Raw genomic sequence first — 72089 nt, 5'->3', positions numbered from 1 at the left:
GAGAATAATCATTTCTGAAATATAATTTGTGTTCTCAATATCAAACTCGCATGAACCATTTCAAATCTCAAAGCTTGCCAGAATAATACTTTATAGCTAACATACAAGCTTGTATTAGTTCAGTAACTAAAAATTTCTAGAGTAAAATAAACAAAGATGCCTCCATCAATCTTGAAAATATACTTTGTAAAGAAAAAACATCCATATACCATAATTTAATTAACTTTCACCACCATTCTAAAATTTTCAAAACCAAAATGATTTGATTAATAAAGTATACGATAATTATTGTAGTTGTTAAAATGATTTATATGAAAATGTAATATTTTTAAAAAAGCAGACTATTTATATTGAAAAAAAATAATAGGATGCTATTCACTTACCTGCTAAATTCCAAAATCTAATAATTTTCTCCATCAATTTTTATCAAGGTACTCCTCTTTAACACATCCTATAAGAATATGTATAAATGAACCTTAATTTACTTCATATAATTACATGAACTTTATTTCACTAGCAACACAACCCCAACCAATTGGAAGTACTTAAAATTCCAAAAATCAAAAATTCATATCTTAATGATTTCACAAACATCATCACTTTCGCTAACCTGCCTCATATCACTCTAATCATAACTACTATTTAAATGAAATATGAATTTCTTATACCTTGTGTGCAAAATTTCCAAACACCCACAATTAAATTTACCATGCTTCTTTCACCCATTTCTCAAATACCTTAAATGTATTCTCAAGATTAAATGATAAAACACCATAATTATAAATTTATAATTAAATTCTTCTGCAATCTATAAGTTAATTCGTAGATCCATAATTTCCATGCTCGCATACTTCTCACAAAGACCAATTAAATTTCAAAAATGCAAAATCAAGCCAACTCTCTTACTAGGCATTTTATCAAACACTATATGGGCATAAACTATCAAGCTAATATTTGCATTTTCCTCCTTAATTTCAGCATCCCTAAAATCTTACAATATCATTAATTCAATCATTTTCAATTATAAGCTCAGTTCCATGTTATCAGCTCCTTCCCTATGTAACCACAAATTTCCATTTATAATCAAACTTCCTCTTCCTATACATCCATGTATTTTTTTGAATAGCAACAACAACACACATGCTAAAAAAAATTCCATAACTTCAACCATTAGAATACCCACTCACTAAATTTGCAAGACAAAGGGTACAAAACTTTAGGCATGAATCAGCAACAATAAAGAAGAGTTAGAGAAGAAAGCTAATAGAAAATGAGGACGAAGAACTGACGCACCAGTACAGCATCCACAGTGATGCACGACAGAGGAGTTGCAAGATTGAACTTTTTTTCGACCATCCTCAACCTCCAGCAATAGGGAAAGCAGAGCAGAAGCTTAGTATTTCACATTAGACATGATCTAGAGCAGGGGAGAACAGAGGAATCTTGGCAAATGCATAACAGCGATGAACAAATTCCAATATCTACTAACAGCAGACAGATGAAGCTGCGATAGTCACTCTTGTCAACACCAACAATAACGGAAATGGAAGAGAAGACAACTGAGGTACAAAAAAGGAAGAAGAAAAAAAACTCATGAGCTGACAAAACAATAGTGGACGAAGCTGTGGTGGACACTATGAACAGAGAGGAAGAGGTAAAGGTGTAAAGGAGGAATGATGGATTGTTCAGATCTGAGCTTTTCTCTCCCCCTTCTCTCTCTGTCTCAAGCTTTCTAGAGAAAATAAACGAAGAGGAGGAAGATTTGCTTTTAATAATCAGAAGAGGAGGAGGGCAATTTTGTAATTTCAAAAAGAGAGAGAGAGGGAAAATGAAACTATCCTTGGTCTCAACTAGATTTGAACTTGGAACCCTTTAAAAGAATACTTGCATGACTACCACTAGATCAGCTTCTTCTCTTGTCATATTTGTTTAAAAATTAATATATCTACAATTAAAACACCAACTTATTATATAATTAAATTTTTTTATAATTCTTGGGCTTTTACAAAATCAATCTTAGAGAAGACTGTGGCACCAATCAATTGATCTAAGAGATCATCGATACGAGGCAGTGGGTATTTGTTCTTCACTGTAACCTTATTCAACTGCCTATAATCGATACACAATTTCAAACTACCATCCTTCTTCTTCACAAATAACATAAGGGATCCCCAAGGAGAAACGTTGGGTCTAATAAATCCCTTGTCTAATAGCTCCTCAAGCTACTTTTTCAACTCAACTAACTCTAAAGAAGCCATTCTATAGGGAGCCTTTGAAATTGGCTGTGTCTTAGTACCAGGTCAATCGAGAATTCAACCTCATGCTCTAGAGATAATCCTAACACATCCTCTAAAAACACCTTCGGGAACTCCCTAACAACCTCAATTTCATCCACTTTACTTGCCTCAACCTTTGGGTAGCAAGCACAACCACATAAGCCTCAAAACCCCACTCAATCAACCTTTCAGCTTGCAAAGAAGAAAGAAAACAAGAATGATCAGGGTATTCCTCTTCCTCTTCCTCGTTGAGCTAGATTACAATTGAAAGATGTACGGTCACACGTGTACGGACCTTTCTCCCCTCCTAAAGGAACAAGTCAGAAAATGAAAAAATAATGTCATCCAGGTTAGTGACATAAGGGAAAGAGCATAAGAGTAATGCATTTAGGGTGCCAACTAGGAAAGAGGAATTATAAACCTAAAACTAATACCAAATGTAATACTTTCCTGAGTATTATCCAAAAATCACACAATTCAAACAAACTAAGTGTGGCTAAGGAGTTGATCCTAAAACCAACTTAGGAAAGAAATCATTTAAATCAATAAACAGATACACAATTGCAAAATAAACATTTAAAACCTTTTTTAAAAAAATTTATAGGTTTTACCTATAGCGCACAGAAGCAAGCTAGGCAAAAGCGGGGTAAAAAGATGCTGTCATGATAGCATTATGACAGCCCTCGCAGGCCAACTTTTGGGAGGCGCTGTTATGTCATCCGGTCCCGATCAAAGTAATTCTAAAGATCACACATCACATTCAAATGGAACTATAAGTGTACCAAATTTCAAAAATATCCAACGGTTGGATTAAAAATTGGACATGTTACAAGTTTGGTCATTTTTGCTGTCATGACAGCTTGACAGCACCTCCGGACTAACTTTCGAAGTGCACCATTTCATCATCCCACCTCCGATCGGAGTGATTCTAAAGCCCACATGTCAATTTTAAAGAGTACTATTAGCATACCAAATTTTGCTAAGATCTAATGGATGGATTGAATTTCGTGTATGTTGTAATATCAACACTATTGCTGTCATGCAGCTCCTCTGGACCAAATTTTGAAGTGTGCCGTTTCTCTGTCCGGTGTCTGATTAACATGATTCCAAAGCCCACACAAAGCTTATAAAAGCTTTTACTTGTGACCTAAATTTTAGAGAAATCCAACGGTCGGATTAAATTTGAACACCCGGATGTAAAAGTGCAGTTTTTTGGTAAAAAATATTTTCAAAATTGTCCAAATCTCATCCTAATGGTCACAAACCTGTGGGATCACTTTGGACATGTTAAATAGGACTAAAAAAACCTGATAGAATATTTAAATGATAAAAAAATCTTTTATACCAAAATTTGACCACCTGGGTACCATTTCTCAAAATGGACCCTAAGTCCCCAAAATTCACAAATCGAACAAGTATGGCAAAAACCATTCTAAATGTGATATACACATATGAATACACACGCTAAATACTTTCACTTCACTCAGAGATCTCCATGGGGTCCACGCACCCACTTTCTCTATCCAAGGTGTATGTTTACCCATAGCACACCATTTGCAATGCAACCACTTTTCATTTGCTTATGGAATCACATATATACCAAAATAAATATTTGCTTATAGTGGAAACTTAGTCTACTAAATAAATCCATCAAAACCACACACCATAGTCAAGTTTTCTAGCCACAAGTCTACAAGCAAACAAAAATTCATACACAAGCAATGCAATCTACACATACTCACACACATATATACATAATCACATCCTACTAGCACTCTAATCTAAATACATTACAATAAATTTACTCAAAAGAAAGGGGTTGTAGTTCTTTACAATCCACAAACAACCCCTAGCTTTGCTCCTTTCCCCGTCCTCCACTGGTTCCTTCGCCTGGACCTGAAAACATTGAAAATAAAGGGGTGAGACAACCACAGTCTCAATAACAGAGAAATCTACATTGATTATTATAAAGTAAGCCATAATCAAATAAACGAATAATAAATTCAACGTAGTATATAATTTAGCTATTTAAAATGCATGAATGCATGACATAGGCCGGTATGGCATTTCATGACCAACAAAATGCCCCCTGGCACTCTTTAATTCGCAAGTAAACCTTATACCCACTTGTATCTCAACAGGCACAAAGCATAATCTAAAGCATGATCTAATCCACCGAACCGCCTTATGCCCCTTTAACATGAATCCTGAGCAATCGAAGCTAACTCCTTCCCAAAGCCAGCCCGACTTACTCTCCATATGAGGGTTACTTTGGCCTAAGCACTCAACCTCACACTTTATATGTTGGATTCCCTCCCCCACTGAGAGGTGTCGAATACTCAATACACTAACCACTTTAGTGTACTGAGCCCACAATACGTAAGGCAACACTAAGTACTGGCAGTGTGCCATAGAATATTACAAGTCCACAACTTCTCATTGGTGAACTCCCACCGAGATCATACCCTTTACTCTTATCTACCTTTCCGAGTATTAACCACTTCAATACTCTAAGGTAGTATAACATTTATAAATCTCCTTTAAACAGTTCCTTAGCCTATCTAAGGTACCTAACTTAGTTACACTTCCTTAAGTGTAACTTCTATTCTTTGTGGTTAAAATGCATGCAAACAAATCTCGTTTTTATAAAAACATTATTGTTAAACAATTAAAAACATATTTGCACTATAATCAAAGTAGTACCCCATAACCCCTTATAAAGCACATTTAATATTTTAAAACATGTAATGCATGATAGCTAATAATATTTATTCAAAAATAGCTAAACAAAGTAATAAGAAATATAAATTCCCCTGTTACCTCAACCCTTTAGTACCAAAAGGGTTCCTTTTGTACAAAATAAGACTTGGCTTGTTCCTTAACTTCTCAATAAGTTCCACTAATAATTTCCTATAACATATAAGTGATCCATATCACTATTTCCCGTTAGGGTGCTGTTAGGAGTCAACGACACCTCTATCACAAGTGTGTGAAGAGGGAAAATTATAATCTATAGGTGGGTTAGATTACCTTTAACTGGGTATTTCTACCACTGAAAATGAGCTCGGGTCAACAAGTGGTTGATCTAAAGGAGCCTATGGTTTCACGTCGGGGAGCTTTGGAGGATTGGTGGATAGTTGATCATGCTGTGGTATAAAAGTGTTCGAAATGTGATTTATATGTGAAAAAGATAATTTAGTACTGATATGTTATATATATATATATGCATGTTATACAATGTTTTCAGTTACTTTGACATGATTATTTGTAGTAAAAGACATTTAATGAACTATATTTAGTTACTGCGATTTTATCTCACTCATAGTTATTTACATTTTTTTAGGTTCTAGTGCTAGTGGGTCAAAGGGAAAGGATATAGGCTAAGTTGATATCTCTTGCCTAAATATTTATAAGATATGGTGTAATAAATTTAGTTGATGTCAGTCTTGTATGAGTTGCCATAGGATTTGTACATGTGCATAAGATATGATTGTGGTATGGTTTGTGATTTTGAACTCCCTAGCCTTTTATGTGTGTGAATGATAAAATGACTGAAAGGGCTAGTGGATGGATGTAATTATGTGTGTACATGAAATGGGTGGAGATTATATGGAGTGTTTTGGCCAAATATGAGAGTAGAAAAGTGAAAATGTGATTTTAGTCCAAATGTGAAATGGGTAGATTATAGGCCAAAATTGTGTATGTGCATTATATTGTGCATGTGAATGGTCAACTAAGTGTATTTTGTTCATTTGGACTTGGTCAAGGCCCAAAAAGTGGCTATAATGACAATCGGTTTCAAATTGAGACATTTAAGTGACAAAAATTTGACAGAAAATGGTCAAAGTGCATTTTAGTGTCCAATTTTTGATAGAAATATCGGATTGAGATGAAGCCAATGTCTTTAGTTAGATTTCAAAATAATTTTTATGTGAGAGCTTGAACCATTTCAATCAGACTTTGTATGTAAAAATGGTTTTGACAACAAATTTAAGCTCGTATGTCGTGGTGCACAGCACAAAGCAGGTGAGTATGGCCTTTGTGCCATATGTCGCGGTTCATGTGGCATGAGTGTGCAGTGATGCAGTGTTCTCACTTTATTTTTAAGTGATGCACATGTTCTCTTGACCTTTGATGCACAAAATCTATATGCTTTCGTTGTGTATGTAATTGTGTATGGGGTTGAATAACCCAAATGATTATAAAATGTTTTCTAAAAATATTTTATTAGAATCCCAATGTTTTCAACGATTTTAACTCAAAGATTAAAAGCAATTGATGATTTTTGTAGTGGAGCATATGGTAATGTCAGTGAGGGCATTACAGAATGTAACCCATCAAGGTTATTTTTGCTAGGACCAATGTTAGAGAGACTAAGTGAAAGAAACGAACATTTTGGCCGATTAATGATTAAGTATAATGCATTGTGTAAGTTGGTGTTAGAATTTAATTATTAGTTGAGACTAAAAATTATCTTCCTATCACACCATCAAATTTATTCAAATCTATGAAAATAAACTCTAAATCAATTGGGTATGTGATTTTTTTCTTAATTCAAAGCCATAGTTTCAAAATTGTTCAAGAAACAAGAATTAGGATAGATTAAATAGCTCATTAGCTCAAGAAGCAAGGAAATTCCAACAAATTAGGCACAGTAGTAAAAGTTCCAGCAATGATTTTAATTTCTTCATCAACTCAAGAAGCAAGGGAACCACTAGTACACAAAAACCATCACACCTAATTAACAAGAACCAAGTTAAAATTATTTAGACATTCAATCGAACACCTAACATGCATATATTCTATGGCTTGGGGTTTTCTTTCATTTGAGATCGAACAACCACCAATTTAAAATTTAATCTAATAATAATAGCCAACAAAGCCAAATCAGGCAAGAGGAGGGAGAGGAGATGAGTTACTTGTTGAACCCTAGCTTTGATGATTATAAAAAGTTAGAGAAGTTGTTTTTTATTCAAGAACAAAATTGTCAAAGTTAAAGAAAGAAGGCTATATGCTCAAATTCTTTGATTACTCTTAACCCTAATTTTATTTCGTATGAAAATAATTATTTGAGTTATTTCCATCCAAGATTTTATTAAGATACATTTGAAAATGCTTAAAAATCTTTTATTGATCTGAAACTTACTAGTATATGTCATACCTATTAGTATGTCTATTTTCTACCCGAAAATCTCTGTCGTACCCGAATGTCTCTATCTTATATGATTCTGTCATTCCCATTGGTATGTCCTAAACCTACCCGAAGGTCCTACTTCTACCGGTATGTGTAAGATCTACCCAAATGTCCTCTCCTACTCTCATATTTTCATATTCTGGACACTTTTACTGGTAGATTGAAGACCTATCTAAATGTCTTATTCCTACCTAAATGACTTTGGTTCTACCAATATATGTCTTCAAAGAATCAACATCTTTTATATAAATCATTCTAGTATATCTCTTTTCTACCTATATGAAGCTCTTTACTATCTATATTAATTTACTCATACTTCCACTAGTATATACTCACTTTTACCAGTATATCTTCAAATTTTTTACTTCTGTTTTTCCTTTCAAAAATAGAGCATCATGGAACTCTTCTAAACTCTATTCCTTTTAGCTGCAAAGTGTTGTGTTCACTTGCTAATCCTCCTAGAATATTGTTAAGCAAAACCTCAAGTGAAATTAATCTCACTTCTTTCTTTGATTTATCCTTTCTACCTATATGCCTTTGCTCTTCTGGTATCCTTTGTTTTTTCTTACCTGTTATTAGAGCATTTAATGCATATAGCTATTACTTTTCTTAAGGCACTAATAACATGCAAACCTGCCAAAAAAGAACTATTTCATTGCCTTAAAAGATGAAAGAGCTCTAAGAAGCTGAGTTGAAGTAATCAACGGCAGATATGTGAGTCTAACGGATAAATGTTTAGAATTGACTATAAATTGAACTCATTTATAAAGAAGAAGCAAATGAAGTAAATTGAGCCAACTACTTGCATTCATTCTCTAACTAACTTCTGCTAGTGCATTTGCTTTTCTCTATTCTTTCATTGATTGTATATCCACTCTAGAGAGTGTTTTTAAACATTACAGTTCATTATTGAACTTACTATGTTCTTCCTTCTTGTATTCACCTAAAATGGAGGTACTTAAGCTCAAGGAGCTTAAAAGGAGTTGATATTACATGTGCAAGGGGTAGAGTTATAGACTTAAGGAGGAGTTTGAATTATACTGTGACAATTAAGAGCCTAGCTTAATCATGGTGGCAATAATGGAAAAATCTCAAGTATATCTTGGGAACTGAATATAGGCTTAAGTAGTTAGAGTTAAACTAGGATAAACATTACGTGCAAAGCTTTTCTTTGCTTCACTCAGTCTTGTTTAGTGATATTGTTCCTTTTATCATTTAATTCTTGCATTATCTACATTAAATTTTATTTAGCCCAATTCATCCCCTTTTTAGGCAAACTTTATGTTACTTACATCATAGAAGAAGAAGAAGAAGAAGAAGAAGAAGAAGGCCTGTCATAAATGGACAGCCAAGGAAGAAGAAGAAACCAAATCACTGTTGGGAATGGACTGCCACTGAAGAAATGTGATGAAAATCTTCAAAACCTCATTCTTCTATTCTTACCTTTGTCGTCCTTAATTGAAGCTCTGTTCTTGGCTTCATTCTTGGCTTCTCTATAATTTGTTTCAAATGTGATGGCAATCCAAGTTTAAACATGCAGGGAGTATTGTGCGAATGTAACCGAATGTCAAGAGGAGTGAATGCTTGTGTGAATGTGAAGCTAGATTGCATATAGATGAAGGGAAGAGGTTCATTTGAGGAGATACAGAGAGTAGGTTGAATAAGAATCTGTAGGTTACGTGAACTTAAAAAGGGTTTTTTTTTTTTTTTAAGATGTTGTATTTGACGGTTTAACAAATAACTGTAAAATAATTGAATGCAAGTTTTACTGTTATTATTAAAACCATCAAATATGTAATTTAATTTCTTATTATTTTAAATTTGCTAAAAAAAATTGACTGTCTAAATCATAACCATTGCATTTATGTAATATATATTTAACAGTTAAAAATATAACTGTCAAATATTTGGCTCCCCAAACTTCATATACCCTTATTCAACGTTTATACCCATAACTATCAAATATTTAAGTATCAAACATTTTAAATTATGCAGTATTGTGATGGCCCCTTTATTCATATTCTTGGTAGTGATAAATTTTCCGGCTAAAGCACCTCCTGTCCCCACCATCTCCTTCAAGTGTAACAAAACTTCTTTCACCTTCTTTCCCAAAAAAAAAAAAAAAAAAAAGGAAAGAAAGAAAGAAAAAGAAGGAAATTCTCTAACCTTCTTCTTCTCCCGACTAGTCTGCCGACCTCCATGCCTTCTCATTATCAATACCAACACACATACACACACTCAAACAGCACCAAGACACCCACCAAAGAGACACAAGTCCCTCGAAGACCAACAATGCAGTCAGGAAACTGAACGCCGCAAACATAAATCTTCTTCCTAAAAAATATTAATTTAATTAAAATCAATTCAATCACAATTTGACTTTGATTTAGCTATTAAATTGTGAACTGGTATCTTGATCAATTCAATAGCCAATCTGATTCTGATAGTATTTTTATTTGATACATCTTAAACAAGGTCTTGAATTTCATAGTCTTGCTTCTTTCGTACGGTAAAATGCGTTTCCAATCTGCTTGTGTACTCTAACTTTTAGCACCAGAAAATAGTGGCGATATGATAAACATGTAAATGATCAGCTAAGACCAGCGGCATATCTCTTGAGATATAAAATTGATTGATTGGATAGAGGAATTGAAATTAAGACATTACGGATTTTTTATTCCATTTCACACATGAGATAACAGATCAATCATGTTCCTGCTGGCTTTTTCTAATATACCTTCACCAACCTAATCAAATAAACACTGCCCATTCCTCTCACAATGAGATATAGCCTTCTAGTCAAAATTTAAAAAATTAGGTGGTGTTTGAATTGATGAATTTAAATTTAAATTAGATTTAACATTTTATATTTAAAATTTATGTATTTAAAATCATTTGTTTAGATGTTGTAAAATTTTTCAAAGGAAGAATAGAGACACATTGATATTCAAAACAAAAATGGAATAAGACTGAAAGTGACGAGTTTATTTTTTATTTTCAATGGACAAAAGCCGAGCATGAAAAATAAAATAAAAAGTGAAAGTGACAGAGGCACTATATCAATAAAAAAGGTCTAGAGAATAAGAGGGTTTGGAATGTATGAGATTTTAAATAACTATGATACATATAAAATATAAAATTATAAAGAAATTATAATAAGAAAAGAAACATATTTGGATTTGTATGTACAAGAATAAGCATATAATTTTTTCTCATATATAACTTATTGATAATTGATGATTGACAAATAATTATATCGATAGATTAATAATTGATTAAGATGATGATAATTGATGATGCTTGATATTCAATTGTGCAAACATACATCTTTTTTCTCAAAAAATCAATTGATTTAATATCAACCAATTCAATCACATGTGGACTCTAATCATATTATTAACTGTGAACAGGTATTTTCATCAATTCAATGGCCAATCTGATTCGGATTGCATTATTAGCACCGGAAAGTAGTGACGATATGATAAACACGCAAATGAGCTAAGACCAGCGGCATATCTTTTGAAGACATAACATTGATTGATTGGACAGATTCATTGAAATTATGACATTATGGAATTTTTATTCAATTTCACATCTAAGAGATGAGAGAATAATGTTCCCGCTGGCTTTTTCTAATGCATCTTCACCAACATAATCAACTTAACACTGTGTCACAAGGATGTAACCTTCAAGCTAAAATTTAGAAAATTGAATAGTGTTTGAATTGACGAATTTAAAATTAAATTTTAAATTTAAAATCTGATATTTAAAATTTATGTACTTAAAATTATCCCTTTAGATGTTCTACAAATTTTTAGAGGAAGAATAGAGATAAGTTTAAATTCAAAACAAAAATGGAAGATTAAGAGTAATAAATTTATTTATTTTTTTAATCAGCAAGAGACAAGTAAGAGAAATGAAGGAAGAGATGGTTGTAACGGAGATACCATCAATAAAAATGTGAAGAAAATGAAAGGGTTGAAGTTGGTGGAATTTTAAATAATTAGGATACATAACAAATTTGAAATTATAAATAAATTATTTCTTTATAATAAGAAATTTATAAATTTTATGCATTCAGACAAGGAATTTGATCCAAATTTAAATTTAAATTCAAATCCTTGTAATAATTCCAAATGCAACATAGTAGATTGCAAGCAATTACAAGTTTATAACCCTTGCGCCCTCACAAATGATATAAATTACCGACATTAATTCGGTAATTTAACTCTCTCATCCATGAATCTTGGCAATGAAGGGATGCTCTGTTCATGTCTAAAAGAATTACTCGGATCAACTCTAGATTTCACCTTTACCAACCTTATAAAATTATCCTTGAAATACCTAAATCCCCAAGTACTACTCGACCCCAACAAGCTTGTTCCATTAAATTGGTTCATCCCCAAATCAAGATCTCTGTAATTCACATATGCTTCTCTTGGAGAACTTGAAGCGTACGGAACCATGGCTTGATACAATTTCCTAATCCATTTCAAATGCTTTTCTACATTCTTTTCTCCATTTGGCCACGCAGTTAGATACTGTATCATGAACAGTGTTCCATTTCTGTGAGGGAATGGAGTATCAGATTCTGAAATTTTGCTCATCGTTCCACCATATGGAGTCCAAATCATAGAAGGCATATCTTCTTGTAGAAACAATTCCCAGACAAAATTCAAAGCAGTCTCGGGAATCACTTGCCTCATAAAATCTGACTTGCCCTTGAAAGAAAACTTGGCAATGGATTTCCCATGGAGAAGAATTTCTGGGGATGTGTTGTTTGGATAGCCAGCATGATAAAGCACAGATTTGATCCAACTTATTTCCAAACAATCCTTCTTGGATAAACCCAATTCAGGAAAACTTGTGTTCATCATTTGGAGAAGCTTATTGGTCCTACCAAGAAAAAAAGCATTAAAAGAAGCTGATATTGAACTTTTACTACCTGAAACAGTGCTAGAATTTGTTGTTTGCATTTGAACTCTAAGGAAGATATTCTCATCAATGTTTGGTGCTACTTGCTGCCACTTGTAAAGAATCTTGTTTGCATTTTGTTCCAAGGTTTTACTAACACTAAAAACTGTCACTGTAGATGGAACTTGAGCCAGCTTGACTTGCCACCATAGAATAATCCCAAAGCTTCCTCCACCTGCTCCTCTAATTGCCCAAAACAAGTCTTCTCCCAAGGCTGCTCTGTCAAGAATCTTGCCATCGGCATCGACAATTCGCGCGTCAATGACATTGTCGGCTCCAAGGCCATATTTTCTCAACATGGAGCCATATGCACCACCTGTAATTAAGTGTTTAAAACCAATCTAAATCATTTACACCAAACCAAAACTGACATGACGAGCAAATCAAAATTAATTATAAATAAAGTTTGGTTTAATTTGGTTCTGGTTTTTGTCTCTTAAAACTCAAACCAAACTGAACCAAACCTTATTATATTTATTTTATATATTTTTATAAATTTCTCTAAGTTTTTTTCTCTTTCATAAGTTTAGTTATTTGCAAGTTACTAATAAAAAATCAATTACAATTAACTAAATGTTGTCTGTAATATTTTAAATTCATAATCAAGTATTTTAAAGATAATATAGTTTTTAATGATTAAATGTGCTAACTAATTATTAAAAAAAATATTCTTTTGTCCTCAAGAAAATTTGGTTGTTGAAAATAATGATTAATAGTAATAAATTATTGATAAATATGTACATATATTGATTATGAAAAATATATCACAAATTGATTAGATGAAAAAAACCAAATAGATCCTAAGCTTTGGTGAGCCAATTGGTTTGACTTGGTTTAGTTTTTTCTCAAAACCAAATCTGTGAACACCTTAATTACCTGTGATATGACCACCAATGCCTAAACTTGTCCATATGCCTGCAGGGAAGCCATGGACTGGACTTTTCTGAGAAATTCTGTAGTTAACTTCTCCTATTGTAGCACCTGCCTGAATCCAAGCCGTGTTTTGTGCTATATTGACTTGAATGGCGCGAAGCTTGGAGAGATCTAAGACCATGAATGGCTTCTCAATGAAAGAAACATGAGACATTCATAGTCATGACCTCCACTACGTACGCTCATGTGGATTTTGAGCTTTTTGGCACAAATTACAGCAGCTTGAACATGAGAGTCCTCTAATGGAGTGAATATGAATTCAAGTTTTGGCATTGAAGGCAGCGAGCACTTTGGGATTTGAGCTGTGGATTCAAGGACTGAAGCATAGGAAGCATTGTTTGGACTGTAAAATGGTGTGGAAGGTAGGATTGGTTTCTCAGAATTTGCTTCAAGACAATGAATGAAGCTTTCTTCAAGGGGAAATGATGATGAAGTTGACGAAACTAGACAGAAAAACACAAACATTAAGTTCACCGAGAATAATAGCAACCTTTGAGACTCCATGGAATTACGATTTCTCACTCTGTTGCTTCTTAAATGCAGAAACGTACATTTTCTGCATGCTTATAAATAAAGTAATGGGTGTACGTTGAATATTGAATAGTCATTGTCGGTGACGATTTTGTTTTTTCAACAAAAAAGTGCACGTGGGTACAGTGATTCATTATATGCAATGAATGTGATTCTCAAAAGGATAAAAAAAGATTTGGTGTCCCTACGGCAGGAGAAGAATATTAATTTTCAGTATATTTCTTATTAAGTTGTTAATATGTGTAGAATTAAGGAGCATGTGGCTTTTTTTTTTTTACAATTAAAAATTAACAAATTCACAACTAGTTTATTTTTTATAAGGAGCACGTGGTAGGATTTAAACGTTACTTCTCCACACGACATAATCATCCTAATAAAAAACATTAAAAAGTTGATACAAGGAACTCAAATTAACAAACATACATGTTATTTATAATATTCTCCAAATATCTTATAGCATTATTAGGAGATATTATTTGATATTATTATATAATTATTAGTCATTATTGTATTATTTATTTTCTTTGTGTATATAATGTATCATTCATATAAATAATGAATACAATATTTTTTAATCTTTCTCTAATTTATCTTTCTTATCTCTTATAATTTTCATGATATAAGAGCCATATAATATTATTTTTCACTATAAGTTAGTTTTTAAATAGCGTTGGCCTTCATTTGCATCAGTGTTGCCATTCTTCACCACAAGTTCAGATCCACCTCAAATTTATTTTTGCATATCTCCACAAGGTAGTTCCACTAAATCGACATTCACAGATTTATTACAGCAAGTATAGAACATCCAATACAACATTTTCAATAGTCTAATCGTTGGTGTGAGAGCTATTCTGTTTGTACTATATTCTCTTGTTTAGGTGTTTTTCATCCTTCGTTCTCTTTTGTAAGCTTCATTTCCTTAAAAATTGAACATTCAGAGGTTGATCAATCTATCTCAGTTACTTTGAATGGTTGTAATTACTATCTTTGATTGGAAAATTGTGACCTTGGCCAGTCTGCATTGGGATCTTCTCCGATTGAACTTGAAACTTTGTTGTGCACACTCACCTCCAGTTCCTCTAGCCCATTTGCTACCTTATCTACTCTCACTAGTAAATTCACTTGGTATTTGACTCTGCTTGTTGCAATCATATGACAAGTTAGGAAAATTTCTTCTCCTCTATGACCCCTAGCTCTACTGTTTATCCTATATATACCACTGATAATTCTCAAATACCTGTTAGTCACATTAATACTATCTCCTTGCCTTCCCATCCATTAATGATAAAGCTGGTAATTCAAGCATGGCAAGCTTATTTGGGTTGGGCTTATTCGGATCAGGCTTTAAGTATCCTATCCTTTAAAAAAAAAAACCCATATAGCCAAGCTCAGTCCTAATATCTTTGGGTTTCAGGCTTATTCAAGTCAAATCAAATACCTGAAACTTTTTAAAAAAATACCTTTTTTGAACTGATTTCAATTTGCAATTTAAAAGTTAATTTTTTTTCCAAACGATATAAACATAATAATACATTCTAGATTAGTAAAATACATGTAATAAATCATAAAAAATATATTAATATTAATATTAATATTAATAACAAAATTTGGAAAGTTAATTGCTTAATTTAACAACAAAGACATGCTACCAATAAAGCTTGTAAGGGTTCAAACAACTTAAAAGTAAGAGTTTAATAATAAATAATTGCATAACTCCTTCACAAAAAAGATGAAAATTTCACAATAAAGTTCATAACATCATGTTGTCAATTTTATCTAATTCCCTATTCCTCTTGACTCTCTTGAGTCATGATTGACATTGTCATTATCATTTGAAACTACATTTGAACTCTCAGTGGCCACATCAACAGGTGAAATTTCTTTAGATAATTTCCTCTCATTTGTAACCACCATTTCATTATTTGCAATGAATGAACAAGTTTTATAATATAATTTAATGAAATTGGCTTCTAATCCAGAAAGAAAAAATATATATATATATATATCTATATATAATCATACATGGCCATCATCTTGAAAACCATGAAACCAATTATAGGTGCAAATAAAAGCCTAAAAATTATCAAGGAGTACTCTAGTATTTTATAAGAACACGTCAACCAATGCTAAATGCAAATTCACTTGCCATTGTACTGATTGGAATGCTAAGTATATCAGCTACTATCTTTAAAAAAATTGGAAATCTAACTTTACTAGTATTCTACCAATTAAGGACATTCAACTCTTTATATACATGAGGCTAAAGTATTGCTTCATCCAGATAAAATTCAAGCTCAGACTTGCCAACAAACATAAAATCCATGCTTGTGTAACTAATCCAATCCTGCATTATGCAAAATTTTGAAGTAATATCTCTCTTAAAAAATTAAAATAAGATTAAAAATATGAGAAAAAACTTGCATCTAAAATCCATTAAATATTGCTTCTTTTTGTTGAAACACTAGAAGTAATGGAGGATTGAGCTTGATGTCCATGTGTTGGCATTGTAGAACTTAATCTAACCCCAACATCAGAAATAGAAGTCATCTCTTTATACTAATTAAAAATACATTTCAATGTGCTTTGGATATTCTCAATCCTCTTGTAGGATCAATTTTGGCATACATATACTATATCATTTGAAACTTCATTCATGGATCAAGCGCAGCTACAATTGCAAGGATAATGCTATAATCATTCCAATACTTGTCAAACTTTTCTTTCATTCTTTTGGCCATTTCACATATTACAATATCACCATTGAACATATTTTCATCTAACAAGAGTCAAATTTTTGACACTTGAGAGAAATACAAATTTGAAGTAGGATAAGGTGACCTAGACATTAACCTTGTCATAACATCAAATGACCTCAAGAAATTGCACATCCTCCCCTCTTCTATACTCTTCATGTGATGGGCAAGATGTAAAACTTGTATCATGGCAAGATATGCTAGTAAAGGCACAATGACATTTTAATACACTTTCAAGCATTGTAAAAGTTGAATTCCATCTAGTGGGCACGTCCATCCATAAACTCATTGAACTATCAATACCACCAACTTCTTCAACACATTGCTTGAAAACAATCATGCTTGCCTCTGATCCTCTCACATACTTAATGATTTCCCTAATCTTGTTTAAAGCAATATTTATTACTTTCAAATCCTCTTGAACTATTAGGTTTAAGATATGGGCATAGCACTTTATATGAAAAAAAAATTTCTTTCACAAATTAAGCTTGCACTATCTTGCAAAGCTAGCTTCTCTTTCAATTTCTCCTGCATATTATCATTTGCAAAGGCATTATCTAAAGTGATAGAAAATACTTTCTTATTGATCCCCTATTCCAACAAAAAATCATATACTTTTTTAGCCAATTCTACCCTAGAATAAGAGGGTTCCATGTGACAAAATGAAAGTATTTTACTATTTAACATCTACTTTTCATCAACAAAATGAGCATTAAATATAAATAACCTTCAGAGGTTACAGTTGTCTAACAATTAGATGTCAAAGAAATTCTTCCAACACTATTTAACAATTTTTGTTTCAAGGCTTCTTTATGCCCATGATATACTTTCATGCATCACTTATTGCTATTTTTCTAGTAATGCACTTCACGGTAGGATTCAAGACTGTAGAATAGTGCCTAAACCATTTATATTCAACAATAGAATAAGGCAAATCATATTCAATTATCATCATAGACAAAGAATGCTGCACCTCCTTTTCATCAAGTTTCCTAGACCTTAATTTTCCTTCTTTATCCATCAACATTAACCCAACATCATGATACTTAGCTAGTTGTGGACAATTCTTAGCATACCGTGCTAGATGAGATGTGCCATTAGCTCTATATCCTACTAGATCTTTATTACAACCATTACATCTAACCTTTATTTTTCCATCCATTATAACTTCAAAAAAAGACTTCCAAACATCATACGTGCAAGTTTTAACTCTTTTACCTATAAAAGCTTCCTCACTTGTACAAAATATAATTTTAACTACATATTTTTCACCACAATTTATAGGAAAAGTATGGTAAAATAAGTTATAGTGGCTAAAATGTAAATAAGGTGAAAATGTAAGATTTATGGTCACAGACATACAATCCACCTATTGCCATAAATTATTAGACAAGCCATTAAACAAATAACGTAATTAAAATAAATCATTAATTCAATTTTTAAATTTAAATTATTATTAAGAAATACAAAGTTGTATGAAATATATATATATATATATATATATTTAATGTGTCTCAGTTTGGAATTTAGACATATTAGATTTAATTTATTTTTAAAACTAAGATTATTTTAATTTTTATAAATATTTTATTATAAATATATATATGTAAATTTAATTTGTGTGATTTTAGGCATAATAAATATGCCTCAAATCAGAAACCTACGGCAACAAGCATTAAGAACGCCTCTCGCCATATGTATGTTTGATTTTAGGCATATTTATTATGCCTTAAATCAGCACTTATGGTGACAGACGTGATAAATGCCTATCGTCGTACGTCCAATTCAGGCACTAAATATGCTTGAACTCCCAAAAAAATAATTAATTAATAATTAAAAGATTTACATAAATTTTTTAATTATCTAAATTTTTAATATATCTAAATCCAGACATATTAAATGTGTCTGAATTCAAACATATTAAATTTAAATTATTAATAAAATTAAGATTATTTTAATTTTTATAAATATTTTATTATAAATAAATAAATAAATAAATAAATAAATATATATATATGTAAATTAAATTTGTCTAATTTCAGGCATATTTATGGCGACAGGGTGAATCACGCTTGTCACCGTAAGTCTATCATCACTTATGGTGACAGGCGTTAATCACACCTCTTATCATATGTGTCCCTTAAGTTACCAGAGCTCATTTTTGCCGCTAGATCTTTCATTTCCCTTAGCTCAACCCTCAGCTCGTCATCTATTCGTAGCTCCTTCACTTGCCCTCAGCTCCCAAAACATTTGCCACAGCTTCCATTCCCCTAAGTCCCTCATCTGCCGTAGCTCTAGCCCTCATTCCCCCAGCTCTCACATCCACCGCTGCTCCACCCCCTATTCACCCAGCTCCCTTGTCTGCTATCAACTCTATTTCCCTAGCTCGCCTGCCCACAGCTCATCTTCCAGCTCCAGCTCTAGCTCATCTTGGCACCCACAGCTCCTTCGCCACCTGCTGTCTTCTCCACCTCCCTATTACCCTAGCTCATTTTGGTGCCAGCTAAAGGTTTTCCCTCTTGTTTTTTGCAATTTATTATTATTGTTTTTTGCAATTTATGTCATTTTTTAGCTTAATTTTCATCTTTTTGCCTAGATTTTTCATTTTTTATTTTGAAACATGATTTTTATTTTTCTAATTATAATTATGCATATTTTTTTAATTATAATTTTGTTAAATTTAATTATAATCTATCATGCTTTGAGTTTAATTAGTTTAAATTTTGTTTTAAATCTTAGAGAATCTCTATTTATTGAGTTGTTATGCAAGCAATTTTTTTTAAAATTGCAAAATGTAAATTATTTAGGTGATACATTATTATTATTATTATTTGTTAATTGTATGGTTAGTTATACTTGATTGGTAGATAATATCGTGCATTACATTTATTTAGTTGCAATTGGTGATTTATTAGAAATCAATAGGCTTAATTGGAGGGTTTAGTGCTCAGAGAATCTTAATTTATAAGTTGTTATGCTACCAAATTTTTTAAAATTTCAAATCATAAATTATTTGTTGATATTTTAATTAGGTAATGATGAATCGTAGTTGAATAGATTCTTTACAGACAAGTGACAAATATGAGAGAGGGGTAGATCAATTTTTGGAATTTGCAAAGAATAATGCTCCTAATGATAAAGGATTGTTCTATTATCCTTGTGTTAAATGTTTGAATGGGTTGCGATGAAGTCTTATTGAGATTAAAGATCACCTAATTTCTTTTGAGTTTTATAAAGCATACACACAGTAGGTGCTGCATGGTGAATCTAAAAAACATAATGTGCCACAAGAGGCGAATAATGATATGGATTATTTTGGTGATCAAATAGAGGATATGTTATGTGATATTAGTGTTAAAGCTATTGAGAAGGTGCACAAAAATAATATCTTGTGCAATGATTCAGAAACTCCTTTATATCCAGGTCGTACAAAATATACACGACTAACAGTAGTGTTGAAGTTGTTTAACTTGAAAGCAAGATATTGGTGGAGTAATAAGAGTTTCACAAAGTTGCTCAGATTATTGAAAGAGATGCTTCCAAAGGGTAATATACTTCCTAGTAGTTACTATGAGGCAAAAAAAATATTGTATTCAATGGATTTAGGGTACTAAAAGAACATGCTTGCCCCAATGATTGTATATTATACAGAAATGATTTTCAAGAATTAGATGCATGTTCGGTCTATAAGGCATCATGCTATAAAGTACAAGAGATGAATAGTAGTGATGATTCCATTACTAAGAGACCTCCAGCGAAGGTGTTGTAGTATCTTCCTATAATACCAAGGTTTAAATGTTTGTTTGCTAATTCAAATGAGGCAAAGAACTTGAGATGGCATGCTAATAAGAGAAAAATGGATGGCATGCTTTGGCATCTAGTTGATTCTCCACAATGGAAGGGAATTAATAAATTATTTCTTGAATTTGGCAATGAGCTTAGAAATCTTAGGCTTGAACTGTGTATAGATAGAATGAATTCTTATGGTAACAATAGTAGTCAACATAGCTCATGGCCTATTCTGTTAGTGATTTACAATCTTCCTCTATGGTTGTGCATGAAATACAAATATATCATGCTGTCTTTGATGATTTCAAGCCCTAAACAAGTAGGAAATGATATAGATATTTACTTGGCACCATTGAATGAAGATTTGAAGATGATGTGGGAGATAGGTGTTAAAGTGTTTGATTCATATCAGAATGAGCCATTTAAGCTGCGAGCTATGATTTTTTGCTTGATAAATGATTTTCCTGCATACAGAAACCTATCTAGATATATTGTGAAGGAGCATAAAGCATGTCCTATTTGTGAAGAGAACACATCCCATCAACAACTGAAACATGAAAAAAAGACAGTCTATCTTTATCATTGAAGATTTTTGAGATGAGACCACCTTATCGCAAGCAGAAAAAAAGATTCAATGGTTATCACGAGTATGATGAAGCTCTAGAGCCATTAACTGCAAACTTGGCATATGAACAGGTAAGAGAGACATCAATGTGGTATTTGGTAAAAGTTAGAAAAAGAACCTTGAAAGAATTAATGGAAGAAGAGGTTTATCTTTTTCAATCTCCCATATTAGAGCGCCCTCGAGGTGAGACATAATCTTGATGTAATGCATGTGGAAAAAATGTGTGTGATAGTCTAATTGGAACACTGTTAGACATAAAGGGAAAGACTAAGGATGGACTTAAAGCAAGGCTAGACTTACTTGACATGAGAATACGAACAAACTTGGGTCCAAGAGTAAAAGGAAAGAGGACTTACATGAACCCAACCCCTCATACTTTGTCTAAGAGAGAGAAAAAAAGTTTTCATAAGTGTTTACATGTTATTAAGGTTCCACAATGATATTCTTCAAATATCAAGAACCTTATATCGATGAAAGATTTAAAATTAGTTGGTTTGAAGTCTCATGGTTTTCATATACTAATGCAACAATTGTTACTAGTAGCAATTAGAGACATATTAGACGAAAAGGTAAGAAAGTCAATTATCAAATTATGTATCTTCTTCAATGTAATTTGTAGCAAAGTCATTGATCCTGAAAAATTAGATGAATTACAAAATGAAGTTGTCATTACCTTATGTCAACTTGAAATGTATTTTGTTCCCTTATTTTTTGACATCATGGTACATTTAATTGTACATTTGGTGTGAGAGATAAAGTTGTGTGGCCCTATTTATCTGCATTGGATGTATTCATTTAAGCAGTACATGAAAATTCTTAAAGGGTATGTGAAGAATCCCTATCATCCAGAAGCCTCTATTATTGAAAGATGTGTTGCTGAGGAGGTTGTCGAGTTTTGTGCTGAATACCTAACTAAAGTAAAGTCTATAAGAGTTCCCGAGTCTCGCCACGAGGTAATAAGAGTTGATGGGCAAGAGACACGAGGGATGAAACTAAAGCACATGACACATTAAGAAATGCAACAAGCATATCTGTACATTGTAAATAACACCAATGATGTTTAGGATTGCTTAAATGCGCACAAAAATGAATTAAGGGATCGGTACCCTAAAAAGGCTAATAAATGGTTGTTAAGTGAGCATACCAAACATTTTTCACTCTAGTTTAAGGCAAGGGTAAAGGAGGATTGTCGGAAGGCCAATGTTTCTAATACAATAAAGTGGTTAGCTAATGGGCCTAACTTTGATGTTATAACTTGGAGCGCATATGACATTAATGGGTATTCATTCTATGCAAAAATACAAGATGATAATAGCACTATGCAAATAGTAGAGTAATGGTAAAAGCTGAGGTAACTCATTTTTCTAGTGCTAAAGATAAAAATTCAACTGTGGCATCTTCATCATATTTTGGAGTTATTGAAGAGATATGGGAAGTTAATTATTTTAAATTTAAGGTGCCCATTTTCAAGTACATGTGGGTTAATATTAAGAATAGTGTTCAAGAAGATAAGTTGGGTTTTACTTTAGTAGACCTTCATAAGGCAAAACATAAGGATGAGCCTTTTATCATGACAACTCATGCAAAACAAATTTTTTATGTTACCAATCCAGCTGATAAAAGGTTGTCCATTGTACTATTGGGAAAACGTCTCCTCTCTCATGATGAAAATGATAAAACAAGTTTTGGCATTGAAGAGATTCCTCCTTTTATGCCAACCCAACCCTTGTTGGATGTGGAAGATGACAACGATGTCTATGATGTTAGAACTGATCATGATGAAGGCTTATGGGAGAATTAAAATATATTTATAATGGTAACATAATATTATTGAATTTCTTTTATCCCTTTTTTTATGCTTTTATTATTTATATCAGTTTAAATTTATTATATTTTTTACTACTAATATTATTTATCTTATTTATTTTAGGAGAAATATGGAAAATCCTTCCAGTAGTGGCACTGAAAAAGCAAAGACTAAGAGAGGTAAAAGAGGGGCCACATGACTAACTAAGTTGGCCCAAGCACATGGAAAGATTCATCTTGACTTTGATGAAAAGGGCCAACTAATTGATAAGAAAAGAGGAAATATTTTTAAGAGTTTTATAGGTCTTGTGGCTCGTAAAAAAATTAGCATCTTAGAAGAAGAGTGGGATAATGTAAAAGAAAGTGATAGAGATGATGTTTGGGAAACAATACTAGTATTTCTAATTATTTTATATCATATTTACTTTTTATTTTGAAATATATGTTGTCACTAAATTCATCATTGGCATGTTATTTTGCAGATTACATATGACATAAAGGAAACTTTATTTTTAAAGGACAAATGGCTAAATTATGTTTTGGATCAATGGAGGGACTTTAAGTCCAAACTTACAAGAAAATATGTGTTTCCCAAGAATGATAATGAAAATGATAATAGTGACAATGATATCGGTATGGAAAAACCTTGGGAGAAGTATCCATTCATTGATTATGATGCATAGATGAAATTTGTTCACAGTAGACATGATCCTAAATTTTTGGTAAGCGAAAGAAAAATATTATATTAAACTAGTATTATTAAAATTTTATTTTAATAAATGTTTTTCATTTTTTGTTAATAGGAAAAAAGTCAAAGGGGTTAAGAGTGTTAGAAGAAAAACCTATACAAACATACTATGTCTCGAGGAGGGTATGCATATGTTTATGACATAATGACTCAAGAGAAGTGGGAAGCAAAAAGACAAGCAACAAGGGTTGATAATGTTGAAGATATTTCTCCTCTATCTCCAATTAATCATGCACAAGCATGGAAGAGAGGACGGATGACTAAAAAAGGAGAGTATATTTTCACGGAAGCTAGAGAAGTGGTCGAAAAAATTGTTAGTATTTTTATAGTCAACATCTCAATTATATGATTTAAGTCTACTAATTGCATTAGTTGATTACATGTTCCAAGATGCTCTTACAAAAGCATCCTCTTAGGAGACCTTTGTATCTACTAGTAGGAAGGATATATTGACAACAGCTTTAGGGAGTAAAGAGCACTCTAGCCGTGTTAGGGGGTTCTAAAAGCAAAATGCAAATCAATCATGATAATGGAAATGCAATCAATGATTAGTCATCTCTAGATGCAATCACAACAAGCACCGAACTATGGTGGTGTTCTAAATCCAGGGTGTGATCCTGACCTATCAGAGCAAGGAATGCTATGCATACTTTATGTGGAGGATCACGGCAAATGAGTAGTTGCATATGAAATGGTGTATAACCATGCAACTATAGTGCACCACCAACCAATACAACATAACCAAGTAAAGGTCAAGGTTAAAGAGATTGCGGATGCCAATGCTCCTATGTTATTCCCTACTGAGGAGGTGCAAACAGTAGGACAAGCGGAGCATAATTTTATTATTTGGTTGAAAAGGCTAGCCCAATAGGTTATCAATGAGGTATGAAAAGTTATAATTTTTATATTTCTTAATTAACATTATAGGCATTTCTAATTTTTATTATATATTAATTATAGGAACTCCTACAGTCAAAAAAACTAGCACCTAAATTTTTATTACTAGAAAAACCATCAATTTCAATATGTTTCTTTTGACTAGAAGACATTGTTTACTACATATAATAGGACATACAAGACAATTAAATAAAATCAATTAGCCACCGCTAGTCCACTAAACAAGTTAAAGAGAGAGCATGAAAAGAAAAAATTTCATTCAATTTCTTGTCATCAATCTAATCACAATTTAAGCTCAGCAAACAATATCCTTACTAGTAATTAATTTATATAAAATATAATTATTACCAATCCATGTTTTTTCAATAATCAAACATCAAGTTATAATTTAGTTGGAAAAGTCAAGTCACTATGACTTATATTATAGTAATAGTAAGGATTAAAATTTCTAATCTACCAAGGATCAAGTTACATCAAGACAGCTATCTAAATAGGTTTCAACTTCCAAAATGGTAATTTAGCTTCCATAACTTATAGAAAAAAAGAATGGTTTAGCCTCTAAATCTTGATTCATAATGCCAAATTTTGTGCTCTAGGGACCAATCTCTCAAGGTGTGTTGTCTATATTGAGCTCATCCCCACACCAGAATATTTGATCATTCTAGACAATATACCTCATTTAGCCATAGCGCTCACTTCCCAATCCAAATGAGTTGAACATGGCATAAATAGGAAGAAACAAAAATAGGAAAAAAATTCTACTAAATATAGCACTTCTATTTGATTAAATTCATAAAAAATTATTCAAGAAAGAAACAAAATGACAAGCACTCAATAAATAACAGACTTGAGTTTCATCCTAAAATCAAACTTGATGTTGTTTGAATTCTATTAAGAATCACAGACTAATCAACCCATGAGATGAAAAAAAAAGAACTTGAAAAATCAGAGGATGAAAGCTCACTTGTACTCCTAAGGATAGCTGGTGGTAATGTGAGCGAGATATATTTGTAGAGTGCAGAACCAGAATGAGAAGGAAAGGAGGGTGATGGTAAGGTGAGGAGATCTACGAGACTACGAGGCAAGGAGATTTACGAGACTGCGACAGTGTGAGGTGAGGAGATCTGTAATCTGGAGAGGCCAAGAGAAGAGGAGAGTTATTAAACCTACTGGAAAGGTTGAGATGAGTCATCTGAAATGAGAGGAGGAGAGTCACTGACTCACAATCGATAAATCTGTGTTGTCTCCCATCTACATCATTTATAAGTGTCAAAGTTATAGAGTAGGAGGCTTGATAGTGGCGGCTTTAGCTTTTATACTTTACTCTAGTCTAGTATAGTCTCTCGTCTCTGCTTGCTTTGCCTCTAGCCGTATGTGTGCATGCCCGTGCGCTTTTCTCATATAAGTGTGAGTAACTAAATATAGAGAAAGTAAAAAAAAAAACATGATGATGATGATGCAGGTATTTGGGCCAAGCCCTATTTAATTTGTTTGCGCTTGGCCTAAATTTTTTCAAGCTTGTTTGGGTTGCCTAAATAAGCCTGAACATTAAAAAAATATTTTTTATTTGAGCTTGGCCCTAAAATTTTTTAGCGGATTTTAGATTGGCTCATTGGGCTTAGCTTGAATTAACAGCTCTAATTAATGACACATATTTTGTCCCTTTCATTAGCTTCAACCTTGTTTCTTTCTTGATATAGGTTATGATGTGTCATTTAATAAACATGGTTATATTGTGATGGATTCTCAAATAGGACAAGTTGTCAGGACCAGGCATAAAGTTGGTCATATGTTCAAGTTCACCTCAATGCACCTACATAAGATCACTTATCCCACATTGTGTACTACCTCTACATCCTCTTCTCCTAATTATTCTCTCGACACATGGCATTATTACCTTGCTCACCCTTCTTTGAGTAAATTCTGTTCTTTAATTTCTAGTGGTCTTTTAGGTCATATTCATAATTAGTCTTTGCAATGCATTTCTTGTTAGATGTCCAAACAATTTGCTTTGTCTTTTCATTAAAACGATTCTATTATTGCTTCTCCATTTGATTTAATTCATTCTGATGTTTGGGGTCCTGCCTCTACTCCCTTAATAAGGGGACCTGATACTTTGTTATTTTTGTTAATGACTTTTTTTCATTTTACTTGGATTTAGATGATAAAACATCAATTTAAGTTACCCAAAGTTCATATTAAATTTGCTACTATGATTCACACTCAGTATTCTGAAGTCACCAAATTTTTTCATTATGATAATGTTTTGGAATATCTAACTCTAGATTACTTACCTTTCTTGATTCTCAGGGAACTATATCTCAGTATTCTTTATTAGATATGAAAACACACCCAAGAAGGGGGTGAATTGAATGTTTAAGGAATTTTCAATTCTTTCAAATTTTTAATCCTTTTTAGCAAAACTATGTGTAAAGGAAAGTTTAAGTAAATTTAAGTATCAAACTCTTATTGGAAGAAAGCCAAAGTAACTTCCACAAGCTCAATAAGTGTAAAGTCAATTTCTATGTGGAAGATTAAGTAAGAGCATGTAGATCAATCAAATTCAATTTTACTTACTAAAACATAGCATAAGTTAAGGTTGCTAGAAATATAAAGATTCAGGGGAAGAGAGATTGTAAACAATAGTTTATATTGATTTAGCTCCTCCTCTTGAGTCTACATCCAGTTCCTTAAGAAACTACTTGAGCTTTCTTCACTATAACACAGCTTGAGTGGGTGCTTGTCACCTCAATACAACTGTAAGTTTAGTTTAGGTACTTGTGAGCCTTTACAATAACTCACATTACTAGTGACCTTCTTTTTCAAAGAGAACAACCTCCCTTGATTACAAGAAAAATCTCTCCCTTACCTTTACAAAGTATTTTGATACTTAAATTTTATCATTTAAGTATTAGAGTTTCATTATACTCATCATCACTCTTAGAGAGAATTTTAATTGAGTGATTTACATATTCAAAATACATGTTGTAGTGCCTAGAAGACAAATAATGCAAGAGACCAAGGTGTCTTCATGCATGATTTAGACTATAAAGGCTATGGAATGAAAAATAAGGCTCTAGATGTCATTTTACTCGTGTGTACAAGGTGTTTCATAGGTGATTTTGCTTACAGAGGCTATTCAATATGGACATAGGATTTTGTGTGCATTTTCATGCATGTGTATAGAGTGGTTTCACACGTGATTTGGATACTGATGCTAAATCTCATATGCGTTTCAGCTGCTCTCACGCGTGATTTGAAGGGTTCATATCATATGATTTCATAATGTCATAACTCACTCAATACAACTCCAAATTTGACAAATCATACATTGTTGGAAATATTTTGAAGTCTAGTTTTCAAAAAAACAAGTTTCATCTCAAATTCAATATATATTTTGAGATACGATCAAAAGAGTGGATGGTAGTCAAGACTGAATGCTGTGCAAAATCAATATCTCAACACTCAATTTCTAAAGTTCATATCTTTCTCAATAGAACTTCATTTTGAATAAATAAATTATCATTGAAAAGCTATTGAAGTTTATTTTTAAATATGATATTTTTATATTAACATGATCTATATAGTGAGAAATATGATAAAAAATATGCTAAAGGTCAAAACTATTTTTTTGCACAATTCACATTTTAAAGCTTAGACTTCAAGTGTTCACAGCTTTTTCAACTTAACTTCATTTTGAGTAAAAGGATCAATTTTGAATACTTTATAGAGTTAGTAATCAAAACATTTCAACCATTGTGAGACATATGTGATGAAAGATGAAAACTATGATTATAGAAAACTATATCTCACTATTTCTCTTAATAGAGAAAATACATGTTTTAATTTAAGATATGTTGAGCCAATACTTCATATATAAATCAATGAGTTTAACATAAAGATTTCTAGCCTAATAATATTATACCTACCAAGTCTAAGGCTTTCAAGGTGCATCCAAGCTTGTATGAATGTCTTTATTCTTCTTAAGCTCTTCTTGGATCATCTTTCTCTTTATCTTTATGTTCTTCAGTCATGTGTAACATGCAAATGATGACTTCAACTTTATTTCTCTTCATGCTTATTCTCATCTTTATTTTAGACAACCTTAAATGATATATCATGAATAAAATGGTTAGTCCAAATATCAATATGCATATATCCAAATTATAAAAGATAATACTATAAACACTCTTGGATATATAATCAATTAAAGATAATGAAAAATATGATAGTATAAAATTACTTTGATGCACACAAATCATTTTTTCAAATCTCATGTAATATGGAACAACATAAGTAAAAATACTTTAAAACACTTGTTCCATAGACATAGTTAACTACTATATATATATATATGAAAATAAGTAGGCATAAGTATAGTTAACACATCTATATTTGTCATTTTCAAAACTTAAGTTAAGCATAATATCATAAGCCATTATATCTAACATTCTTGTCCTTACCCTTCCCAATAGAATGGTCATGCTGAGCATAAGTACCATCATATTCTTGATTCTATATGAGCATTGCTCATTTTATCTTCTTGTCCTGAACAATTTTGGGTTGAAGCAGCCTTAACCTATGTCTTTTGCATCAATAGACTCCAGTCTTCTATCATTAGTAACATTTCTCCTTTCGAGCATCTCCATAATTATCCTCTCGATTATAGTATATTAAAAGTCTTTGCTTGTGCCTGTTTTGTTCTTCTTCCATCTTATGAGATAAAAAAAACTTCAAGCTTGTCTCATATATGTTGTTTTCTTGTTTATGATTCTAAGCATAAGGGTTGTCATTGTTAGGATCCTCTCTCTCATCATATTCACATTTCTCGACATGTTGTCTTTTGGGAAAATATCAAGTTTTTGTCTCAAACTAATCTCTTGTCATCCTCATCTTCTTTACCTCCTATTTTTATAGATATTTTTGCCGATCTTTTTCCCAATAACTTAGGTACAAACTTTTCTATTGAGCTTATTTTGATGACTAACACTAAGCCTACTCTAGATATGCCTACTGTCACACCTCCTACTTTTCTAGGGTCATTATTACTTGCAATTTTTTCCAAAGTTCCTTTACTTCCACTTCCACTTTCACTTCTACTTCTCTTAAAAAAGTGTGTTGTTTTATCAAGTCTTCCCATAACTTCCTTCTTTCTAGAAGAGTTTGGTGCACTTAGGTTAAAGTTACTATTTTTAGTCCAAATAGTTGGACTTAGAGGCAAAAATCACATTTTAGCCCAAACAATCGCCTTATGCATGCAAATTTGGTTGAGCTCATAGAAGGTCAAGTTTGTATAGATATTTAAATTGTTTTCATCCTCCATGCATTTCTTATGCATGCAACATGAAACTTGGGAAGTCCACTCTTTTTAATCAAAATTGCAAGGGGCGATTTTGTTTGAGGAGCTAACTCATTCTCAATGAAGGTCTCTATGTATGGATCTTGCTCTACATATGATTCCAAAGGTGTAGAGTTTGCCTTTAGTTTGTCAACCCTAAAGAGTTAATTTTGAAAGCTCTTAATAGGAAGTGGCCACCAAGCTCTTTTTTTATAATTGGCTCCAAAGGCCTTAAAATTTGTTCAAGATGCCCACATTTGGCCTATAGTTCATTATCCTCGTAGAGATAATCTTCAAAGCTATTCGAAGAGTATCCCTCGAGTTTTTCAAATAGGACTGGTTCCAAAGGCCAAAAGTTGGACTCTAGAAGACTTTTGATAGACTTAGTCTAAAATTACTATTTTATCCCATATAGTTGGGCTTGGGGGGCAACAATCACATTTTAATTAGCCCAAATAAATACTAAGTAATTGTGAATGACATTTATTTTTATAACAACTGTATATGACATTTTATTTGCTATTAATATTAACAAAGAAGGCATACATTACAGGAATATTGTAAACATGATTATTTTCATATCAAAAAATGTTGGAAAACTAAATTTTCCAATAAAATTCTTGGTTTAAAATCAATTAAAATGAACAATTGTGAATCATACACACGTTGTGTACAATAAAATTTCTAAAATAAAAATTTGGAATTTTATAATGAGATAATTATTGGGAGTTAAAATAACAAAAGTTGAGATAATGGGAGAGAGAATAAGAAAGGGAAAATAATTTACAGGTCCTTATAGTTTTATATGATTTTGAATTAGATTCCTCTAGTTTATTTCATTTCAATCAAACCCTTTATAATTTGATTGATTAAATATGTTAGTACCTATTGTTAAAATCCTTTAATTTTCTCTTTTAAAAAATAGAATAAGGGCTTCTATATGTTTATTAAATGATTATATAAAATTTTCATAAAAATCAATAAAAATGCAAGTATTGTATTAAATCAATTTTTTCCTAAAAGTATTAAATCAAATTTTTTATAAATTTTAAAAGTGTTTTTATTTTGAAAAAAAAAGAAATCATTCATTAATAATTTTAACTTTTAAGGGATTAATATTATATAATCAAATTATGAGAGCTTAATTAAATTGAAATAAATTATAGGGACCTAATTAAAACTTTTAAAAAAACTAGCAGGACTTACAAATAAATTTTTCCATTAAAAAATAAATGAGAAAAATAATGAGTGATAGTGACATGATGAAATAATATAAGAGACACTTGACATTCATAGGAAGAGATACTTGTTATCTATAGGCATATACTAGTTATTCTTTTATTACATACATACATATGCTTGGTTCAGCAGACACCAAGGGATCTACTCAGATGTGCTGACTATGTAGCGAAGAATGCTCTCGTCACTGGAAATGGAACTATTTTGATTCCATCATGTGCACCTATGGCTGACATTAATCTGTCTTTGTAATCTATCTCAAGTTTATCTTCCTTTTTATTTAAAAATAAAAAATAATGAGTCAGAAAAGGTTTAGCAGTCACCAAAAAAAAAAAAAAAAAGCCTCCTGACCCTTCTGGAGAGACTATCGGCTTCAATGTCTCTTCAGGGACAAATGTCGGGAATTTTACTGGAGATACCAATGAGGTAGTCGACCTTTGGTTTGAAACGCAAGAAGATGGCCGAGTAGAGGAGTTCGTGGAGATGGAAGATGAAGTGGTTATGCTGCCACCCAAACGTAAAGGTAGTGCCTCGCCCCTGCTATTGTGCTTTTTATGGATTTAATTGCCTGGGATTGCAGGGGAGAATATTAATGCTTTATCTGTTCCGAGTTTGAACAAATTGAACTTGCTTGTACTAATGGAAACCAGTGTGGACGGAAGTAGGCAAGGTTATAAGATCCTTGGGGTCAGTAACAGACCAAGGAAAGTTTATTAGATGGGACAAAATTTATATAAATATAAATATTAACACTTTTTGAAAAAAATATAATTCTAAATATTAATTAAATTAACATATAAATAAATTATATGAGAATTTTAAAAAAATACATAGGTTAAAGTACATATTTGGTCTTTTAATTTTATACAAGGTTTCATTTGATCATTTAATTTTATAAAATATCTTTTTTAGTCTTTTTAACTCTAACATTATTAATTTTATCAGTAATAAATTTTTATATTAAACTTTTAAATATTAACAAAATATTTTTAAATGTTAAATGATCAATTTTAATTTTTTTAAAATGATAATGATTGGTATAAAAAATAATCATTTGAATGTAATGGTGTTAAATATTAGAGGACTAAAAAATATTGTATAAAATTAAAAGGTCAAATTAAAACTTTATATAAAATTAAATAAAAATAGTACACTTTAGTCAAATACATATTAATGGCATTTGTGTCATAAATTTATTTTTTTTGGAAAAATGTATCATAAATTTATTTTTATAATGAATATAAGAGTAAATAATATTTTTAAATATGTATTTCTAGTAGTTTTAAAGAAAGTGTGGGGCAATTAATTTTTTATGGGAGAAGTTGTAATTTTAAATGGGGCAACTGTAATTTTAACTAAACCTTAAATAAAATTTTTACCTGTTTAATGGGAGCAATTGCCTTCTCTATTAACACGTCCTTGCTCGCGATGTAGTAATTGGAACATACTTGAGCTACAAGATATGTTAGGAGTATATGGATTCTTTGAAATGAAGAGGAGGCTCCTATTCGGTATGTTTCTTCTTCTACTCAATTCATTCATGTCTTTGTTCCTGCAGTTGTTCATAATAGATGTTTCTGGCTAACTTGTGTTTATGACCAAGTTATCTATTGAGGAAACATTTGTGGGAGGACTTGGTGAATCTTGGCAATAGTATTTGTGAGCCATGGATGGTCATTGGGGATTTTAATGCTTTCTTGTCTGTTGATGATAAGTTGGGTAGTGTAGTGCATAATTGTGCCTCCATTAAATAATTCTGCAATTGTATTCTGATGGCTAAACTGATTGAAGTTGATTTTGTGATTGTTTAATTGAAAATGGAATCAGATGAAAAAGAAAAAGAATTGAATGGGCCTTTACTAATGTAGAATGGAGCACGTCCTTTCCTTATACTGAAACCCACCACCTTTGTAAGATATGGTGATTAAGCCAATGTTCTGAGATTTCAACCCCTTTTGTTGTCAAGCATACTTGAGGTTGGGTTAATAGATATTGTGATTAAGAGGCTTGGAGTTTTGGGAATTAGGTTGAAAATATTAAAAAAAATTGAAGCAAATAGTTCTATTTGGAATAAAAATTGTGTTGGCAATTTAGTGGCTAAGAGAAGGAACTTAATTAAGCAAACTGATGGTTTGGATAAAGCGAGAATGTGAAGGGATAGCACCTACGTGGCTCAAATGAAAAATAAACTCTAGAAAGAAAACATAAAGGTTTTTGCTTAAGAACTCATGTGGTATCAGAAGTCTTGATGTAATTGGCTTAAGTGGATCGATAAAAACAACAAATTCTTACATACTCTTACTATGGTCCAAAGTCAACAAAACAAAGTGGAGGCAATTAAAAATGATTTAGGGGAGTGGATTTTAGACTAAGAGGAGATGAAGTTTTTGGCAATGTCATACTATAGGAACTTGTTTTAAAGTGAGTTAATTGAATTTAATCCCTTAAGAAGCATTAATACCTTTCCATTCTTGAGCATGACTAAGCAGAGCCTGTTACAAGGTAGTGTAATGGATAATAAGACTCATGCAATGATCTTTGATATGGACTAAGTGTCCCCCTATTATATACACAATTTTAGTCGATAGTAAACTTCTATTTGCTTACAAGCCACCCACCTTATATCTTAATATTTCCTTTATTAGTCACATTGATACCTGAAAAGTTAGTTAGAAGGGGTGAGATTCAGGGGATCATAATAGCAAACTATATAACTCATACTTAAGACTTGATATCCTCTTAATAAACATCCACAGCCATGTAGATAAACATCATAATCATAGCAAAAGTGATGTTGTCATCAAGAGGGGTAAATACATGCTATACCCTTTTTTCCTTAACCAAGATTTTGTCTCATTGGGGTTTTTTGGTATGGTTTCTAATGAAGCAACATTGGATAGTATACAAATGAATGATATACTTTTCCCTTCTGCTAGGTTTTGTCCCACAAGGTTTTTCCTAGATGAAATATTGAGTGAGACATATTCTTACATAATGGACGTTTAGGGGGAAGTATTATATATATAAACATTATGTATGGATGTCCATATCCCTATGTCATAATTATATGAATGTTCATCTCCCCATATAATTCACATTACTCAAAAGTTGTAACTCATGAAATTCTTGAGCTTCACCTTTCACTTAAAATTGATATCTTCTTTATGATATATCATTTAACAATCAATTATTCAGACCTTTGAGTTGTAAGTATTTGCGTATATACTCCCTCTAGTTATATTTGTAGGAAACCTTCTAAAAATAATTTTTGGTCCATAATGTTGGACACCTTATAATAATTAAACCATTTTTTTTTCAATTTTACTTTTTATTGATTAGTGTAAATGTATTTAGTGTAGTTGTATTATGATTTAAAGTCAATGGTAAAATAAAAATATATCTTTTTTTTATGATATCAAGAAAAATTAACTTTTTTTAAAAGGCATAAAACAGTTAAAAGTATCCTACAATAAAGATTGGAAGGAGTATATGTCATATCACTTGTGTTGTAAGTATAAAAGAGAATACAAAAAGTCATCCTCATTTGTTTTTTCTTCTCATTTATATCGTCTATATGTTTTATTTATAACAATAATGATATTTAAATTATCAAACATTAAAGTGGTGATATTTTAATAAGATGTTGCTTTTAAAAAAATTTAATATGTTTCATTACTTGTCCATGTTATTGCTAGCAAAGATGACATAATAATCACCTAATAGCCAGTCATCAAAAAAGTTGGTTAAATGATATTTTAGTCATTTATATGAGTAAGAAATAATATTAACTTATTGAAATTTATTTATAATTTAAAAGATTCAATCAATATTAATTCTTTTTAAAGGTCCTTTTTTGTAATTTTTTAAGCACATTCTATAATTTTTTAGGCCATTCTCAATACTTTTTGGATTCAACTAATGGTCAAATTAATCGATATTTAATAGAGAGACAATATTACTCCTTAAAAAATTATGTTAGGGGGATATTGTCCCACCCTTCACTACAGGGTGCTCAATAATGTTCCGGGAAATAGTTTTGGAGTAAATTAGATCTTTAATCCTTAAAAAAAAAAAAACCTACATGAATCTAATTCTTTTTGGCAAAACGTGAATCTAATTCAAAATTAAAGGAAAATATAGGGACTAATGGATTAATTTTTTTTCTTATTTTTTCACTATAGTATTGTTACCCGGGTATTTTCTAATTTCGACTTAACCACTTCTATAGTATTTCAACTTCTCACTTGTATATAATTCTTACCAAATAATTGATTCGTTTTATTACTTTTTATATTTATTTATTTCAATTTTAAATTTTGATCATAGCAAATACGAGAAAATCAAATAAAAACATAATAAATATTTAAAATGATTTATTCATTCAACTATACATAATCTACTCTTTCTGTTCAATATTATATTAAAAAATATAAGAAATTTTTATATCTTTTAAGATGCAATTAAATTTTTCAAAAATACCACTAATTAGAGAGTGTAATTAATAAGATTTTTTAATTAAAATATCCTATTAAATAAAGATAAATATTGAAATAGTGTGATAAATTCAAAGATAATTAACTGACTCATTGAAGATGTGATTAGATTAAAAATGCATTGTAATACTTAATGGATAGAGTATTTAGTAATTGCAAGAAATTTACAAAATGCAATGACAATGGTATAAAATATTTATTACATCAAACATCATAAATGAACAATGAACACAATGATACCTCTTATTATGTGCAATATAAATTGATCCTGGATTTGAGAACGTGAATGATCTTACTCCAAGGTAACATGAATTTGTATAGCGGCCTAATTTGACTAAGATCCTAGACAAAATGTTTGTGTGCGCGTGCGTGTTGCTTTCAACTGTCATTAAGTAAGTGGTTGGGACTACTTTATTATGATGTGGAATTATTCAAGTAATTCAGCCTTCCACTATTTGCCTTGACTCTATACTAATTAGTCAATCTCTGGCACTAAAAGCGAGTACTTGATATTACATTCAATGGGTAGCGTTGAGCAAGATAACGTTGAGTCCACAAAAAAGCGACGGATCAAAGACTTCAATTCCATGCCAAAAGATAAAAGTTATCTCATCCGTTCAAGGGGGAAAAAAAGAAAGTTATCTCATCCATTTCACGAGAGGTATGGAAATCACAATCAAAAGTCTCATCTTGTTGAATCTTTTACTTGTGCTGTCCAGTTTCCCATTGGGTTTGAGCTCTACAATGGACACCATCACATCAAATCAATTCATCAGAGACAATGAAACAATAAGCTCAAACAGCAGTGACTTCAAGCTTGGATTCTTCAGCCCACAAAATTCCACAAACCGGTATGTAGGAATCTGGTATCTTTCTGAATCTAACGTCATATGGGTGGCTAACAAAAACCAGCCACTGGTTGATGGTTTTGGTAGTGTCACAGTCACCAAGAATGGGAATCTTGTGATATTGGACAAACGAAATAAGAGTATTTGGTCCACAAATGTCTCACATATTCCGATCAATTCAACAGTGAAACTTTCCAACAGAGGGAATCTAGTCCTCTTTGATGACAACACAAGAGACCATGTGGGAGAGTTCCAAGATCCTTCTAATCTTCTAGTGCTAGGGATCAAGCTCAGTATCAATAAAATAAACGGGAAAAAGGTGAAACTTACATCATGGAAAAGCGATTCTGATCCATCGATCGGATACTACTCTGCTTCTCTTGAAAGGCCAAATGCTCCTGAGGTCTTTTTCTGGTTTAATGGAACTCATCCATATGCTCGAACTGGTCCATGGAATGGGAGGACTTTTATAGGATGGCCAAATATGTCAAATGATTATCTATATGGATGGAGAGTTGGAAATGAAGATGATGGAACTGTTTTTCTAAACTATGATTTTGGAAGTGATGCTGCCTTTGCAGTTGTTGGCTTGAATCCACAAGGCCAACTTTGGGTGGCATTGTGGTATAACAAAAGGGAGGTTTTGAGAAAGGTGTTGAATGGCACCTACTGTGATTTGTATGGCACATGTGGGGCATTTGGAAGCTGCAATTCACAAAGTTCAGCAATTTGTAGCTGTTTGCATGGTTATGAGCCAAAGAAAGTAGAGGAATGGAACAGGCAAAGTTGGACTAGTGGATGTGTGAGAAAGAAGCCGTTGCAATGTGATGAAAAGATGGGTTTTTGAAAATTGACAAGATGAAAGTGCCTGACTTTTTGGTGAGGTCAACAACTGCTACAGAAGATAGTTGTAGGACAGAGTGCTTGAACAATTGCTCTTGTGTGGCGTATGCATATGACTCAAATGGTATTGGATGCATGCAATGGAGCGGGGACTTCATTGACCTGCAAAGATTCTCAACTGGAGGCGTTGATCTTTACATTCGTGTGCCTTTATCAGAACTTGGTACCTTTCTTTATCTTTGAAATATAATGTTTCTTCATATTAGGAAAGTTTTCACCTAAGCTGCTTGACATGTTGCTATGAAATGCAGAAACACATACACACAAAAGAAGAATAATTGCAATTACAGTGACCGTAGGAATTATTACTTTAACTGCATTTGCATATCTCCTATGGAAATTGACAGCTAAATTTGCAGGTACTGTAATAACTCATTTCTTAATGTGAAAATTAGATTAAATTCCCGTAACTTTACCATGATGAGTATTATATGTGCTGGAAATAAGATGCTTTTGAACCAAAGAAAGTGTAGGTGGGATATATTTACGTCGTCAATCTCAAAAAATGATTAGTCAACATCAAGAAATCAAAATGGACAATGAGGTTTCACATTTTGACTTTGAAGAACTTGAAATTGCAACAAACAACTTCCACTCAGCAAACATGCTTGGACATGGTGGTTTTGGTTCAGTGTACAAGGTAATTTTTTGTCTTGTGAAGTGGATAACTTTTTTCATGTAGAAACGAGTTATTTCAATTGCTAACTTTTTGTTTTACGCCATCTTTTACAGGGGCAACTGAAAGATGGCCAACTAATCGCAATTAAAAGACTTTCAAAAGAATCAAGACGAGGGCAAGAAGAGTTCATGAATGAGGTTGCAGTGATTTCAAAAATTCAACACCGCAATCTAGGAAGACTTTAGGCTGTTGCATTGAGCAACATGAAAAAATGTTAATCTATGAATACATGCAAAACAAGAGTTTGGATACAATTCTATTTGGTATGTCCATTGTCATTTTTACGACAATTCATCTTGTTTTTTCAGCTATGCTATGATTTACGAAAAAAAAAAATTCTTTACATTTCTCATTATTCAATGACTAGCTAATTTAAGCAAACTGATTCTCTTAACAATGCAATTACTCTATATTAACTGATCTGTTTCTTTGGCTGCAGATCCAATCAAAAAGAAAGAGCTAGATTGGCAAAAACGTTTTAAAATTATTGAAGGGATCTCTAGGGGCTTGCTTTATCTCCATAGAGATTCTAGAATAAAAATCATACGTAGAGATTTAAAAGTCAGTAATATCTTGTTGGATGAAAAGCTAAATCCAAAAATATCAGATTTTGGAATGGCTAGAATATTTAGAAGCAATGAAGATCAAGCTAGAACTAGAAGAGTGGTGGGGACATTGTAAGCATGTCTTATTCTCTTAATCATTAAATCATCATGCCAAGCAATGCAAGCTAACTTGGTAACTTTTTAATGTAGTGGCTATATGTCTCCTGAATATGTAATGCAAGGAAAATTTTCTGAGAAATCAGATGTTTTCAGTTTTGGAGTTCTAGTGCTAGAGATTGTTAGTGGAAAGGGCAACTCAAGCTTTCATAACATGGAGGGATCTCACACCCTATTAGGACATGTAAGTGTCTTTACTGCTTCTTCTTGTTAGTATGAACTCTACCCTTTCATGCATGAATTTTTATATATTTTCAGGTCTGGAAGCTAAAGAATGAACATAACCTTATGTCCTTTATAGATTCAGATATACACAATCAAGGTTCTTGTGATGATATGTTGCGTTGCATACTCAAGGACTTCTTTGTGTGCAAGAACTAGCAAAAGAGCGACCAACTATGGACAATGTTGTGTCCATGCTTAGCAATGAGATTGTCAATATTCCTCCTCCAAGGCAACCTTCATATGTGCTAAATGAAACGGGATTTACTTCAGAGTCCACAATTGAAGCACAGACTTTGCACTCTACTAACTATGTCAGCATCACCAACATAATAGGGAGATAATAATACTTAGTATTACATATAATGGGAAATGATTGTTAAACTTCACTAGGATTTAGCTACCTATAATGAAACGATTATTCCATTAGTTTTGAAGTTTCTTGAATCTAATAATATTTCTTCCAATACTCTGTATGCTTAGATTTTCTTTTTGGCTGAAAGAGTGATCTAGAAATTGTCTTGTGTCTCAACCAAATCGTAAGGTTATGCTAATGTTGAATGGACCGTAGTTGGATCAGTATAGAATTTTAGTAAAGGACCATAGTAGTTAATTAATTTAAAATTAGGACCAAAGGATTATGGATTACACCATAGGACCAAAGTTTAGCGGCTGGATCACCACCAGTAGTTCCCATCAGCCAGCCAGTAAAATTAATACTTTGAGATGATCAAAGGGGTTTTAATTCATGACCTTTTATTTTACCAAAAGCAATTTATATAACATCTGAGCCAATAATGCTTCTTGGTTATATAATGCAAAATGTTATATATAAACTAAACCAAGTTTCCAAACCAAATCTGAGTTAGCTTTTCATTTCGTTAATGCTTTCTTATTAAGTCATTAAGGGAACTTGTTAGCAATGTCTTTTTCATATTCAATCTTGTTGATTAATAGTTACAACATAAAGTGAACTTGTTAAAACCCTAATTTAATTGGTCATCTTAGTACCTCTTGTCAATTTATTAAATTAAACTTGTTACAATATATTTTACAAATTCAATCTTGTTTTGTTACAATATGAAATAGATTTGCTAAAGGAAAATTAAATTTGTTATTTTAAATTGCCAATTTTTAAATAATGAGTTTTTAATATAATGCTATGTTTGGATACACATAGATTTAGATTTGGATTTAGATTTAAGTTAAATCCATTGTTTGGATAATTAAAAATGCATGGGTTTGGATTTAACTCAATTCCAAATCCAAGTTCTCCCTTAATCTCTTTGTAATTTGAAATCCTTTCTAAACCTATATTATCTCAAATTCTAACTCAAGCTCTTTAATAATTTGACCCAAATGTATGAAGGCTTAATTGATCTGCCAATGGCAATTAAACCGAACCACCAAAGGCGATGGAAACAACCTACCGCCAATGACTGGAATGGGATAGCAAACTTTCACTGGGATCAGATCAATAGTGAGAATGAGGATTGGATGACTGACTTCCATCAGGATCGAACAGACGATGACGACAAGGATTAGATGGCCAACTTCCATTAGGACCGGATAGATGGTGACAATGAGGACCCGATGGTTGACTTCTATCAGGATCGGATAGATGGCGATGACCAAGATTGGATGGTTGACTTCTACTGGGATTGGATTGACGGTGATGACGGGGACTAGACAATCAATTTCCACTAGGATAGTATCAACGGTAATGACCGGTGTAACATTCCCGAATTTCTAATCTTGCATTAATGACTGATTAATAGATGAATTAGTGATTTAATATAAGATTAGGATTCTTGATAATGAAGTATTATATTGACCTATTGGGATGTTATATGAATAGATATGAGTAGAAGAGTAGAGTCCTGAAGCAGAGCGTGTGAGTATAGTGAGGATTTCCCTCACTGTGCCATGCATCGCGGCATATGGTACAAAAATCAAATTAATAGGGATGTGTCTACTCATGGAAACATAAGGGAGAAACTTAGGAGAAGGGTTCAGGCATGGAGAAGAGTGGGGCATATGTTAAGGCAAGCTAAATTAAGAGTAAGGATGGTGTTTCTGACTTGTTACTTTTCAAGTAAGTCATGTACTGCCTTAATCTTTGATTTTACCCTATTTTCTCTTAGTTTTAACAAGTGAGAAATTGAATTTGGGAGTTTTAAGAAGTTGATTTCTTACCCTATAGTAATAAAAGAGTTCTCCGAGCTAAACTAATACTTTATGACTGGTTTGGGTCAAAACGACAAAGCATTAAAACTGTAGGTAAGAATTGCCCTAATCTAGAGAGAGCATAGTGACAAAAATTGGCTAGAAAATGTTAAAGCTTGAAATAAGGGTAATCAGTGGTAATGTACGTAATTGAGTGTGAATTGTGAAAATGAAAGTGATTAGACGCTTAAGTGTGATAATTGGTACTTTTGTTAATAATAAAATTAACTTTGGGTTGCTAATTTTATGTAAATTCTAGTGTGTGGGACATGAATTATGAAAAAGGAGCTTGAATAAGGTTGTTGGAACACAGGTAATCCTTTTTTGTAAATAGAAGGGTTGAGGTAACTATATAATTTGTTATGTTTATTAACTATTATAACTGTGTAGAAGTAAATATAAATGAGAAAGTTATTGTTTTATGAGTTTTATGTATGATTTAACATTGTAAATGATTTTAGCATGTAAATCAACTTGTGAAAGGCTATTGATTTTGATTGACACGTATATACTATGTATAAAAGTGTGCGATGTGGAAATGTGAAGAAAAATAGTGAAAATTATGGAAAAAGCATAATCATAAGAGGTGGGAGTTCACCCAGCATATGTGGAGATGTGTGTGTGGAGATATGTGAGTGAAAAAAAAATCCATATGGTCGGGCTGGAACTATGGGGCATTCGGTGCAGCATTATACAGGCTATTACCATGGGTAATCTAATACAGCATATTAGAAGACTGTTACCATGGGACATCTGGGCAGTCTGGCAACTCTTTATTGCTCGTTAGGGTATAGTTAAGAGTCAATGACGCCTCTATCACAAGTATATAAAGAGAGAAAATCATAGTCTGTAGCTGAGTTAGATTACCTTTAGCCTAGTGTTTCTACCATCAAAAGTGTACTTGAGTCAACAAGTGATTGATCCAAAAGAGCCTATAGTTTCATGTCAGGGAGTTTTAGAGGAATTGATGGATAAATGATCATGCTAAAGTATAAAAGAGTATGAAACATGATTTCTATCTAAGCTGTTGTTATTAGTCTTGAATATATACAAGTTGCCTTAGGATTTATACATGTACATAAAGATGTGATTGTGGTATGTTTGATGAGCTTAAGCTCCCTAGCCCTTGTATTATGTGTAAATGATGAAATGTTGAATAGGCTAGTGGAAAAATGTATATGTGTGTGAATATGTGATGCTTGAAGTGGATAGATAATGATTTGGCCTTATATGGGACTAAAGAAATGAAATTGTGATTTTGGCTCAAAGTGTGAAATGAGTGGTTTACAGAGCAAAAGTATGTATGTGTGATATATTGTGCATGTGTATTGTCAATCAGGTGTGTATTGTCTATTTAGACGTGGTCAAAGTCCAAAAAGTGGCTAATGACATTTGGTTTTGAATTGAGACACTTAGTGACAAAATTTTAGCAGAAAACGGTCAAAATACACTTGGGTGTCCAATTTTTGATAAAAATATTGGATTGAGATAAAACCAGTGTCATTAATTAGATTCCAAAACAAGCTACGTGTAGGCGCTTAAACCATCCCAATTGGATATTGTATGTGGAAATGATGCACATCTAAATTCTATATCAAAAACTGCCATTTGATAGCAAATTTAGGAGTGTGCACTACGGCGTATGTATCTGCATGCCGCAGTACATGGCACAAAGCGAGCTACTGTGGTCTTTGTGTCTCATACCGCAGTGCATGTGGCACAAGTCATGGCACACGATGAAAAATTTCACCTTGTTTTTTTTAGGTTTGCATATGTTTCCTTGATCTTTAATGCACCAAGACTAAGTGCTTCTGATGTGTATGTGTTTGTATATAGGGTTTTATAATCTGAGTGATTTATAAAATGATTTCTGAAAATCTTTTATTGAGATCCCACTGTTTCTAAAGTTTTCTAAGTAAATGATTTTAATTTGATTAAGATTAATAAAATTGTAGTGGTGTGTATAGTAATGTCGGTAAAGGACATTATAGCTAGTACTGGAGGATCGACATCCACCGGGGCTAGACAGATAGTGATGACGGGGACCAGATGACTGACTTCCACCAGAATTGGACCGACGGTGATGACAGGGACCGGATGACCGATTTCTATTGAGTGAGATCCAGAGGATGCCATTCGTCGCTGCCACCTTTAGTTGGTTACCATTGCTGTCTATCCCGACCAGTGCGGGAGGAATTCAGCCTTCCCCTCCCCGTTTGTCGTAGTCTATCTGGTCTCTATGGAAGTTGATCGTCTGGCCCCTATCGTCACTATTGGTCTAGTGATTTTAGAAGTTGGCCATCCCGTCCCCATCGTCACAATGGTCTGGTCCCGATAGAAGTCGGAGGTCTCGTCCCGATCATCCCTAGTGCCACAATCCCAATCAACTTTATTTGTTTAATCTTGTTGAAAGTTGACCATTCAAATCGTTGAATTTGACCAATCTTTTATGTTTCTTTTAAATTTAAATATATAATTTAAAATTTAAAATTTTATTTTAGATTCAAACAAAAGATTTTAATATTATAATTTAAAATTTTTTATATCATCTAAATAAAGAATTTAGAATCTATGAATTTCAAATGTGATATTTCAAATATGAGATTAAATCTAAATTATCAATTTAAATCCACCCATCCAAACACAACTTAAAAGAGTTTAAAATTAAGTATTCAAACTAAAGACACTCCAAATAAAATTTGAGGTAAACATGGGCTAGATGGAACGAGTTTCAACATGATCCGGTGGCTACCCCATCACCCTTTTCTAACTCAACATGACCTAATCTATTGTTGACTAGATTCTGCCCTGCCTCGGTTGAAATTATGTTCAAAGTCAACTAGTAGGGACAATCACCGGAAGGGGGAATCAAATTAAAACAAAGAAAATTTATAGAAAACTTTTTCCCTTAAAATTTTACTTGTAATTTAATTCTTCTTTATAAAAAAGGGAGACACACACACCTGTATAGGCATACAAATATGTCAATGTTGGGTTTGAACACATGACCTTTTCTAAGATAGGGAGGTAATGTTGTTGCTAGGACAATTAATTATTGACATAGAGAAAAAAATCATTAAAGTCAAATGAAATTCAAATGGAAATGCAAAGAAATTTAAGGTGAATTTTACTTTTCGGGGGATATTTCTATGGGTAGCATTATAGGGGCATTTAAAGTGCACACCAAATGCAATTCAACTTAGTATAGAATTGAGATTTGGAATCCACAAAATAAGAAATCGACTGGAGAAATGGTTGAATAGTCAACCATCCTTGAAAAGTAAAATCTTGGAACATGAAAATTGAGAAAATGGAGCCGAGCACCAAATTCCTCTTTCTCATTCAAAATTCGAATTATCCCAATTTCCTCAGCCTAACAGAAGAACAAAAATCTCAGCGTCAAATAACAACATCGATTAGTAAATCTCTCCCAAGTTTAATACTACCGTCAAAGTCCAAGCCCTAGTGCATCTTCTGGGCCATAGAGTCCTGGCCCATTCCTTCCTTGATCTAGCTGGCTCACCGTAGCTAATTTAGCCTTCTTGCTTAGAGAATGAGAAAGGACATTAACCGTTTCTAGCTTTTACTACATCACATAGTCAAATTCAGTTAGGAAGTTCTTCCTTTTCTCCCTTCCTTGCTCCTCCAATGTATTTCAGAGTTTACATATTCCCTTGACTGTTCTTTTCAGTCTCAGACTGATCTCCACCTTAACCAAAAGTAATAAATAAAATTGGAGTCAGAACTCAAGCAACCATGATGATAGAAATTCATTCATGTTTTCTCCAACTGAACAAACATAAAAAAGAGAAAGGGAGAAAGAAAAAATTGTCAACAATTACGCAAAGAAACACATCACAGCCTTTGGTTCCATATGCGCTCTTCTTTTTTATCACTCGTTTTCTTACATTAAACACAAATCCATGTTCAGTTTCATCTTATTAATAACATGCTTCCCATTTCATCTTATCCGACCTTCTTTCGCTTCCCATTAAACCCATCCTCATGTTTTATCTCTCTGATTCCCACCGTTATAATCTACACAGTAAACCCAGAATATGATAATAAATTACTTTTTAAAGAGAAATAAACTTTTCAAACATTTCTTAGATCAAAAAATAACTGAACAAATTTTTTATGATGTGGAAACCAGGACAAATATATCACAAATTTGATATTCAAAACGTGGTGCTCTAAGAGAGTTGTTCTATTCGCTCAACTTCTTTTGAGCAAGTTGGAATTGTTACCTGGCCACTAAACACTTTGGTATCATTATACATATCAAATGAGTTTGGCCTAATCACAGGTATCATCATCTTCCTCAATCTAATATGCTGCGAAAGGATTCCAATTGTGCATCAAGGCAATTCAGAATTTTGTTCATGAATTTCATAACCCCTGCTATCATCTTGAACGCGTTTGCAACTAGAAAACTCAAGAATGCTTTTCAGCCATTAAAACAAATAATTTCTGGAAATTATCATATCTGGATGCCAAAAGGAAAAACTAACAGAATCCTATCCTGTTCAATCATTATCCAATTTGATAGCCCTGTACTGATTAAAACTGGGGCAAGGAAGAAATCTTTGGACACTCATCAATTCTACCTGGCTTGTCTCAAACTTGCGTTATGGTGGATGCTTTGTTTCCAAGACGATCATGGACTTAACAATCAAAAGTTAAAACTTCATTGCTTTTGGAAACAAATGATAGCCAAAGAATCGCTTCACAACACACAAAGCAATGTTTTTATCTGCAAAATATTCTCCCTGTTGAAATACTCTACTCACTTTGATGTTTTAGTCTTGGATAATCTTTACTTTTCAAGGCATAGTCTTTCTCCTTCAATATCTGATACTTCTGTTGTACATTAAAATTTTTACTTAATATATCCTTTGTTTTCCATAGGGGGAAAAAAACTCATAAAAGTTAGAAACCCCCAGTGGATATTGCTAGAATAGAAAAATTCAAGCTACCACATTAAGAACAAGAAATGACCAATCAAAGTGTGAATGAGTACAGAGGCAACAACTTAATGCTTGAATGGTTAAACATATACAAATAATAAAGGCATGGCATACTCATAAAACAGGGTGGTGCTTATTTCTTTCAATTGATATTTTCTCAAACAAAAGGCATAGTTTACGAAAAAAAGATAAAATATACAATTATAAAAGGCTGTAAAGATTCATTGACCCCAAAATCATGTCCCCAAAGCTTAAATCCTCCCAAATGCTAACCAGCCAAATCCACAGTACAGACATCTAATGCCCAAAATAATCATATATCTTAGTTAAGCATCAAGAGTCCACAGAAGAAAATATGTTGATTATGTAATCCAAATTCCCATGAGAGCCAGGGAAAACAAACAATTTCAAAACAACCAATTAAATCGCTATGCACCACAATTCAGCATTGCCTTGTATCTTAACAAAGATCAAATAATTCAGGAACGCAATAATCCACCTTAGAAACAAAGAAGTCCCCACTGACCAAAGCAGAAAATTGAACAAGTAATCCGTCAATATTTTTCTAATATACTCATATGCAAAACCACTACACTTGCATTCCCCACCAAGGTTTGCACTCTTATGTAAAACTTGGGCATCAGTAAACTCCAGGACTTGAACCAACCTTTGAATAAAGAAGAGGTAAGTTTTAGTTTCAACAAATTTTGAAATTATGGACCACAACAAAAAGTTTACACAATAACAAAAAATGTCAGCCACTGTGACAACTTTAATGATATTCCAAAGGACAGGTAACAGCTGTTGCCAAAGCCATTAATCCAGTAGCAGCAATCACATGATCAACAAAAATTTGGTTCCTGGTTGTAACCATTTGAACATGAATTTGTGCAGTAAGTCAAAAACGGAATTGCTACACCGTACACCAAAGAAATTCTTCAAAATATATATTAAAATGTGGCATGCTAAGAGAAAGATTTGATTGAAGGCAATCGAAAAAAATACAATAATACCAATGATGTAAAGAATTTGAGGTTCTATCGGAACAACGGTGATTCAGGATTCATCAGATTCAACTGAACCTCATCAACGATCCCAAGCAATATGTGAAGTGCAAACCCAACGGGACACACAACCCTCCTGGAACCCCAACATTTGACGGAACCGAGGACGGAATAAGTTGGTTTTTATCATACTTCCCCAAAAATATACTGAGAGTAATTGAAATGAAAAAGAGACTAAGGGGAAAACCAAAACCAATGAATAGATCGAAACATACAGGAATCAGCGGAAATGGCAAGGCAAGAGAAAGGCATGGGACAGTAGGAAGAATATGAACAGCGCAAGGTGGTGCCTGCGAGTGTGGCCATACGAATGGGCCCTTGCGCTGCACTCAACTGCCATGTGCCATTCACTGTGCTGACACGTTTTTAAGAGAGAATTTTATCAAAGGACGGGAGATGGTACATTATTACAAGTAAGACCCAAATAAATTTAAAACTTCACCCAAGAGTTTTGGCCAAACTGAAATTAAAATACAAGGTAAAATTATTACAATAATATTTTTAAGTTAAAATATTTACTTTACATATTAATTTTTTATAGTTAATTATTAAAATATTTACTTTACCTATTAATCCTTTATATTTACTTGTTAAAATATTTACTTTTACATGTTATTTGGACCTCATTTATAATAATATCACATCTTTAGTCGTTTAATAAAAATTTTCTATTTTAAATAAAATGAATGACATTTAAGTCTTAAAGTAAGAATTAATGATAATTAGATTCTTAATAAATTTTTATCTTAAAAAATGTTCAAAAAATTTATTCAAATAATTACAAATTCAAATGTTCTAATTAAAAATAACATATTTAAATTGTGAATGTAACTCTAAATTAATTTTCAATTAAAATTATTATTTTTAACTATTTGAATTAATGTTTTTTAACTTTTTTTTAAGACTTTATTATCATTCTCCTCTTTTTAAAACTTTTGTGATGTGGTGCCATTGATTTTTTAAACACACAAGATTTTAAGATTGTAAGGGACGCGGAAGGACCCCATACTTACCAAGAGTATTATGGGCTTTAAATCCTTTGTTATAATTTATCTTGAATTATCAAAGTTGAAAAGTTGAGTGCACACAGTCACTGAAATGTTTTGATTGAAATAAGCACAGGGAAAAATGACTATTATGGACCTTGAAATGACCATAATTACTTGTAAATTTAAGGAAAATACTGGTGAATTTATAAAAATTTAATTATAAATAAATATTAGGCTAAAAAAGTTATGAATAAATAAATAGTTTCAAGAATTTATACATCATGATTTATGATTTAAAGACAATCAATTATGAATTTAAAAAATGTTGCTTGTAAATATATGAAATAACAATTGTAAATGAATATGAATAGTTTTAATTGTAAATTAATAATTAAAACCCTCTCATATTTTTAAATGTACACTTACAACTAATTTTTCATAATTTATAACTAATTTTTTTAAAATTTACAAGTAATTATTCTTAAATTCACTAATAACAAATGCCCATGAACAAATTACTCAGATTCCATGCTTGCTCCGTTAGGCCACCACTCTAATTCTTTTTCGATAAAGCAATCGACAAATTACTAAGAAAAACGCATTGCTTACCAATTGATCAACGTCATCCACATGTACGGCCCTATCAGCGTCAAAATTTAACTGAAAAACTAGGCTGTTTCCGTGCACCCTGCACGGATTTGATTTTAAAAAATTGAAACAAACACTTTAAATATTATTTATATTGACACATTTAAATTATTAAAATTTTAAAAATTTTTTTATTTAATTATTTTTTTTGAATATTTTGTTAAAAAACATCCTGTCTTTATTTTTCAAGCCCATAATAAATTATAAATATAGTTTGAAAAGATTGAATTTTTAACTATTCCATCATACATGATTATGGCGTGAACACTTTTAGATAGTTATCCTTTCTTTTTTTTTTTAAATGATGTAGAAAATTTGAATTATGTACTTTAATTATATTTGAAATATATAAAACATAATTATATTTGTTATTTTGATTTCATGTTTACAGCATATTGCTAGAAAAATTATAACACAAATGTTTTGTCATTAAAATTGTATATAATTATATGTCTAATAACTTAAAAGTGAGAGAATTAATATTTGTAAATTGTTAAGGTTTGATATAAGAACATTGTAAGTAATAATATAGATATAGTTAAGTAATATAGATAAATATTCATCAACAATACGAAAAAGTTATACAAATTGATACATTTTTATTTTATTTTGTGATAGTGGATTATAAGATAATTTTCTATCGTCCTACACAAGTGATAACAAAGATGCTTGCCAAGAAGTACAACAAATTTCCTCATATACTTAAGCCCATACCATCGGCATTTTATGAAAAAGTTAAGACAAATGGAGTTACTGTTCTCGTAAAACTTAAATTTTTATATTTAAAATTTAACAATGAGATACATAAATTCTTAAAGACAAAAACTGGAGAATATTGAGAGATGCGAGATAAATGAAAAAGTTGAGATGAATGGAGTTACTACTCTCGTAAAACTTAAATTTATATTTAAAATTTAATAATGAGATACATGAATTCTTAAAAATAGAGACTGAAGAATATTAAAAGATGCAAGATAAATGAAAAAGTTGAGACGGATGGAGTTACTGTTCCCGTAAAACTTGAATTTGATATTTAAAATTTAATAATGAGATACATGAATTCTTAAAGATAGAGACATGAGAGTATTAAAAGACATGAGATAAATAGAAAAGATGAGACGGATGAAGTTACTGCTCCCATAAAATTTGAATTTTATATTTAAAATTTAATAATTAGATATATAAATTCTTAAAAATAAAGACTGATGAATATTAAGAGACGTGAGATAAATAAAAAAGTTGAGATAGATGGAATTATTTCTCCCATAAAACTTGAATTTTATATTTAAAATTTAATAATTTGATACATGACAAATAAAATGAACCAATGAATGAAGAGAATTAAAATTTAACCAAAGTTAATTAACCAATAAATTAAAGAGATTCTGACCAATCAGTGACCTCTCACAAGATTTGTATATATATATTGATGATAATATGTATAATATTACTATTAACTGTTACTTTTATTTTTTGAATTGAAGATTTATTTAATAAACTCGTAAATAATGCATTCTGTGATAAATAAGGAACCAGACAGTGGCTAAGTTACTGACGCACAGCAGCAGGCTTAATATGGCCCAATCTAGATAGATGTGCCACAAAACCACTTTTCATGCATCAACTTCACTTGGGCTTACCAAAGAATTGAGGGGTATGAGTTCCCTTTACTATTAATTTTTGGTTTCAATTCCTGGGGCAACGAGGATGAAGAAAATATGCATGGTAACGCCACTTCCTTTGAAATTCTATGGTGCTCAAATTTGGATTAGTCGGGCTGTTGGGTTTAGATACCGGATGGTTATATATATATATATATATATATAACTTCGCTTGAGCTTCTCTCACAGCTTTAGTCATATGTATTTTATTTATGTTTAAACTTTTTTTTTGGCCGACTATTCATGTTTAAACATGTCAATAAGAAATTATATATAATTAGTGGAGAGGAGGGGATATATACGTAGTAGAGCCCATTGGCATCGAGAGGAACACAATTCTACATCACTACTCCATTGCCTGCTAGAACCTTAAATGTACATAAACATGTACAGAATAGGGAAGGAAGCAATGTTATCAAAATTGAACCAAATACTGAACCGATGAGGGTACTAGTTTACCAAACTATGGTTAGACCATGATTTGACCTGTTTCAATTAAAATAATAAAATTTAAATATTATGTATGAAAAATAAAAAAAATTAGACATTGTTTAACTATATTATTGTCATAAATATCAAATTTATTGTCAATTGCATCAAAAATACAATAAAAATATTTATCATCTATTTCAAATAATCAAAATCATCAAGTATGCCACAATAATTGTCTAATTAAACCAATATAAGCTTTTATTATTAACTAAAATCATTTATAAATTATCAAATATAATTATAATTAAAGTATTGTTGAACCTTGGTTTTAATGATTATAAAGTAAAGAGAAGTTTTGTGCGTTTCAAGCTTTTTTAACTAAAACCAAGATTAAGTATTTGACTTAACTATGTTTCTTATTCAAAAATATTTCTAAGTGTTGATAACACCGGTACTAGAAGCCTTAACATCAGTGTTACCTCTGTTATCTTTACTGTTCTATTGATTCATGTTTCATATAACAACAGTCCTACTCATTCTAACACCGGTGTTACCCTTTTAAATATGTACAATTGAGTCTCTCTTATTTGAACCTTTTTCCTTATATTGGTGCTATCTTTTCAACACTTGTGTTACTTGGTTAGCATCTGTACTAAGTTTTTGTTCAAATTTGACAACATTTGTGCTAACACCTCAACACCGATACTGTCCTCTCTTCTATCCTATGAAGAGATTTGACTGTTATGTTACTTTGGTATTATTTACTTTTAACACCGATGTTAAATAATCTTTAAGAAATATTCTAATTCTTCCAAAAATATAAAAAATCTTCATATTTTACATATTGGATTACACCGGTACTACAAGGACAACACTTGTACTATGAGCTTCCTTCTATGTCTGATCATCACTACAACACCGATGCTAAAACATAGTAACATCGGTACTACTTTGAATCTTTATGCTCTGATTTTTGTATTTCTTTCAAAGATCATCAAAACTCATCCTTTAAGCATTCTTTTCATTTAAAATCAATTGTGTTCACTCTATATCTTACCAAATGATATTTAAACACAATTATTTTCTTAAAGTTGTTATGGTTGCTCATATTTGATTTGGTCACGGCGCTTGCTTTCTGTTATATCAAAACGTGTAAGCTTCAACCACTTTTGTCAGAAGCATTTAATGTTTTTAGCCATTACTGTATAAAAGAGGAAGTCTCCGTCGTAAAGCACTATTTATTGGCTTATCTAATGGAGAACCTCAGAGAAGCTCGGATATTCAAGGAAACTCAAAGCAAGAAGAAAATAGATCACAAGAAATCTCCAACAGAAAAATTTATGAGTCTAACGGATCATTTATAATTCTCAACTATAATTTATGAAACCTAAAGAAGAAGAGGAACAACGAGAATAAGAACACTATATTTATTTGAGCATCAAAGCTTACCTACCTTCTGTATATCATTATTGATAAAGAGCTTCATTGATTATATATCTACTCTAAAAGAGAGTTTAAAAATAGTAGTAGTTCATTTTTGAACTTACTTTGTATATCCCTATTTTACATATTTAATACAAAGGAACTTAAGCTCAGAGAGCTTAAAGGAATTTATCATTACCTTTGTAAGGGGGAGAGTTTCAAACTTATTGAGAAGTTTATTTATATACTAAGGCAACCAAGAGCTCGAATTAATCTTTGTAATATAGTTGGAAATCTTAAGCGGTTCTTAGGGACTGGACGTAGACTTAAGTAGTAGGAGTCAAACTAGAAAAAATCACTTATGTTAAGTTTTGCTCATCTAACTGTTGTGATTGGTGATTTTGTTCCTTCATCTCACTTATTATTATTGCATTTCATTTAAAATTTCAATTACCCCAATTCACCCTCCCTCTTAGGGCATTTACAATTGATATCAGAGCCTAGTTGCTCATTCTTGACTTAACTATCTGACTAAAAGATCCTACTAATGGCTAATTTTGTAGATTATAATTTAGTAAAAGGTAACGAGGCCTCCTGCATTTAAGGGAGAAGACTATCCCTTTTGGAAAAGTAAAATGATGATATTCTTAAAGCTCAAGACTTTGAGATGTTGGACATCATTACTAGAGGTCTATACGTCCCATGATCCATGGAGATGATGGCTTAATGAGAAAAAAAAGAGAAGAATGGGATGATGAGGATAAAAGAAGGTTGAATCTTAATGCCAAGGCAAAACTTACAATTGCTTATGCGCTAAACAGAACATAATATTATCATGTTACTCACTGTACTATTGCAAAAGAAATGTGGGATTCCTTGAAACAAGCTTATGAAGGAACTAATGGCATTAAGGAAAACAAGAAGAGTAGTCTCATTCACGAATATGAGACATTCAAGATGAAGGAAGGAGAAGCAATCAAGGATATACAAGTATGTTTTACTCATATTATCAATCATCTGATAAATTTGGGCAAAACTTATACTCAAGTTAAACAAGTCAAAAAAGTCCTCAAGAGTCTTCCAATGGAATGGTAACCTAAAATCACTGCCATTATTGAGGCACAAGGAGTATCAATAAGTTTGGTATCTGTACTCTTTGGAAGCCTTGAAGAATACAAATCAACCTTGCTCTAATATAAGGAAGATATGGGCAAAAGAAAGAAAGGCATTACTTTGAAAGTCGATAAAGGTGAATCATAAACAAAGTCTGATGAAGATGAAGAATTTGGCATGATGGTTAAACGATTTAAAAAATTCTATCGAGGAAAGAACTTCAAAAAAGGATTTTCAAGCAATAAGAAATATTAAAAGGAGCCACTGACATGTTATGAATGCAACAAACCAAGACATATCAAATGGGATTATTCTCAGTAGCAAAGGAAACAAGAAAAGGAGAAGAAAAAGGAAAAGCCTCAAAAGAAGAAGAAGGCCTTTGCTGCATGGGGAGATAGCTCTTTAGATAATGAAAAGGAGGAAGAGGAAATAGCAAACCTATGCTATGTAGCACAAGAAATAGATCTAACTGAATCACATTCAGATGAGGTAAATTCTAATCTTCTACAAGATGAATATAATGAATTGTTCTATTTGTTTAAAGAATACTATAAACAACTTTTTCATGTTAAAAAGAAAATTTATGTGTTAGAAGATAAGTTAAAAACTTCCTCTGAAAGAAGGATGTTGCCAAAAATGATTTTGATTTATGTATAAACTGCATGTCATTACAATCTCAAAAAACACCCTAAAAAATGATTTAACAAAATTTACTCCGGGTATCGAGATGCTAAACATTTTGATTGGCTCACAAAGGTGCATCTTTAATGGGTCTGGAATTGATTATAATCCTATCATTGATACTTTTCAGAAGAAGCCAAAAAAGGAATCTAGATACTATCATAGCTACTTTAAATCTTTTGTGCATTCTTTCAATTTGTTTATTACTTGCTCATATTGTAATAAGAGAGGGCATCATGTCAAGTCTTGCCTACATAGGAAGAATGACATTGGAAGCTCTTTGAAATGGGTTCCTAAAAATAGCAATATTTTTTGGAAACCAACTAACAAGAAAGGACCCATTAAGAAATAGGTACTTAAAATGAAATAGTCTTTATTTGCAAGTATACCTCACTGTCTCTAAGAAAAGAAATGGTATATAGACAATGGGTGTTCCAAACACATGACCAGAGATTTAAATCAATTCATGGAACTATATGAAAGAAATGGTGGTCAGGTTACTTGTGGAGGTGATCAAAAAGGTCATATTGCTGGTTTTGAAAATATAGGAAGAGGAAAAGAAGTAAGCATTGAAGGTGTACTATATGTCAAAGGTCTCTTCCACAATCTGATAAGCGTAAATTAAAGCTATGATGGAGGAAACAGAGTCATCTTTGACTCAAAGGAATGCATTGTTCAATGAAGAGCTGATGGGAAGATACTTCTTCATGTTGACAGAGATGGTAATTGTTATACCATTGATTTAGATTGTAAACCTCTTTCTCAAACTTGTTTTCTAAGTAAATTTGAGAAAAACTATTTGTGGCATAGATGCTTGGTTCATGTGAACAAAAGACATATTGAAAATCTTTTATAAAATGAATTAGTTATTGGTTTACCACCCTTAAGCTTTGATAAAGAAAAAGTTTGTCAATTTGGAAAAATAAATTAAAACATCATTTAAGTTAAAAGATTTTATTTCATATGAAAAATCTCTTCAGCTCTTGCATATGGATTTGGTAGGTCCTGTAAGAACAAAAAGTTTTAGTGAAAATCTCTATACTTTAGTTATTGTTGATGATTACTCTAGATTTACCTGGACTTACTTTCTTAAGTCTAAATATGAAACTTTTTATGCCTTTAGTGTATTTGCCAAAAGGTACAAAGTGAGAAGGGTATTTCTATAGTGTCAATCAGGTTTGATCATGGAGGAGAATATGAAAATGGTGACTTTATGAACTACTGTGATAAAAATAGATCAGACATAACTTCTCTACACTAAGAACTCCTCAACAAAATATATTGGTAGAAGGGAAGAATATGGTTCTCACAGAAATGGCCAGAGTTGTGCTTAGTGACAATGGTGTGTCACAAATATTCTAAGTTTATACCATGAATACTATTTGTTACATCATCAATAGAGCTTACATAAGGCCTAAGCTCAACAAGACATCATATGAACCTTACAAGGGAAGAAAGCCAAACACATCTCATTTCCATATGTTTGGTGGTAAGGTGTTCATCCATAACAACAACAAGGAGAATTTAAAAAAATTTGATCCCAAATCAGACAGGAGAATTTTTCTTGGATACTCCAGTAGCAGTAAGGCTTTTCGTGCATTTAATCTTAACCCAAGACCATAGAAGAATCAATATATGTAGTGTTTGATGAATTTCCCATGGAAAAGAAGACTCCTGATATTGATAATGTCACTGAAGAGTTGTGTGATCTTCAACTAAAGAAAAACAATTCAACAGAAGATCTAAGGGAGAAATCTAAGACTTCACCTGAAGATAATGAAATTGAAGAAGTTCAACAACTAATTGCTTAGAGAAATAACAAAAATTATCCTTTGGATCAAGTCATTGGTAATGTCAATGAACCTGTCCAAACCAAAAGTAAATTCCAAAACATTGCTAGTTATTCAACCTTTATTTAAGAAATAGAGCCAAAAACAGTTGAAGAAGCCTTATCTGACTTGTACTGAATAGATGCAATGTAAGAAGAGCTTAATAGTTTTAAAGAAGCTAAGTATGGGACTTGGTACCAAGTCCTAAAAATCATCCAGTGTAATGCCCTTTACTGACATTACTATACGCTTCATTACAATCAATCATAATCAATTCAAAATTATTTAATTTAAAAACTTTAAAAACCATGGGATCGCAAATAAAGATTTCTAAAAAATCTTTACAATTTACTTGAACCATAAAATAGTACACACAGTGGAAGCAATGAGTCTATATGCATCAAAGACAAAGAAATCATGTGCAAATTAGTAAAGCTAAGCTAAATTTGGCATTGTGTACTGCGATTCATACCGCATACACCGTGGCATATGGCATAGAGACCACAGCTGTTTGCTTTGTGTCGTGCATCTCATCTTGTAGGTACATGCGCCATAGTGCACACATCTGATTTTGCTGTTAACATGCAGATTTCAAATGTGAATTTTAGATGTGCGCCGTTTCCACATCTAATGTCTGATTGGAGTGGTTCAAGTGCCCACACGAAGCTTGTTTTGAAGTCTATCTAATGACACTAGTTTCATTTCAATACAATATTTCTATCAAAAATTGAATACCCAATTGCATTTTGTTTGTTTTATGCAAAAATGTGCCACTCGAATGTCTTAATTCAAAACCAAATGTCATTAGTCACTTTAGGCCATGACCACGTCCAAATGGACAATACACACCTAATTGACTATACACATGTACAATATAATACACATACATATATTTGGCCTGTAAACTTCTCATTTCACACATTGGGTCAAATCTCACTTTTCATTCTTTAATCTCAAACAAGGCCAAATCATCACACATACACTTCAACCATCTCATATTCACACACATATACATTCCTCCGCTAGCCTATCCTATTATTTCACTATTCACACATATACAAAGGGTTAGAGAGCTCAAAGACCAAACACAACATTCCACACCATGCACATATTTTGATTCCTAAGGCAACTTATACATATTTCACAACTAATAATTTATAGTTATTACACCAATTCTTACAAAGGCTTAGGTAAGAGATGTCAACTCAGCCTATATCCTTTCCCTTTAACCTATTAGTGCTAAAATCTAAAAAATATGAATAACCACCGGTGAGATAAAAATCTCAGTAATCGATATAGTTCATTTAATATCTATTACCACAAATAACCATGCTAAAGTAACAAAAACTATAATATAGCATATATATGCATTATATTATAGCTTAAATCATCACTTTCACGTATAAATCATTTTTTACACACTTTTACATCTTAGCATGATCATTTATCCACCAATCCTCTAAAGCTCCCCGACACAAAACATAGGCTCTTCTAGATCAATTACTCATTGACCCGAGCACACTTTCGGTGATAGATACACCTGGCCAAAGGTAATCTAATCTATCTATAGACTATTGTTTTCCTCTTTACACACTTATGATAGAGGCATTATTGATTCATAATTGCACCCTAATAAGCACTAGGGAGTTACCAAACTGCCCGGATATCCCATAGTAACAGTCTCATAGTATGCTGTATTGAATTACCCATAGTAACAACCTATATAATACTGCACCAGATGTCCCATGGTGCTAGCCCAACCATATAGATTTTTCTTTCACATTTCCATACATATACCTATATATCTTGGGTGAACTCCTACCCTTTATGATCATGCTCTTTTCACAATTTTCACTACTTTCCTTAATATTTCCATAACATACTCTTTTATACATAACATATATATATATATATATATCATTTAAAACCAATAACCTTTCAAATTTCATTTCACAATCAATGTTCATGCTAAAAACCATTTTTACAATATAAAATCATGCATAATTTCATAAAACAACAAATTCACTATTCTATATTTACTTCTACATAGTTATAATAGTTAAAAAACATAACAAACTATATGGTTACCTTAACCCTCCTGTCCGATAGAAGGGTTTACCTGTGAAATTTTCTTACTCAAAGCTCTTTCTACTTATTTACCCATCACATAAGAATCTACACAAAATTGGCAAACCAAAATCAATTTTACCATTAATGACAGTGCCAATCATCACAACTAAGTACCTAATCGCTATCAATTCCACAATTCACACTTGATTACACGTATTACCACTGATTGCCCCTTACTACAAGCTTTAACCTTCACCTGACCAAATTTCTCTTACTATTCTCTCTCTAGATTAAGGCAAATCATGCCTATAGCTTTAAAGCTTTATCATTTCGACTCAAATCAGTTGTAAAGTACTAGTTTAGTTTCAGAAAACCTTTCTATTATTATAGGATAAGAATTCAACTCCTTAAAACTTCTAAATTTAATTTTTCACTAGTTAAAACTAAGAGAAATATGGTAGAATCGAAGGTTAAGATAGTACGAGACTTACACAATAAATAACAAGTAAAAAATGTCATCCTTGCTCCCAAAACTACTTGTCTTTTTCATACTAGAACCACTTCTTTATGTTCTCCCTTTTTGTTTCATGAGATGGACATGTTTCTATTAATCAAAGTTCTACACCATGCACCATAGTGCATCTATCCCCCACTATGGCGCATGGCATAATAAGGACAATTTTCACTATGCTCACATACTCTGCTTTGGGATTTCACTCTTCTACTTGCATCTGTTTATATAACATCCCAATAATTCAAAATAATAGTTCACTACTTAGAACCCTAATCTCATGTTAAATCACTAATTCATCCACTAATCAATCATTAATGCAGGATTAAAAATTCAGGATGTTACATTCAATAAATGAAACTAAGTGAGTCTTCAAGAATAAACTTGATGAGGGAGGCATCATTATTAGAAACAAAGCCCGACTAGTAGCAAAAGGATATAATTAAGAAGAAGGTGTAGACTATGAAGAAACCTTTGCTCCTGTTGCTAGATTGGAAGAAATTCATTTACTTCTAGCCCATGCATCTGTGAAAGACACAAGCTATACCAGATGGATGTAAAAAGTGCATTTCTCAATGGCTACATCCTTGAAGAAGTACATGTTGAACAACTACCTGGTTTTGAAGATCCTCAAAAATCTAATGTTGTCTTTAAATTAAAGAAAGCTCTCTATGGACTCAAGCAAGCACCCAGAGCATTGTATGACCAATTGAGTTCTTTTCTGTTAGAAAAAGGATTCAATCAAGATAAAGTTGATACTACTCTCTCTATAAAATGAAAAAAGGATCAATTATTAATTGTTGAAATTTATGTAGATGATAATATATTTGGTGCAACTGATGAATCTATATGTAAGGAATTTTTTGAGTTAATGCAGGGACAACTCAAAATTTGTGATAGGAGAACTGACATTCTTTTTGGGACTACAAATTAAGCAAAGGAAGGATAGTATATTTATATGTCAAACTAAATATCTTAGATCTCAAAAAATTTAGGATGGATCAAGCTAATGGAATTGGTACTCCAATGAGCTCAACCATTCAAATGGATGAAGATGCTGCTAGAACAAAATATGATTGCAAATCATATAAAGGGATGATTGGATCTCTTCTATATCTAATAGCAAGTCATCTAGATATATCCTTCAGTGTTGGTCTCTATGCAAGGTTTCAATTAACACTGAAAGAATCCATATGACAGTAGTGAAAAGAATTTTTAAATATCTAAAAGATATTGATTCACTTGGTCTTTAGTATTCTAAAGGAGAAAGTGAGTTCTTAATTAGATATTCTGATGTTGATTTTGGTGGATGCAAGATAGAGAGAAAAAGCATGAGTAGAACATGCCACTTTTTTGATTGTTCACTGGTGTCTTGGGCAAGCAAGAAATAAAATACTATCTCTTTATCATCAATTGAATTAGAATATATAGCTGTTGGATTATGTTATTCTCAAATCTTATGGATGAAATAGCAACTTGAAGATTTTAGAATCAAGCTCAAGAATATTTCAATCAAGTATGATAATACTAGTACAATATGCTTGACTAAAAATCCAGTTCATCATTCTCAAACTAAGCATATTGATATTCATCATCACTTCATTAGAGATTGTGTTCAACAGAAAGATGTCACAGTAGAATTAATCCCTACTAAACCACGACTTGATGATATCTTCACAAAACTTCTGGGAGTAGAGCAATTCATATTCATAAGAAGAGAATTAGGTCTGTTAAATCCCAACAAGCTATAAGCAGTTCTTTTTTTACTCTTTCTTTTAATCTATTTAATTATGTATTCTAACTTAGGCATTAGAGTGGCTATTTGAAAGTGTAGGTCTCTATCTAAAGAAATTTTCTATTAGTGTTATAAAAATATATAACACTAGTATTAAACATTCAATACCGGTATTAATAGTTATCTGAGATATTACAGATAGCTAACTTGACAATAACACTGGTGCTATATTGTTTAACACTGATGCTGTGAAAACTATTGCAAAGTCATTAACATTGTTAAGCGATGAGTTTGATACCTCAAAATGATTTAGCATGGATAAGATCAAATTAATATACAACTTTAAATGAGGAAACCATTAAACTTTAATTTTTTTGAGTTGAACACTAGTGCTATGGTAAGCAACATTGGTGCTATTTCTATCTATATATATGTGTGTGAATGTGCATTCTTGCTTAGTTTACTCTTTTGCCTTAAAACTACCGGTGTTACTTTTCTCTCTCACATAAACTCCTCTTTATTATACTCTCTCATAACCATTTTCCTTTAAACCTGACCATTCCTCTATCAAATTTACTCCATTTTCTTCATCCAAATCTTTGATACACACTGATCAAATATGTAATGAAGCCTGCATGAACAAAAACAATTAAAGAGGCTCTGAAAGCTTAAGGACTCTATGTCTGATTTCTTCTAATCTAGAGACATTGTGGTTAAGCGAGCTAGGTCTAGATGAGAAAGTTCAAGTCTTAGGAGCTACAATAAAGTTATGAATAAAGCAAAATAAGTTACAAAGGTCAGAAAGAGAAAGGAAAGAATGAAGATAAAAACTCCTGATGAAGAATAAGTAGAAACTATTGGTACTGCTCCATCTCAGCCTACTCTTAAGAAGCTTAGGACTGCTCAAAAAGGACAAAGAGCATCAAAGAAAGTGAAACTTCTCAACCCTCTGACCATGAATCTGCCTCCTCTGAGAAGACACCTGAGGGTACATTTCCTAGTCAACCTCACTCTGGAAATCTAAAGAATAGAGAAAAAGGAAAAGGAAAGCTCCTATCACTAAAGCATTAGATGAGAGTAATGATTTACTGGTTTCTACTTCAGCTACTCCACATTAGGTAAATTCTAAGCCTGCCCATGAAAATGGCCAAAAAAGTCAGTAAATCTTAGATTGTCAACTTAACAAAGCTCAAAGATAAGGGATATAATGTTACTGAAATGATGAAGCCTTACATGAAACTGTTAAAGCTCAACATGGCAGTAAGTCTAGAAGTTGGAAGAGCATTTTACAATTCTCTACAAGTTCTGCACAATGGTGAAGTACTAAGAGCAACATTGAGAGTAAAGTCTTTTGACATTACATCAGACTATCTCAACTCTCTTCTGAATTTTCCAACTAATGAAAGGTTAATAAGGCTGTTAGACTTATCCTATGAAAAGCCAGTCATGTTCACAATACTGGTGCCAACCTGGGAAGAAAGTTTTGGTCCAGTAGAAAAGCAAAGTCCATGCCAACACTTTTTAGAGTAATCTACCACATTCTATCAAGGTTGATTACTTGCAAAAGATTTAAGGTAAACAAGTTTATCTCTAAAGACTTGGGCTTTTGACTGCCTTAATTAAAGGATATAAATTAGATGTTTCCTCTATCATCTTTGGAAAGATCAAGAACTTAGTCAACTGAGCAGAAAAAGAGATGGGAAACATCTCATATATGGAAATGTAATTTTCAAAATACTGGAAGACCAAAAGATTATGTATTTGGAAGGCAATGCTGGGACATGAGGAGATCAATTTTGTGACTATAAAAAAGATAGAAATTATTAAAGAAGGAGGAGGTAGTGCTTAAACTGAAGCTCACTCAGTAGCAGCTCATAGTGCTCAAGGCAGACAAGATTCTCAAATAACTCAAAATGACTCATCTATCCCACTACTGTTAAGTGGTTGGGTAGGAGATTCAAGATTCAAGTTGAGCTTTTTACTTTGTGTCTTGAGAGACAAGTTGAGGACTTCAATTAGAGACTAAAGAAAGCCTTTGGAGAAATTAGAGAAGAATTCAAGGAAGAAATTAGCTTGTTGAGAGCTTAAGTTCTGAGTTTAGGAGGTATACCAGCTAGATAAGGGACTCATCCAAGCATTATTCTCCCTTTAGGATAGGTACTCCTAATGGTGTCTCTTTACATGAGAATGCTGGAATAGAGTTTGTTAAGGATTTTATGTCAGTACACATGTCCAGCACCTCTACTTTAAAGAAGACTGAGGAAGACATTGACAATGACCTATAAATACCCTCCAAGATTGGAAATCTAAGGGTTAGATCAATTTCTTATACTAATTTTGAACTAAGAGCTCTGTTTTAAGATAGTTCAGAAGGAGCTGAGTCGCATGCTTCAGATAGCAACAAGCTTGCATTAGTTATGGCCAAGATTACTAGAGTATATTTAGATATCTGATGATGAGGAAGAATTAGAGTTTACATAGTCATCTCCACCTTCTACTCTATTCTTCTTCGGGATCAACTATCCAGCAATCTTTCAAGACATACTAGAAGAAATCCTAATTTTGTATTGTCTCCTATTATTCACTACCATTTTAGAATCTAGTGCAATTTTCAAACCTCACCAAGGTTCAAGAATAAACTAGTTTAGACTGAAAGTGGTACTTCTTTGTCTTATATGCCTTACTCCAACCTTTTTGTTCCTGTTGATCTATCCAAGCCTTCTGCTGATGATAAAAAAAGGGGAGAAGAGTGATGCAAAGTCTAAAAGCAAGGAAGACAATAAGGTTCACAGTAAGATTCAAGATAGTGGGTTAGGCAAGCATGTGGTTGAAGATTCAAGAAGTGGCAAGCATAAGGGTCAACCTGTAGTAAGAAGAACAAGAAGTTCCTTCCTTAGACTCAGCAAATTTAGGGTAAAGTCTTTGAGACTTCTAAGCCTCAATCTTTATCCAAACCCTGAACCTTAATCCTCTCAACCCTCTGAAACATCTAAACCTTCATCTCCCACTACCAAGAAATTTCATAAGTTAATAGATTTTTTTAGTACTATCTTTAAAAACTGAACTGAGTGGCTATTTGAATGTTTATTTGTTTATTTAATAATTTGTAACATCTTTTGAATATATATATATATATCATGTGCATTTCTTCTATTTTAATTTGTTTTATCTCTTTTAAAAAGTAGATACCAAAGTCTTTTCGAGAACTAATACTTTGCATTTGAGTTTTGTCATCATCAAAAAGGGGGAGAAATGTTGAACCCTGGTTTTAATGATTACAACATAAAGAGAAGTTTTGTGCATTTTAGGTTTTCTTAACTAAAACCAAGATAATTGGCTTAACGTTAAATCTGACTAAGTGAGAGCTTATACGAATAGAAGGTATGCTATCTTGTTAGCTAAGTATTTAACTTAACTATATGTCTTGTTCAAAAATATTTATAAGTATCGATAACACCGGTACTGGAAGCCTTAACACCAATGTTACTTTTATTATCTTCACTATTCTATTGATTCGTGTTTTATATAATATCAGTCCTACTCATTCTAACATCGGTGTTACCCTTTTAAATCTATGTAATTGAGTCTCTCTTATTCGAACCTTTTTTCGTACAGTGGTACTATCTTTTCAACAACTGTGTTACTTGGTTAGCACCTGTACTAAGTTTTTGTTCAAATTTGTGTAACACCTATGCTAACACCTCAATATTGGTATTGTCCTCTCTTGTATCCTATGAAGAGATTTGATTGTTATGTTACTATGTTGTTATTTACGTAACATCAATGCTAAATAATCTTTTTAAAAATATTCTAATTCTTCTAAAAATATCAAAAATCTTTATATTTTACGTATTGGATTACATTGGTACTACAAGGATAACACCTACACTATGACCTTCCCTTTATGTCTGATCATCACTGCAACACTGGTGCTAAAACATAGTAACACTAGTACTACTTTGAATCTTTATGCTCTATTTTTTGTATCTCTTTCGAAGATCATCAGAACTCATCTTTTAATCCTTCTTTTCATCCAAAATTAATTGTGTTCACTTTATATCTTACCAAATAATATTTAAACACAATTATTTCCTTAAAATTATTTTGGTTGGTTATATTTAATTTAGTCACTGAGCTTGATTTCTGTTATATTAAAATGTATAAGCTTTAACCAATTTTGTTAAAAGCATTTAATATTTTTAGTTATTACTGTATAAAAGAGGAAGTCTCTGCTATAAAGCACTGTTCTATCAGCTTATCTATTAGAGAACCTCAGAGAAGCTTGGATATCCAGGGAAACTCAAACCAAGAAGAAAACAAATCACAAGCTACCTCCAACAAAAAAATTTATGAGTCTAACAGGTCATTTATGATTCTTAGCTATAAATGGTCTCATTTATGAAACTTGAAGAAGAAGAGGAACAATGAGAACAACAACAACACTCTGCATTTATTTGAGCATCAAAGCTTACCTACCTTCTATAAATCATTTATTGATAGAGAACTTCATTTATTATATATCTACTCTAAAAGAGAGTTTAAAAATAATAATAGGTCATTCTTAAACTTACTCTATATGTCCCTGTTTTACATCTTCAAAATAGAGAAACTTAAGCTTAGGGAGCTTAAGGAGATTTATCATTACCTTTGTAAGAGGGAGAGTTTTAAGCTTATTGAGAAGTATATTTATGTACTGAAGCAACCAAGAGCCTGGATTAATCATGATAATATAGTTGGAAACCTCAAGAGGTTTTTGAGGACTGGATATAGACTCAAGTGGTAGGAGTTGAATAAGGATAAATCACCTATGTCAAGCTCTACTCATCTAATTCTCATGATTAGTGATTTCATTCCTTCATCTCACTTATTATTACTGCATTTTATTTAAAATTTCAATTACCCCAATTCACCCCCTCTTGAGGCATTTACAAGTAAGTCACCTAACTAATATGGTAAGGCAGAGCCCCATATGTGAGAGTCAGATGGTTGAAAGTGAAACAAGTCTAATGTGTATATGTGATTGTTTATGTATTCCTCATATAAGCCTATAATTGTGTAATGTGGCATTGAGAGATCTAAATGGGTAATTGATGTGATATATGTGATTAAATGTGTTAATTAGGTGTATGTAGTCCTTTTAGACTTAGTTCAAGGTCCAAAATGGTCTAATGAGATAAGGAATGAGAATTGAATACTTAGGGTACAAGTTTTAAAAGAAAAGTAGCTTTTTTCACTTGGGTGTCTAAATTTAGATTGGATTATCGAATTGAGTTTAAACTTATCTCACTAGTTAGAATGTGTTGTAAGCTTTATATGGGCACTTGAACTACTCCAATAGGACGTTGAATGTAAAAATGGCATGAGGTAGAAGTTTATCATCTGAGCTATTATATGACAACAGATTTTGCTATTATATGCGCCATAGTGCATTGTATGCTATACCGTGGCATATGGCACAAAGAAGAATAAAGCTCGTAGCTTTGTACCATATAGTATGGTATATGGTGGTGTAAGCTATAACGCATGGCACTTTTTCAGGGGGAAAATATTGTGTTTTATTGAGTTGTTGAATTGTATTTATGCTTTCGCAAAACCCTCTTATTTGAACATATGTTTGATGAAGTTGGGATCTTGCATTTTGAAAATAAATGGAGGGCTATTACTCTGATATTGAATTGTGATTGTATTGTAATGCGTGTGAATGTAAAGGTAAAGTCTAACTTACTTTCTAGTTTAGTATCAGTTTGTTTTGGTTTTGATCTCTTTGTGCATTGCATCCTATTAGTTGGTGACTTTTATACATTCATTACTCATTTTGACCTCTAACCACCTGTTTACTAATTTTATTTGACTAAATCCTTAGGAGGGGAGAAAGGTGTGTAAAGCTATAGCTAACCTGTTATAACTATGAGGGAACATAGTAGATATCCATGACATACTCAGGGTCAAAATGCTTAAGATGAGCAGGATCTAGAGGTGCCACTGGAACAACCTTGAGAGGATTACCTTATAATGGCACAGATGATGGAAGTGATGCTACACATTCAGTGAAGTCTAATAGGCCGTGATACCCTAAACCGTAATAAATCATGAGGAGCTAAGGCTAGAGCAAGAAATGAGGCCTGATGCTGAAGTAAGGATAGAACTAGAGCAACATCTACTACTATAAAATAGAGATATATAATGGCATTTATTCAATGGTTATAATTAAAAACATTGTATATAAGGAGGTAGGAAATTGAAATTTACATATTCAATGTTTATTAAATAAACCATTTAATATTTGAAAATAATACTCAACATTTTCTAAAAATAATCATAGCATATATAAGTAAATTAAGTTTTTCCCTCTCAAAAACTACTCAACAGTTATTATATAAAAACCGTTGAGTATTGTTTTTAAATAAGCAATGGTTATATTGTTAAAACCATTGAGTATATAATTTTTTTTTAAACTTTATTTTTTAGTTTTTCAAAAATATACTCAATGATTTTTAACCGTTGAGTATTTTAAAGAATACTTAATGGTTTTTAAGATATAACCATTAAGTATTGGCAAGCCTTCCTCCCCAAAACACACACACTATTGTGGAGAGCATAAGAATGAGCATAGATTTCTTTATCTGCTTCCTTAAAACACACACACGTGCAAGCTAAATGAAGTAAGAGGAGAGAGAGCAACTTAATCCCTTTTCTCCTTCTTTCTCTTCTCTCTTTCATACACAGACATGAGCTGGCATTTTAAAAAGATTGATTCCAGCTAAAAATCCCTAATCCCTCTTCTCCTTCATTCTCTTCTCAAAATTTTTACGTTGTAAGCTTGTTCTATTCCTATACTCGACCTTCTTTCCCTTACTCAACCTCCTTTCCCTTAAGTCCATCATACACACACATGCTGTTAGCCTCCCTTGAAGTACTTAAAATATGTAAGGAAGCCCTCGCTATCGCACCCATCAAAGTAGAAGCTGCACTAAATACTTATAGTTCTCAAGTAGATCTTGCTCTTTATCTTGCTCATGGTTCTCAGGTGCTCAAGTCCCTTATTTTGTAGTACTTCTAACTGGTTTACTCATCCCCTGTTCTTGCTCTCTATCTCTCTCATGGTAGTCAGTACCTCTTTGAAGTTAATTGGGTTGGTCTATAGTCTCCTAGCTTTGGCTTCCTCCATATCCAAGTGACCACTCTCACTAGCATAACTTTGCATTAATATGTCTCATCTCTCCTCTTTCTTTTTGCTCTTCATTCATATGATTTTAAGGTATTCTTTTATTCTTAATTGTTTGAGTATAGGAATTAAATATAACATATATACTAAATTGGGCTTGAGGTTGTTGAATAGAGGAGTATAAGGTGATAATTTAGAATTTTGAATAGGCTATTAGGACTAGACTTGGAGTGGTTTGCATATAGCTTGAATTGTTGAATTGCTGAATGAATTGAGAATATCCTTTGTGCTGTTGAGTTTTATTGACATTGAGGCTGCTCTTATCATTAATGATTTACATTGATATACATTATGAATGTTTCATCCTTATGATTGTCTATGGTGCATCTTTTAGTTTAACTATTTTGGGACTTTAGATACTCTATTGTTGGATTTTTTTTGTACAAGCTATTGAGACCTTTGTGAATATGCATTGTTTATTATCTTGTCAACACATTTTGCATTGTATAAATTATGTTAATATGTAACTAAAATAACTTACTTTGTGGTTGAATTATGAGTACTTGTGGCCTTTGTGAATATTGGATTTGTGAATAGAAGGCCTTAAGCCCAGGAAGTGCTCAATTTCATGCCATTATGTTGTTGAAATTTTTTCAAAATTTTATTTTGCAATTATGTAGAACAAGCTTGAGCTTTCTTTGAAGTAGTTTAAGATTTTATTTTATTAAATTATTATAAATAGAGAATAAGGCTTAAGAAACACCAATATTAAGCCATTATGTCTAATTTTTTAAACAATCAACTTGTGACTCACTAAATGCTTTATTATTTTTTATAGATAAGAAGTGGATGTTTGCTAACCGTTTATCTAAAGAATATTGAGATGGGGTGGCAAACTTCGTTAAATTTACAGTAAATAATGTGAAAGACTATGGGCAAATTGTTTGCCCTTATTTAACTTATGGCAATGTGAAGTCAGTTTCTTCTGAAACATGTGAATTCCACTTGTTTAAGTATGTAATTAAGCAAAGTTATAAGAATTGGGTAAAGCATGAAGAGATACTTGAAGATGTGAATAATAGTAGTTAGGGGCATATGGAAAGTTGTTCATCATCAGCAGCTTCTGACACAAGTACATATGAGGTTGACTATTGTCTAGAAGAATTAGCTAATACAATGGAAGAAGAACTTGAGAATTTTCTAGAGAAGTTGAAAATTGATGCAAAGACACTTTTATATAAACGTTGTGTTAAATTCACTATATTATCCATTGTGTTGGAACTATACAATTTGAAAGCTACAAGTGGGTAGAGCAATACAAGCTTCTTAACCTTGCTCTTTCTAATAAGACTAATGCTACCAAAGAATAACAAGCTCCTGGTTGGCTATATGATATAAAAAAGGTGCTATGCACATTTGACCTGAGATATAAGAAGATACATGCTTGCCTCAATGATTGCATCTTGTTCAAAAATAAATATGAAGAGCTAACCCACTATCTTAAGTGTGAGTCTAGAGAAGGTATTTTCCTATTATTTCAAGATTTAGGTGCTTGTATAGCATACATCAAGAGGTAAAGAATCTAACATGGCATGCACATAGGAGAATTAAAGATGATAAGGTTTGGCATCTAGCTAATTCTCCGAATGGATAAGGTTTGATCAAAAGTACCCTAAGTTTGGAAAAAAAGATAAGAATCTATGCCTTGCATTACCTATCGATAGGATGAATCCACATGGGATGCAAAGCAGTACCTAAAGTACATAGCATGTGATGATGGTCATTTATAACAATCTTCTTTGGCTTGGCATGAAGCAAAAGTATATTACGTTATCCTTGTTAATCTTAGGATCTAAGTAACCTAGTAATGACATAGATGTTTATTTGGAACCACTAATTGAAGACATAAAGCTATAATGAAAGACAGGTGTGGAGGTATATGATGCCTATAAAGAAGAGATATTCAATTTGAGAGCTATGCTTTTTGATACAATTAATGATTTTTTGGCTTATGGTAATTTATTATCATACAGCATTAAAAGACAACTTGGATGCCCTATTTATGAAGAAAGTACACATTCGGTGAGGTTGCGATATGGTATGAAGAACGTGCACCTTGGACATTGCAGATGGTTAGGTGACAAACATCAATACTGTCATTGGAAAAAGGTCCTTTAATGGAAAATTAAAAGAAAGGAGGCCACCAAAGCAGTTGACTGGTGAGGAACTATTTGAGAAGGTAAAAGACATTGATATTGGATTTGGTAAACCATTTACGAAGCATGTTGGAACAAGCGGGTGTAAAAGAAAATGTCTATTTTTTAAGTTGCCATATTGGAAAACCTTAAATGTGAGATACTTCCTTGATTTAATGCATATTGAGAAAAATGTCTATGATAGCCTTATTGCATTGCTTAATATTCCAAAATGGTTGTGATGGAGATAAGAGAATAATTGGCACCATAAGAGAAGGAAACTCGTACATTTTTCACCCTACAACTCACATACTGTCTAGAAAAGAAAAGAAAAATTTCTCTGAGTTTCTTGCTGCAATTAAGGTTCTAGATAGGTACTTTTCAAATGTTAGCAATCTTGTTTCAATGAAGGATCTAAAGCTAAAGGGTTTAAAGACCTATGATTGTCTTACTTTAATGAAAAATTTTATTCTAGTGGCTCTACACAGTATTTTACCTAATAATGTTTGAGCTACAATCATAAAGTTATGCTACTTTTTCAAGTGTTTTTATAGCAAAGTAATTAATTTGAATAAGTTGCCAAGGTTGCAAATTCAAATTATGTAAGTATGAGATGGAGATGTTTTTCCCTCCTGTATTCTTTGATATAATAGTCCACCTAACAGTTCATTTGGTTAGAGAGGTATAATTATGTGATCCTACTTATTTGAGGTGGATGTATCCATTTGAGTGTCACATAAAAGTATTGAAAGGTTATGTTAAAAATTAAAGTCGACTAGAAGGTTGCATTGTTAAATGATATATTAGTGAAGAGGCTATTCACTATTACAGTCAACACTTAAAGAATTCAAGGGTTGTTGGTGAAAAAGGTACAAAAAGTACAACAGGAAGAAAAGTTATCACTATCTTAAGTGACCAATGGGACAAGGTACACCTTTTTGCTATACAACTCTCCATAGGTTAATGAGAATGCTAAGATTCACCAGGCAGAGCTTAAGAGACAGAACCCTTATTGATTAGATAGTTGGATCACTAAACTACACAATAAATATTTTATATATAGGTTGAAAGAAAATATCGAAGGGAAGTATAATAGTAATCCTAATTCAGTTCCTAATAGTTTGAGATGGTTATTACTAGGATCAAACAAACAGTCCTCTCTTAAATGAGCTATATCATTAATGGGTGGAAGTTCTACATGAAGGAGCATGATGATCGAAGCATAATGCAAAATAGTGGTGTATCTACCATAGCTGAAGACATGCACATTCCCAGTGCGAAAGATAAAAAACCCATCTATGTAAGAATGTATTACTTTAGGGTAATTGAGCACATTTAGGAGTTAGATTACATTGCCTTTCAATTTTTGATCTTTGGTTGAAAATAGGTTGAAAATAAGAACAGGGTGGATTTTGATGACTTTAGATTGATTAAGATGAATCTAAAGAAAGAAGGGTATAAAGAGGATCTTTTTGTTTATCCTTCAGAAGCCAAATAAGTTTTTTATATCCATGATCCTGTCGATAAGGAATGATCTATTGTTTTATGGTGTAATAAGGAAGTTGAAGCTATAGAAAATGATAAAAATGAGCAAAATAGAAGAAATGATGAAGTTGAGGTTGATCCATTTCATAGGACATCATTTGAAAATGACCATGCCTTAGACAATATTGAAAATGATGCTTTCAACATAAGATGTGATCATAGCAAGGGCATTTGGATTTTTAAGAATGGAAAATCATTTCCATTAAAGAAGAAAACTATTAAGGCTAAGAAAGAATTAGTTAAGAGTAGTTAGAATAAGAAAAAGGAAAAGAATGAAATAAATAAGTAAATTTTGATATTTTTTATTTAATCTTGTTATGATGCTCTTGTTTGAATTATTATTGTTTTATTTAATCTTTATTATTAATGTCTTTATAGGTAAATAGCTACTGAGAGTGATCATCTAGATAATGGATCTAAACCTAGTAGTCCTAGCAAATAAAATGATGATAGCGGGCAAAATGTGACTAATAAGGAGGAAAAACAACTAAAGAAAGGGTTAGTTGTGATAGAGCAGGTGAAAAAAGCAAGAAACGAAGGCAAGCTTATTATTAAGTGGAATAATAAAAATCAACTAGTTGATAGTAATAATTTTATCAGTTATATCGAGGTGGCAGCAAAGTCCTATACGCCTATCAATTTAAAATCATAGAGGAATGCAACTCTTGTAATGAGGGATGCAGTATGGAATATTATAATGCTAAGATATTATCACTTTGATTATTATTTTAAAGTTGTTTGTGATTTATGTTCTCCTCACAAGTTGACTTGTTTGTTTTGCAGTCGGGATTTGAGATTAAGGAGAGGCATAAGAAGTATGTCCTACAAAAGGCTGAGGTAGCCTTTCAAGATTTTAGAAGTTTTGT

The 72089-nt window shown here is 32.1% G+C and overlaps 1 protein-coding gene, 1 long non-coding RNA gene and 1 pseudogene across 2 annotated transcripts; 1 reads left to right on the top strand and 2 right to left on the bottom strand.

The window, feature by feature from the left end:
* Positions 1-11681: 11681 nt before the first annotated feature.
* LOC129286469 (berberine bridge enzyme-like 15) lies at positions 11682-13881 on the bottom strand (annotated as a pseudogene).
* Positions 13882-36117: 22236 nt separating this feature from the next.
* LOC129286468 (G-type lectin S-receptor-like serine/threonine-protein kinase At1g11330) lies at positions 36118-40515 on the top strand. Its single transcript, XM_054922429.1, is given in 11 exon segments — positions 36118-36257; positions 36316-37246; positions 37303-37510; positions 37599-37706; positions 37821-37987; positions 38080-38203; positions 38206-38289; positions 38466-38703; positions 38782-38932; positions 39007-39070; positions 40340-40515. Coding segments are annotated over 11 exon segments (2391 nt in total).
* A 3969-nt stretch (positions 40516-44484) lies between these two features.
* LOC129284809 (uncharacterized) lies at positions 44485-47578 on the bottom strand. Its single transcript, XR_008586967.1, has 2 exons — positions 47443-47578; positions 44485-44905 (listed from the first exon to the last, which is right to left on the bottom strand). It is a non-coding gene; the product is annotated as an uncharacterized LOC129284809 (long non-coding RNA).
* Between the last annotated feature and the right edge of the window lie 24511 nt (positions 47579-72089).

The sequence above is a fragment of the Prosopis cineraria genome, unplaced genomic scaffold (genome assembly GCF_029017545.1).
Source record: "Prosopis cineraria cultivar Desert tree isolate PC_DT_omini unplaced genomic scaffold, ASM2901754v1 PC11, whole genome shotgun sequence".
Taxonomy (NCBI): Eukaryota; Viridiplantae; Streptophyta; class Magnoliopsida; order Fabales; family Fabaceae; genus Prosopis; species Prosopis cineraria.
This window is presented reverse-complemented; position numbering and strand designations above follow the sequence as displayed.